General features: G+C 41.5%; 1 protein-coding gene across 1 annotated transcript; it reads left to right on the plus strand.

The window, feature by feature from the left end:
- Positions 1-1,214: 1,214 nt before the first annotated feature.
- On the plus strand, positions 1,215-33,336 carry KCNK5 (potassium two pore domain channel subfamily K member 5; the record flags this gene model as incomplete). Its single annotated transcript, XM_082481575.1, has 5 exons — positions 1,215-1,400; positions 28,687-28,798; positions 30,234-30,400; positions 31,541-31,709; positions 32,516-33,336. 5 exons carry the CDS (start codon positions 1,215-1,217, stop codon positions 33,334-33,336), a joined length of 1,455 nt encoding a protein of 484 aa, XP_082337701.1.
- Between the last annotated feature and the right edge of the window lie 38,753 nt (positions 33,337-72,089).

Here is a 72,089-nt window from a genome sequence, read left to right on the forward strand (position 1 = left end):
TTCTGCCTTGAAGTGTGACCACGGAGGAGCGTGCAGTTGTGCGCAGCTGTGAGTCCTCTAACCAGGACAAAGGCACTCCGACGAAGGGCTTCCTGAACATGGCGAGCTTCAGCCCAGTTAAGGTTTTCAGCATCTTGTGGAAAATCACTAGCTGGGGTCTCTCCCTCGCTCCCAAACTCACAGGCACACGTACGGGTGCGTGTAGGGACATCTATTTATTGAGCTTACAAGACGCACGCAGGAAGGGAGAGGCAGTTCCTGCTACGAAGGATCTGTAATGCACGCGTGTGGACACCACCTCGGGGAAGGGGTGAAACCTGCCAACATCCCTCCTTTTCTCCTCAGGGCTCCTGCTCGCCTTCTCCCCCCCCCCCCCTTCCGCGCCCCGGCACTTCGCTGGGGCCGGGGCCGGCGGAAACTCCGCTGAACCAGGCAGCACCAGGGGAAAAGTAAAATAAAGTTGAGAGACGTTTCCCCTTCTTCCCTCCACTCAAGGAAAAACACGGAGGGGGAAACACGGCTCTGGGCGCAGGGACCACCTCAGGGGAGAGGAGGAGGGGAGGAAGGCGCCCGGGGCCGGGCTCACCTCAGCGGCCCCGGGGGCCGCTCCCAACGGCCGCGCGGGCAGGGCGGGAAGAGGGGAGGTGGCGGCCCCGCTCCCCTTCCCCCAGGCGGCCTCTTCGCGGGCGGGCGATGGCCGGACCCAACCGCCGCTCTCCCACCCCGCTGGGGACCGGACCGGGCCGGGCCGGGCCACCCCTAAGCGGGGCCGCGAGGGCGACCCAGCCCGCGGCGGGGCCGGGAGAGAACCGCGGGGCGCCCCGCCGGCCTTTCCCCCCCTGTCCCCGGCGGCAAGCCCCGCATGCGCGGGCGGGTTGTGAGGGGGGAGGAAGCGGGAGGGCACCAAATTCAAATCGCTGCTGAGGAGGGAGGGGAGAAAACTCGGGGGAAGGAGGCAGCCGGGGGGAGCGGAGCGGAGGAGGGAGGAAAGAAAGGAGGGAGGAGGAGAAGAGAGTGGGAGGGGAGTGTGGAAGACTCTAAGGGAACGCGGCAGAGGCCGGGAGAGGAGTCACGGCGGACGGCGGAGAAGGCAGAGGTGTCAGGGGAAGGACAGGGCGGCTTCGGGCACCCACGGCCGCAGCTTGGGGCAGTCGCCGCGGCCCGCCCGCCGCGCTCCGCCCGCCCTCCCTCCTGCCCTCCCTCCCGCCGGCACCATGGTGGACAGGGGCCCCTTGCTGACCTCGGCCATCATCTTCTACCTGTCCATCGGGGCGGCGATCTTCGAGGTGCTGGAGGAGCCGCACTGGCGCTCGGCTACCGACGACTACAAGCGGCAGAAGACGGAGCTGCTCAAGCAGTTCCCTTGCCTGGGCCAAGAGGGGCTGGACAAGATCCTGCAGGTACAGCGGGCGCCGCCGGGGCGGGGGCAGTGACGGGGCCGGGGCCGAGGCCGGGGGGTGGCGGGCGGCGGCAGGTGCTGCCGGGCGCCCCGGAGCGGAAAATACGGCGCCTTTGGGCGGGCGGGTGGTGGGGCCGGAGGAGTGAGCGCTGCCGGGCTGGAAAGGCGGTGGGCTCCCCGGGAAAACCCGACCGTAAGCGGCGTCCTCACAAAGCCCGGTGCCTACAGCTGACCCTGGAGCGGGAGCGCGGGGAAAGCTCGTAATCGTTCCTAACTACTGAATGATTGAGCGATTAAATGGGTCCGCGTTTCCTTCTCTTCCCCCCCCCCCCCCCCAAGTGGTAAAAGAGCTCGGGGTTGATCTCAGTTTTATCTGGCTGGTGCTGGGGGCTGGAGGAGGTCCCGCAACCCCGTCTGCTGCTACACCCCGCAGCCCTGAATGCAGCTCTTGTTTTAGCACCCAGAGTGGTTTCTTCTGCCCTCAATGGATGTTGTGTTACGAGGTAGGGAAGGTGAAGCCGAGCGTCTTGATCCTTGTCTGTTTGGTCTGATTTCCTTCCCCTCCCCTCCTCTTTCCCCCTCGTACTGAATACTCTAGTTGTGAGGAAAACGTGTCGGGGGGTCCGATTGCGGCTCCCGGAGGTCAGTCGGGGTAACTGAGGCAAAGGCTGAGTGCCTCGCACGGAGGGATGCTTGCAGCTCTTGCGCTGTTACTTTTACTTTAGGAGAATGACTTCTTTTCCTAAGCCATAAGGAGTTGATAATCGTCCTATCTCGCTCATCTGGCAGAATGCCTCTTCAAAACTGATTATTAATCAATAGCATGTATTAAATCATGGAGCAGTATCACCTTGGTTAGTGCCTTTTTAGGGACGTGGTATCCAACGTGGTGGTGAGCAACGGTGAGCCGTGAAAAATAGGCTGCTCAGATATGTGGGGCTCCAGTGGTGAGAATGAGTCATTTGGGACTTTGTTTCAGAAATGTTTATATTGACTAGATCTTCTGGTCATTGTGTTTTGGATTTCTTTTATATTTTATTTTTAAATTTACTAAAAGTTCACTAAAATGCTGAATTACAGAAGACTGGAAAAATGACTCATTAGTTCTTTTGGTGTAATCGTTACTGTGCAAGCTTAGAGGATATGGTTCTTGATCCTAAAGGTTTGTGGTTTAAATTCTCTTTCTTCAGTTGGTGGCTGCTGTCTGCTTCAGATAGCAGAGCCTTCTGGTGGTAGTGTCCTTATTGTTAACATCTTAGTACACTGGTAAATGTGTTTTTGCGGTACACAGTGGAATGGGTGGATGAAGGCTTGAAACTATAACGGGATGTTGGAAAGTGAAAGATATATGCTATGTTTTCGAGTATGCTTTTGCTGTTCTGGAATCTTCCTGAAATCTTACTCTATGTTATATCTCAAACCTGTTTTAACGTCCTCCAGAGAAAACTCTTATTTGGATTGGGATGCGCATTAAGCCTGATGTGCTTCACTTGCTGCAGACATAATGCAGAATCTAGATTCTGGCTCAGTTTAGGATGAAATTCATGTTTATATGAGTGAATGATTAGTTTCTGGTGGTCGTCCCGTCCCCCCCCCGATTCTTATCACTATTAATCCTGAAGGGGCAGAAAGATTATTCTTAACTTTTTCATTGTAATTTTGTATTTTGTTTGGGATGTTCATTAGAATAGACTGTGTGATAGATAGAGCACACAGTAGACTGGGGTTGGGTTCAGAAGCAGTGAGGAGGAAAAAAAAAAAGTAGGCAAACTATAACCAGATCAAAATACTTGGTTTGAGTATCTCTCCACAGCGCAATGTGGAGGACCTTCCCTCTCCAGGTCATGTTAGCTCCTGATGATATTCTCATATTCATGTGATTTCAGTTTTGCCTCTTTACTACTTCCAATCATACCTTACCTTCCATGTCCAGTTTTGCTGGTCTGATGATCCCTCATAGATATTCTGTTGTGTTCTTAAGCTCAGGTTAGCCAAGACGTAAGTCTTACCTTGCTCTTCTTTCACTCTTCCTGGTAACTGGAAACTTCACTGCCTGGTTTCTTCCAGACTTGTAGTTTTGTTCCTGTTCTTACTCAACTTCTATGTGAGAAGTGATAGGAAGAAGGGGCGTGGCATTTCTTACAGAGGAGCACAGCAGGGTGAAATCTAGCCTATCTGAAGTTAACTGAGGTGGGGGGGGAAATCATGTAAAGACATCAGGGTTTCATCCTGAGTAAGCTGTAAAGTGTATCAGAAGTTGTCCTTTCTCAACCACTATCCATGCTGCTTCTGTTGGGTTCTACTGAGTCTTTAAAATATTACAAACTTCTGTTCTCTTTTGGCAAATTCTGATCATCGTGTTTTCATATTAAACCTCCAATGTGCATTTCCCCACCTCTGTTCTTCTGAGCCTCTTCCATGGACACCCTGAACTTGCTCTTGGGATTTTGCATGATTTGACTCTATTCTTGTCTCTTTTTTATTTTGTTTAATGGTCTTCAGTCTTCATCTTAGAGCCTCTTCTCTCACTCTGCGTACAATCCCCTCTGACACTCATGTCACTCTACAGAGCCAGATTGAGCTTTGCTATTACTTCACTGATATTCTATTTAATGTCCCCATTTAAAACACACTGGATAAAGTTCTTCACCAAATATCACCAACTATAGAGTTTTAAATAGTTAGTAAAGTGCAAGGATGCCAAGAAATGTTCAAGCTGAACTAACAATATCAATTCTGTTTCCAGAAGCAGCCTGAAAGGTGACAAGGACTGACTTATTCAGAGACCAATTTCTCTGCTGCCCTTGTTCCCCACCCAGGTTAGCTCATGTGTTCATCTGAGTCTAATGTTAGCTGTGCGTGCCATGGAAACTGTGTGTTTGTGGCTACAAAGTTAGATCTGTAGTGCAATCTTAACCACTTAAAAAGACAAGTAGGTTATCAGCACAGATTCTCAATTCGAATACAGACTGGTATCTCTGTACCAACAGTTTAAGTGATTATTAAATGGGCTGTATTACTGTCTAAAATTTATATTCTGTAATAAAGATTTCACAACACATTACAGTAGAAATACACTGCAATAAATGTTTACTGAAATGTATTCAGCACACTTTAAGAAAATTCACAAGCTGAGTATTGTAGGATATGCTAAAAAGAAAGCCTTTTCCCCCAATCCTAACTGAGAAATGCCTAAAAATGAAATTGTTTTAAAACCGCTTTTTAGAAGTCTCTTATGTGAAAAATCCATTTGCTTTTGATTGTTCTAAGTACCATATTACTCATCATGCCTATAACATGTAAAGAAACTACTTAAACTCTTCTTGGAGTAATGTTACTTAGACCCTGATGTTAAAGGTGACTCACTCAGGACAGCATATAGGCTGGTTGCTGCCTGCCCATGCTCTTTTGGGTAAAGCTGATTGCTCAAATGAAAATGTGGCTGAGATGCTTCACATGACAATTTATGCAGGCCTCCAAAGACTCTCAGCCACAACCATGTATTGACACAAGGAGCTCTGTAATTTCTCCTCACTATGTACAATTACTTTGGAATATAAATGTCTAATAACACTGTGGAAATATTTGCAAAAATAAACATTCTTAATAGTGATGTAACTGTACCATATTTATCAGCATTGTAGAATCTTAAAAGTAGTGTAACACCTCTGTCTGTTGATAAAAGTCTATGGCTTGTCTTTGCCACTTCCTGCTGTGGCCTGAAGTCCTGCAACTCTAGGAAGCGGGAGAAGGCTGAGATCTGCAGTAATGACACCTTCACCTACCCTGCAGTAGGAATGAGTTTTGGAGACAGCTAAGCAAATGTCAGTCAATTCAGTCATTTCCTTCTTCTCTAGTTCCTTACTTTTACTCTTTATTGCTCCATCCTGATTGTGAAACATCAGCTTAATGATAAAGGAGCTATTCATGCAAGGACGAGCCCTCTCGACCATCATGTCACGACTCACATGAGAAAAAGTTTGTAACACTGGGCCACATCTCTTTTATTGGCCCACCAGAGTCATCAAAAAATTAATTGCTTCCCATTGATAAACATCAAGGCTGGTGAAAAGAAAGGGGAGAATTTGAAGATGAGGGAAAATGGTTACTTTCAAAACAGCAATAAAATGAAGAGAGGAATGGCTGGCTCCATTTAGGAGAAGACGACAAACATACTGAGAACAAATAATTGACGTCTTTATTTGAAAAGCATACAAGACTCTAAACGGGCCAGAGAGATAACTTTAGAAACCTAAATGTTTAGACTTAAAGCCCAGTGCTGTGAACAAACATTTAGAATACTTTTAAGGAAAGCTTCTGCTAGGATATACATGGTGCACAGGAGAATTATGCTGAAGGAAATAACAGTTAAGTGGCTTAATAGTAGTTTCTCCCCTCTGTTTTTTAAAGCCACGATGTCTTCTACACTCACAAATACTGACAGGTGTGTTTCTAAGATTTTGGGGTTTGTTTGAGGATGCTGAAGTTTGCTTCTAGTTTTGTTTATTCTTGCTGTTTGTCAGTTTTATTATGAGAATTTAAAAATATTCTCTGATTCTGAGCACCGTTTCTCATAATTCTTTACATCCAAGCTGGTACCTCAAGGTTTAAATCTATGTACAATACTACCGAGAGTTTGCAAACTATAGTTATCTTAAAAACTTGAACTAGGTTTTAAATGCCTTTCATTAGTTTAACATTTAAGAAAGATTACGGCTTTTGCTTATGCTTTGTGGAGTGATCTGTTTTGCAATGTAAAGTTAATAGGAGCCTATTTTCCATAATCTTTCCTTTCCTCTGTGTTCTTTAGGAGGTGCATAAATGAGGTTCTAGACTACTAGGGTTTGGTTGATTGGTCTGTAACATCCCGATCCCTTCCATCTAAGGTATTGAAGGTGGGGGAGAACACTAGGAGACTGAATCCCTTAGTTGGAACACCAGATCAGCTGTCCCTTTTAAGAGTAAGACTTTTGCATGGCCTGAACAAAGTAAAGCTGAGCAGCTATCAGACAAGGACAAGTGACTGCCAATGGAAAATCTTTAACTGCAAAGTTAACTACTACATCTAATACCTGTCATATAAAAATTTGACAATGCAAATTAAGGCTTATGCCTGAGAAATAGGTATTGCTAGGTTTTTCAAATGTATATCTTCAGTTATGCAGAATATGTTCAGCAGGGATGAACAGAGATGAAAATGTAGGACCGCTGTCCACAGTGCTCTGTGGCATCTCAGGCATATCAGTTATGGATATTATGGGTATTGCCACTACAGCATTAGGAGAGGAAAAATGAGGATAGGCAGTACTACATGACTTACTCCACAGCTTTTCTCTGTCTGTTTCTACACCTAAAATCATCAAGTCATATGTAAGCAGGCATGCTTTTCTGTTGTGGTTTGGCTTTTTTTTTTTTTTTTTTTTTTTGTTCCTAACCTGTTTAACCATTAAATTGTTTAAACTTTCTTGGAACACAGTTAAACAAAACTGATTGTGCATACACTGCAACTCTCTGCTGATGGAGCAACAGCAATCGATCAGAAGTTAGAATTTTCCTGCTGTGGGCTTTTCCTTTTTCCTGCTATGGTCTTAATCCTTGAGTGCTTGTAGTATGTTGTCCTTCTGTTACTTTACGACAGAATGTTTGTATTACCTGACATGTTACTTTCTGCTACTGGGTGTGTTTTTCTGGCAAGCTCTGCTCTAGAAACCATGGCATGCAAAAAGATTTGCAGGTTATCAACCATTCGTTGATACAAGATCTTGGAACTCCAGTTTTGGTTCATACTGTGTATATGGTTATTGCAAGATACCTTCTGTAGCCAGTGCAGATACAGTGTAATGATGACTTTGTGTAGATTTCCTTTTTTAAATTGAATTGTTGTTTTTGCTATAAATATTAATTAAACAAAATGTATTGTTTTGCTTTTCTCTGAACGCTGTTGACTTTCAGGGCAATCACATTTCACGCTGGTAGTGCAAGTAGATGTCAACATAGTAACATACAACCAGAAACAAGCTGGATTGCAAGTGGCAGTCAGTAGTCTGATTAGCAGGGGAGCAAGTGAGAATGTGCCTGTATTTGCAAGGATTATACTTTGTGCTGACTTTTGTTTGATCCTGTGAATTGAATGCCTATAAGCAAGTAGTTAAATTTCTTCATGGAGTGTGTCTTTAGGTTTTGTTTAGTCCAAAGTGAGTTCAGCTCATAAGCTCCGAGTCTGCTCTGCAGTATGAAACTTCCCCAATGCCCCCATTGTAGCAAGGCACAACTGGAAGAATTGCACTTAAAACACCACTGTGGTCACCTGAAGCTCTTCATGGTACTACAGATATCCTCAGGAGACCTACACTTAGAGGCAGATTGAACCCCTAAAGTATGGCATGTGGTACGCACGCTGCATTTTTACTAGGTCTATTTATCTATTTATTGATGGGATGGCTTAGGCTTGAAGGCATAACTTCATCTTCCTTTATTTCTTCTCTTCGTTCTGATTCGGGTTCCTCAACAGCGCTGCCAGTTCTAGTGTTACTAGATTTTTTTTTTTTTAGCTGGGAACTTCAGACTGGCAGTTTGTTTTCTGTGGCTACCCATCTTATTTTATCATGTTTTTATATTAGAAGTTTTAGATATTACTATGCTAATTACGTAGTTCCAGCATTTTAATTGTAGGCAGGAGAGATCCCTCTCCTTGCCCCAGAAGCTCTATTTACAGTCAAATCAGTAAGGAAGTTATAATTTTTAATACTTTTTTTTTTTTTTTTTGCGTTGTGTTGTGTGAACTCTAGTGGATCAAAGGCACTGTTAGGTGCTAAGTAGCTTCTGAAATTTTTAAACTAAAACCTCATACTATGTTTTCTTAAGAGAAAGAAAAATGAGTGATGAAGAGGGAGGAGGAAACTAATAATAATAGGTTGTATATCATAGCCTCTGTTGAATCTGAAATCAAGTTCCTTTTCTAACAATATGTGTATCTGTAGTGTTTCTTGTGGTGGACCTGTTTTTCACCCCTATTCTGGTATCAATTGCTACAGATCAGCCCATCTGTAGGACTCTATTTCTGCCTTAGTGAAAAGGTAGATGTGGACTGTGATTGAGCAAACTGGCAAATACTAAATTGACTTTGTGCCAGCATCTTACAAATATTGTGTAAGCAGGTTCCAGCTGCTGAGAAACAAAACCCAGACCTGTGTGTCTCTTTGACATTGCAACAGGTGCAAAAAAAGTTGCAGTTAGACCTATCGCAGGTCTCTGAACTCTGATCCTTCTTAACAACAAAGATATCAGTTATTTAACATGAATTTGAACTCCAAAATAAGTCATAAGATTTTGTCAGATAACGGCAAGCTAATAAGTGGTAGCTGATGGAACTTGTAAATAATCCTGCAAAGGGTTTTGAAGGTCCTGAGGTGGAAAGCATAGTCAGGTATGATACAGTATTTATTGTAGCTTAGCTAAAATATCAACTTCATCAGCGATGACTTCTGTCTGTGACCTCCAAGTGCTCATATTGCTGCTCATATTTTCTACTTCCAACCCATTCCAAGGGAGTAAAGCAGCTTTGGAGGACAGTTGCTCAAGAATCAGGTGTGGTCCCTTGCTAGAGAAACAGCAGCTGTAAGTACATTTGTTCTGGCCCATGAGGGAAGTGAGGCTGATGCATCTATCTCCTCCAGGCACCAAAGAAACAGGGGAGGTGTTTGGACCCCAGCACCTGTATAAAGAGAAGGGGTTTCATCAAACTCATTGGTGGTCCCAACTTCTCCCACGGCTTCTCTTGCAGCAATCTGGCTGGAACCCTCACCCTACTACATGCTCAGCTGTTACAATTGCTGCTAACCAGCTTCACAGACTGTAATGCAAATACGTTAAAATCAAGTTAAATAGTTGAACTATGATAACTTGCCAGTTAAGTTAGAATTTCAACCTTCAGGCCTGTGTAAGTGGTGTGTGTACGTGACTGCAGAATGACAGAGGGCGGTTCTGTAATCAACACTTGCCTTGTTGGCACAAAGGGTTTTGAAGGGCACTGCTGTTTATGCTTAGAAAATCACTCTCTTTTATTGGTATCGGTGCACTCTGAAAGCTTTCCATCCGTGTCACTATCAATTTGCCCTTTTAAAATAATATTTGAGTGTTTTCAACTTAGTTTTTTTATAGCTTTTGGGGTGGAAGGCAAGAGAAGGGAGAGGAAGAATGAAAAAATTTGAAGTTTGTTATATTGTATGAGTCAAACCAGTAGCTAACTTTGTGTCTCTATGTGATTTGTTACAGTAATACTAGATTTTCAAGGTAGTATCTTAGCTGGATTGTGACTGTAGAATAACTGTGTTTTTATGAAGCTGCTACATAGTCTCTGCAAGGTCCTAAAGCTGTCAACTTGCTTAATTAAATGAGCATAGATGTCTTTATCTTACATTTAAGAGAAGTAAAATATAGTTCACACTCTGAGAGTGCCTTGGCTTCATTTGCATGTATGTTGAGAATGCTTGCTCAGCTCTGCTACAATTAGAGAGTTACTTGTTCGGACAGATGTCCCCACAGCTGGATGCTTGTTGTTGTTTCCTAGCAGAGAAACACTGCAATAAAGTAGTTTCACACTAGGAATTGACTAGGTGCTTTCAGCTGAATTGTGTGCATCTTTCTTAAGGAAAGCATCCTCACTTATCTGAGGTACCTGCAGCTTTTCTGTTGTTTTGATGACTTTCTGAGCATCTTGTATGTCAAGCAACTTTTAAGCTTGAGGGTTCTCTACTTAACAATGTGCAAATGCTTCCTCTGTCTCAGCTTCTAAGGAGGTAATAGATGCCTGCTGAACAATTAGAGATGTCAGTTGCAGGAAATCCAGGCTAGGAAGGAAGAGTGTAACAGAAGACAGCAACTGTAGTGCTTCTGCCAGCTGATCCCTCTTCCCTTTAATACAGTAGCAAGAAAATAGCAGAGTGGTTTGGCTTTCATACATCCTCAGGGATGGGACAGTTGAGAAGTGACAGGGCACAGAGTCTGTTAATGACCTGCCACATGTCAATGCTGAACATTACTCTTTGTCTTCAGTTTATCTCATGTTAGATGTTTAGGAGTGACCTGAAAATATATGGGAAACTTTATGAATCTGGAAGTGTGCACAGTTTGGTAGTCTTAAAGTTGAAAGTTTTTTTCAGTTGACTAAACTTGCTTTTTCACTTACTCAAAACACTTTCTACAGGATATATGCGATGACTTGTTTACCATTGTTTTTTGCCCAGGAACTGAGTGTTATACAGAACTGAAAAGATTATTGAAGAATTATTGAAGCAGTATCTGCTCTGCTTTTTGTTAATGATTGGAAGCTCTCGTGGGAAGAAAGCCCCTCCTGTGTACTTAGTAATATAGTGCTGAATATAACAAAATAGTGAAAGGTTGTGTTCCAGTGTACGTGTTGTGTGTGGTTTTTAATATTCTACTATTTTGGCAAAAATGGGGTTTGTGTGTTTGCTGACACAACCGTGTTTAAGAAATATTCTAATACAGCTTATAGGCAGCTCTTACCAGCAAGCCGATGCTATTACCAGTAATTCACTCACCCAGCAGAAGAAACAAGATAGACTAGGCAAGTTATGCTATTACAGGTCTGAGAGTGTCTAGATCAGACTGTTTCCCAGCACACTTACCTTAATTACTGACCACACTTCATATCGCACCATAACTGTGCTGGCAGATCTCTGTATCTATATTTGAAAACATTTGTCCAGAGCAGCTTCCTCTCCTTCCCCAATCCTCCTCAACAACCAATCTTGAGCTGATCTAGTGTTGAAGGGATTTGTAGTAACTACCATAACAAAATTTTGTTTTAGCTTAAGCCCTGGATAAAACTAAATACATAGTAACAGAAATCTCAAAGCAAATAGTGTTTCTGTGGCAGGTTTTTCCCCCTTCTCACTCCTCTTAACATAAACCCATCACCTTGCTATTCATACAAAGCATCCTGTCCATGTTGATGTTGGAAGCCTGCCTTGCCTCCTCCTCCTGCTGTCTGATGGACCGATACAGGGAGTCGGACTAGCATGGTTGAGGTTTTGTGAAGTTTTTGGTTGGCCCTGGAAACTTTGTTTGTTTGCGCTAACAAGGTGAGTTAGTAAAGGTTCTACACCAAAGAGTTAATAGTCAACAGTATGTGTCTTGCCTCCTGTTCTGTAGTTCAAAAATCTACTTGATTAAAAATGTCATTACACTTAGTGCTCTGCTCCACCCAAGCCTGATCATTTTTATTTTTGTTTCATTGATTTGATGCTGTAGGGAAAAAAGATTTTTGTTCTAGCATGTGTAAGCTCACTGAACTGTCAGAAAAGTAACAGTTATTTTACCAGGACCTGCCTTTTTTTTTTTTTTTTAATCTTGTTTCTCCTTAAGAGAGGTTGTTAAAGATGTGTGATGCTATTAGTCACTTTGGCAGCAGCTTCTAGTTTGCCTTCAGAGACGCAAGATTTTTAATGTTGTATTGAAATTTGGGGATGAAATACAAAAATGCTTGTGGAACCAAAAGCCTACGACATTTTGGTCCCAGCTACTAAGAAACAAACTCCAAACAGTTTTTAGGATGTTCTAACAAAGTGACTTTCTGTAAATTTCTTAATCTGAAGCATGTTTTTATGCATGGCTATAAATGGGAGAGAGTGTAATATGCTGCTTGATGCAAAGTTACTTTATGCTGCCATTCATTCACTGAGTTGAAAAGCTTATTTAGGCCTCCGTAAGCAAAGTTGTCGAGCTTGGATCACCTGTGGTTTGACTCGTTCTAATGAACTATACACTGAAATACACTGAAAGTGTGGGAGGTGGGGAAGCTTAATTTTAAACTCAGTTTCACATTTTACTTCTCCTGCATAGGCTTTTCTGACCCAATATTCCAGTTTATACCATTTTATGGGTGGGTGAAAATCTGCGAAGGTTAACTAGATTGCTGGGTTGCTGCTTCAGGTCTTGAGGCCTTGTTTGAATAAGGGGAAAAAAAAATGTGCAACACTTCAAAGATATGGTCCAACCCCTCCCCATCTAGTAAATTAATCTTGGTAAACTGTTTTTATTGACACTAGGATTGTTTTGGTTTAATTTAAATCTACTTAAATCAATTTCAGCTAAACTGAAATATATTATTTTGGAAACTCAGACTGCTGCAAGGGTTAGCATCTGCTTATGCAATAGGTACCAACTCTGTTGCAATAGTCTCATGTAAACACTGTCTGGCTCTAACCCTGCCTAACATAGGTCACCAACTGGTGTGAGGGCTTGATTAAACTCTTGACTCTTCTGCTTCCACTTTCTTATCTCTAAAATGGGGACAACAGCATTTTCCAAAGCCCTTTTAAAGAGGAGTTGGCTACATTAGTCACCATGTATGTATTCAGATAGGAAGGAAGCATAATCTGCTATTATAGATTATTTCAGTTTCTTAATTTCAGCTGATGCAACATAAAAGTTGTTGAAATACTTCCCCCCCAACCAAGGAAAAGTGTGTTATGAGCATATTGGCACAGAAGCCCCCAAAATTAAGCTGTATTACTGAAAGCTATGAAATCATCTGATAGGTTTTATTTCTGAATGAGAGTAATTTGAGGCCAAAGAAAAGTTGGGGCACTCAGCATCTGCAGAACAGCTGCAGTTCTCATGCAGCAGTAACCTTTAGTTAATTTGTCTTCAAAACATGTCTATGTGGAACTTGGGAAAGTGAAAAGGAAACAGTTCTATAATTGCATTAATGACAAGAGCAAGGGAATGCTGGTAAAGCACTGAATGTGCTTTTCATCAAAATAGTTTACTAACTAGTTCATTAAACTGGAATCTAGTCCTAAAATTAATAGGGGAAAAAAATCTATATCAACTGTTAAATTCTGTAGCCATGATCTGTCAAAGAAGCCAGCTGCCTTTTCAAAATAGTTGGTGTTTACATCCATTGCACATAAGTGGAAAGGAGAAATAAAGTTAAGCAGCATTAGATCATTCAAGCATAGGATCTGCAAGTATCACAAATAGGTAAGCTTCAGTGTTCAATTCTGCAATGACAAAATAGTTCCAGTTAACTAATTTGCTGATTTATGAGTTTCACTTATTATTTAACTCTGTAGAAAGCCACAAAAAGGAAATAACCTTGTTGATCTTTTTCCATTAATATCGCTCACATTGTTTGTCCTATGAGTTATGACTTATAGGAAAACTAACTGTCCATGCTATACATCATACACAAGCAAGCCTTAAACAGGGCATGCTGTAAAAATATTGACATGCCTCCAAGAGGTTAATATCCCTACAAATCAGAACTTTTTTTTCCAGAGGAAACCGTAACACCTATTTGTACTACAGAATGGAAGTAGAGCTCTGTTTGTTCAAATAATTTTTTTAATGGGCTTTTACCACCTAAGTATCAATTATGACTTGACTTCATGTTTCATCCTAAAATAGAAAATATTCCAAAACTTAGGGGTTTATTGCAGAATTAATTCATTTTCTCATTACAATAGTTTACTCTTAGTCTTCTTTTTCACACATCTGGGCTGAAAGGTCACTAATAAAGTATGTTGCTTGCTAGCTAGTTGTTATGGCAAACAGAAGGTTAGCAGCAGGACAGCAAGGGTTGGTAGTGAGGGGAAACTTAATCATTCAACTGTAACGATTCAATTTGCCTAAACTCCTCAAAATTCGCAATGTAGCAGCTTATGACTATTTGATTTCTGACCAAGCAGTGGCTTTAAGTTCTGTGCTTTCTCTTAGGGGCTTGATTTTAATTTCTAAGAATGAAAAGTGCTGATATAGCCATGAGAGAGTTCATTATTACACACTTAAAGTACAGAAACAGCAACAAATATTGCTGAAGACTTGACTACTCACAGTTTTCTGTCAACTCGTAAACAATGCTGGCTTGGCCTCAACTTGCCTTGGTAAGGAAGAAAGGGCACATGCTTAGGTCCAGCCTTGTTTGGGCTGAACATCCTTTTGTGGCCTTATTCTTGAATTTACTGCGTGAAAACCGAAGCCTCAGACTTGGGGCATTCCTTTCAGCAGAGGTAGTTTGGGAAAGCAACGGGGAGTTTCCATGAGGATGAAGGAAAAAGGCAAAACGCAGAACTTGTTGCAGACCGTGAAATCAATAAGCATTATCCAATCCACAAACACATATGTACACAATGTGAGGACTTTTTAGAAAATGCATATGTGTCTTTTGACTGAAAATTTCTCAAACTACCTATTTTTAAAATACTGTTTTGTAAAATAGATGTTTATGATGGAAGGCTGCAAGGATTAATGTAACTCATGCTTTGCTTTTTACAAAATGAAAGACCTATGCTTCTTCACTCCCCCTGTGGCCCCTTCCCCCCCCCCCCCCTTTTGCATAGTGTTTCTGTGCAATCCTTTATTACTGTTCTGTTTCTGTTATCAGCTGGAATATTTTCATGCAAAATTTGCTTAATCTGAACAAGATAGCTCTTGTTATGTCTGTAGCTGTAGACGTAATAGCCATCTATAAACCTTCAGTAGGACAGCACTTTGTACAAGTAACAAGTGCAAATTATCATTACAAAATCACTAATCTTGACTTGTACTTCTCTTAAATGTGGCCTTAAGATGAGGCTTCACAAAATCAGTAGGGCAATGTGTCCATTTTGTAGAACCACTAGTGTACTCAGTAAAGGAAATGACATATATTTTATGATGCTCAAGCCTTATTGAAAGACTTTTTTAAACTCTTTGTTAGAAGTCTGCCAGGAAAAAATATAAATCAAGCTGGTGCTGCAAAAGTTTTGTTGTTCTATTTATCAGTACAGTTTTTTCTTTCCAAGTAATTTGTTTTACTCTTTAGCATTTATCTTTCCCCTTCTCTGCATCGTGTCAATCCTTGAGGAAGAACTCCTGCATGCCTTTGAATGGTGCCAACAGAACATGGTGAAACTGTTTACTCGTTCTCACAACTTCTGTCTGAAGAACTCCATCTCTCTTACTAAGAGGATTTTACTCCCCAATGCATTATAATTGTAGTAGGGATTTCAGGTCCAAAATCTTGCCTGTAAAACCACACTGTAGAAATAGTTACATTAAACTAAACCAATCACTGTTAAGCTGGATCTTGGTTTAGACAGGGAGGTTCATCTATACTACCATGCTGAATGCTTTGATTAAAAACTATTGCATAGGTTGAGAACCTGTTTTAATTTACAGCTTAATTTCACTGACACTCAGTTTGGGGTTTTTTGGATCTTAAAGACACTGGGGTTTGGTTTAAATGGCTTTTGTTTGTGGTCTTACGTTATAGTTTCCGATGTAGTACAAAAGAAAGCAATGCCAGCCCCTCTCAGCCTTTATTTTTGCAGTACAAATTGCTTCAGCTGACCCATAGTAGTCTTCTCGTTCTTCTAGCCCTTGTCTGCTTCTTCTCATTTCTTGGCTTTGGATGACCAGAATTGTAGAAATTGCACCAGCTAAGTTTCACCAGTGCTTTGCAGAATGACAGCAAGACATCAGGAAAGGAGTTTCAAGCATTTAGCTGTTCCTTGAAGTTCCTCCCTTTTTTTTTTTTATTTGTGTGCTTCTGTTGTTGAGATGCCTAAACTGTATGACTGGACTGATGAGATGTAACGAAAAAATGTATTCCCCTTGCATTTACTGCTGTAGGTTATGATAGCACTTTTATGGCAGGGAATGGGAAAGGAGAGGCAGAATAAATTGCAGTGGGTGACTAGGACATCTTAAAGCTGACTTTGAAATACCCAATTTTAGAAACATGGTTCTTCATTAAGATATGTTATCCTTGAAACTAAAGCAGTAATGATTTAGTGGGCAATTGATCAGGACTTATTGGTAGGCCTCTCAAATCAGCTGAGCAATAAATGTTTGAAAAAGGTGTTTATGTGTTGAAGGCATGTCAAAGTCTATAATGTCACCAGTACTAAGTACATTACCCAAGTACATGGGTAATGTGAATGAAAGATCAGTCGCCATCCTTGCTAATGACTGAAATGATGCCAGTAAAGGCCTATAAAGGATACAGCCAGTGTGCCAGCTGATTGTTCTGTCATTACTCTTTTTTTAAGCTTACAGCACTGCTGGGGCTTATCACAACTCATGTGCTACCTGTATAAAACCTTATCTTCTCTAAATAAAACTGATGACAAAACCTATATTGGTTTCAAGGGCAATAAGGTCCAATTTCAAGATACAGAAGTTCTGGAATTCTCTTCTTACTTCAGGATAGTTGAAGGAGAGATTCAGTTCATAGCATAGACTGAAGGAGGAAATTACAGAAACTGGATATATTTTAAGCTGTATTTTGCTAGTTTGCTCTCCCTTGTGGAAGGATATAATTCAACTAAGTCAGCTGGTTTTCCAGTTCTTCTCTTCTACAGGCAGGCATTTTCTGTATTTTAAATCAACACCCTTTCCTGGAACTACTGTTTTTCTATTAACTTTCAGATACTGCAGAAGTTGGGGAAGCTAGGAGGGTTAAGTGGTATGTTTGTTCCCTGCCCACTTGTTTGTCCCACAGGAGATAATCACCATTGACATGTCAAGAGAATTATTTCCCAGGATATTTTCCATTAACTTTAAAACTCTCAGCCCTTGTTCTCCATGCCAAGGGACAAAAAAACCCCAAACAACAACCCAACAAAACAAACAAACAAAAAAAGTGCGCTTGCAGCTTGGGGAAGCATCATGTCCTCAGGCAAGTGCTCTCAATTAGGTTTATTACTCAGCTGTAATTTTCCATGCAAAACTCAAAAATATAAATTCATTTTGTGAAGCTTGTGTTCATCCTGGTGGGAATGAAGAGCTGATGGTGCCAGCTACCAGTGCTGATTGAGCATGTAATCTTGCAGTACATTACGGCAATACTAAGACTCTCTTTCTCCAAGTAGAAGCAACCTTAAGGACTTGCTGTAGTTAGAGTAGAATTCATTGCAGTGATCAGCATTTACATCTATATGAACTACTAAAATGGTCAACACATGAATGACTGGTTTTATTTGGGGGGGGGGGGGGGCAGGGGAAGGAAGGAGAGAAGACTATTCAATATATATAATGGTGGCACTATAGAAGTACCCAAGGTATTTATCCTCACTTCTTCTGTACCCTGTTTCATCCTGTTCATGCTTTGTCTAATTTTTATCATTTTTCCAAGCAGGGAATAGCTGGCACAATTATTTACCTTCTCTATTCCCAAGCAATAATATGGAATTAATTCGACTGTAGACCCACAAAATGTTTCCACTGGACTGTGTCCTGAGGCCTCTAGACTCATAAATATTAGCCACAATTAATTTTTTTATGAGACTTTCAGGTTCAAGCAAGTATGAAGATGGTTCTTTACATCTCCTCTAAACTCATGATTTATTGCATGGCCTTCAGATAAAAAGCTAAAACCAGGGTAGAGCAAGTAAAAACCTTTTCCCCCGTTTCTTGTCTCTGAGACTAGAGCTATTTCTGGTTAATAAATAGAGATTGGGCTTGAAGAGCATGATTTCTTCTGCCCAATATAGGTTAATTAATAGATTGCCTTTCTAAAGGATCACTTGATCTGGTTAAATTGTAATTGAAAAACAGGAAAACAAACGAGCACTTAAAAGAATGAAATAACAAGTTTGACCTGTGACAATTTGATCTGTGACAAATGTGCCTTCTCTACCGTGGTTCTTTTAGCCAATTAGGAAGCATATAGAGTAAGAACACAGTGGCGAGATGCCTGTGCCTGTAGTACTGTTTTTAGCAAGAATACTCTTCACAGGTTAAACAAATTATTTTCTCTCTTCCCTGGGTTGTCAGCGTCAGCAGTTATGGATTAAGAAAGCTTGATGCTTGGTCCATGTTACAAATTTATCTTTTTAAGATTGTTCACACACACACGTTGCACTTCCAAAAAGGTAAAATAAAACCCAGGAGAAAAAAAAAAATGAAGTGCCCAGACTTATTTAACTCTCCACTCTGTTCCTTTTGAGACTCAGTCCACTGAAGTGGAAGTCCAACTTCCTGGTTAACATGCATAATTGGTGGTGTGTTAAAATAATGCCAGAGAGGGAGAGAAAAAAGTGCTGTCCCAATGTGCTTGGGAGAAAGTAGGGGAAAACTTTCCACTTAGCAGAACAGTTAGAAAGAAGGTCTCTTCTGCAAGGTCAGGATGGCTTTTTAGGCCACTAGCCTAATAAAGGTAGGGACCTGTGACACCATTATCTCTTCATTTTTATTTGTGATGGCACTGAATCCAAATGCAAGTACTTTTGAAAAAACTTTGTTCACAACATTTTTGGAAAGTCCTGGAGTCTGTATGCAGTAGTACACTAACCCATAGCAAGGATGCTCGTGTTTAAATCCTCTCTGTACATACGGGTTATTCTGGGATTGGGTAGTGTGAATTTTAAAAAGAACAGGCTAACCTGATATAACTTCAGGCGCAAATAGGAATTAATTGGCTTATCCAACTGTGTCTTTTGCAGAAATATCCTAGAGCTCACTGTTGAGCAGTTCCAGTTTGTTTTATTTCTGTGTTCTCCCTCAGTTCTGAGGACCTAAATAAACCTCAGATTAAGTTTCCTCAGAACTACACTAAATAGCAAATATTTTCCAGTGTAAAAGTATGTGAGTAGGGTTAAGATGTGAATGCCTTCTAGTACCTCCTCAAGCTTACTAATGTTCTTCGAAGGACATACACGGGCTTTCTTTACAGCAGGGTGATGCAGTTATTTTAGTCAAGAGTATTTTCCCTCTGCTGAAGACCACTTCTGTGTTTCTCCGTGTTCTGCAGTATCTTGCATGCCTAACTGTGTGTAGTGCTGTGATCTTCAGGTGTTCTTAATAGACAGCCGTTCTGCTTTCCTGGCTAATCAGTAAATTTAAAGGAATCTGCAGCTCTAATCCGTGGCTTTCTTCATAGCAGGTGCTTAATTACTTTCCTTGAAATCTGATTTCAAAGTCCAATACAAGGCAATGTATCCTACTCTGCGATTTCTTCATCTAATAAAACTAGCAAGGCTGCTTATAAAAGAAAAAAAAAAGTACTAGGCATATTGAAGTCTAGCAACAGGAGTTTTCCCAATGCTTGGGGGGAGAAAAAAATCAATAAAGAATTGTGACAAAATGGCCTAATTAAGAAATCAAGACCAAGACACATATGAAAAGACATCTGGGTGTGCTGTATTCTAAATCAACAGACACAAACAATGTCTAGTTTACTGTCCTGTTACATAACAACACTATGCAAAATGAAAACCAGGCATGTATTTACGTGCATTCTTTAAATATCAGGCTTAGATGTAGGGACAGCTCTGTATGAAGTGGCATGTGCTGGAGGCTCTATTAGGTAAGAAAAGGTATGCTTAGATGGAAGTCCAAGTTGCTGACAGTCCAAAGTTAAGTGTAATGAAGGGAAAGGAATAGTGTCTTGGTTCTGTAATTCATTTTTGCAATGAGAAGCACTGTTGCATGAATAGAACGAAACACTGAAGTTGCCTGGGTAAATGAAGAACCAACAAATTAGGTAAACTTTTTCTGCAGAGCAAGTTCAATCTTGTTTTATAATATTTTGGATAAAATGCGGTATCTACAGTGCATTTGACCTATATATGTACCTTTCTATTTTGTATGCTAAGATACTGGTTGATCATTTAAAGTTACTTTTAGCAAATTTAAAGAAACACTGATATGTTGAAGCAGTTAAAAAGAAGAGTTGAGGATTACTTAAAGAAGTTCTCCTTTTGCCGAAGACTGAAAAACTGACAGGATAACATTCTGTCTGCTGTATGGTAGGAGTGTGAAAATACCACTTCATTCTGGATTAAATCTTGCTATTGCTGGAAAGAAAACCATCCCCTGAAGGATGTAAACCTGTATTTTGCCAGGATTTTTTTTTCCCCAATGGGAACTTTCAAAAGTTTGCCCTTTGATAGGCACTGTATTTTAAGACTAAATTGTTGATTGAAAAATGCAAAATATGTTTTTACTTGCAATAACACTTAATCAACCATTTTTAAATGCAGTGTATGACAGCAAGGGGAAAAATCGTCCCCTGCTATTTCTAGTTGATCTATGTAAGAATGTAAACACTGGGACTAACACTTGCTTTCCAGGATTTGATTTTTTGTTCTAGTTCAATTCGTAGATACGGGGAAGGAATCCTGTATACCCATATTGATTTCTCTAGCTCTTCGGGTAATGTTCATGTATGCTTTTGGTTAGGTTTATTATTTACATCTGTAAGCACCAAGCATGAGGCTTTGGGGGTTTTTATTCTTTAAGCAGTAAAAGTTAACATTATTTCCTCAATGATTACTTCCTATTTTTTGCCTCAGTTTCAACTTTGGCCTTGTGGTAGGTGGCCATAACCCCATAATGCTATTAGAAACAAGCTGTTTGTGCCTCAGAATTTACATTTGTTAAAATAGACTGTAGAAGTTCTGGGATTAGTGAGAGTCTTGGAGAACCTAGCAACTCTTGGTATAGGCCAGCTGGGAAGAAATGCTGTGCACAGCAGTTGAATTAACTGTGGATTCACTCCTATATGCTTGGTTGATCTGGGATCAGACTTGCGTAGTCAACTGATGTCCTCTTTAATAAATGTGGAATTTATTAAATCCCATCATCTTTCTCTAATGCAGGTGCTGCTGACTCATATCCTGCACCTCTTGCCCCAACCACCTTCCAACTCCACTCTCTGCATAGGTCAGTAAAGGCCAGTAAAACGTTCACAGGTTTGCAAGACACAAGGGTGTTGCCTGTTAAACTGAGACAATGTGGTTCATTTGTCTTATTTTTCTTTCTACAAAAAAGGTCGCAAACCATTCCCCACAGAAGTGAAGTAGGAAATCCAGGACTCAGCTAAAAGACTTCTTTTTACATCTGGCATGGTTCTTGTCCTGACAAACATGAAATTCATATTGCGAACACAGATAATGCTGAGAGGGAAATGAAAGGTCAGCTATCCTAAGTCCTGCTGGTTAGCATAGTCCTGCAGAGACTGTCAAGTGGCTAATGCAGCCTGAAAGGCTTGTTCGCTTGGCCCTGTGCACTGGCCCTGGTCATATGCCAGCATGTTTCAGTCAGTTGGGAACTGAGAGTCCAAGTGAGTGAGCAATCAGGATAAGCCTGTCATTACATTAGAGGTGGGGGTGAGAAAAAGGATAGCAGGAACCACAAGTTTGTGCTTTTCTGGTGACTTTGAGCTGCTCTAGAGGGGTGGATGGTCATGACCATCCTCCCCTGAGAACTCTGCCTTGAGCAGATTGCATATAAATGTAGTAGGTGCCAAGTGGCTGGCAGAAGTATGTGTCCAAACAGGCTGCCACTGTTTTGTATTCTAGGCTGTGTTTTTTGGGGTATTCTAATCCTGAAAGGATTTTTTTTTTCCTTTTTTTTTTTTTTTCTTCTGTCCAAGAAGTGATGAGCTTTGATTTCTCTGTGCACAAACACATGTATAGCAGCCCTCCTAAAAATGACATTGGAGTAGCTGTTCTTTCTGCTGCCTTGATGAAATCATTTAACCTTGTGTGTTCTCTCTCATCTTCCTGCAGCTCTGCCGTGTTGTGTCTCTGGCTACCAAAGTGAGCATTGTGGCATAGCAAGATTTTCTTAGCAGTAGCGCAGCTGTCTTTGGAAGTGAAGGCTGAGAAAGCGGTGAAATATTTTAGTCTCAAGAATATATAGGCTAATATGATGGTTTTGGAGACCTCAAATAGAAAATTTTAATAAAGCATTACATGTATACACCTCATATATCTAGATATGAAAAGTAATGGGGGGGGGGGGGGGAGTTTCTTACTCATTGGTAAAACTATTAGTTGCATAGTTGGCTTCTCTTTCTGTCTCTTTACCCAAACACCAAGCTTCCAAGATACTATAGTGAGGAAAATACTGCCCATCAGAGAAAATATCCTCCATTCATTCAGGACACATTGAGGGGGGTGGGGAAGAAGGCAGTTCATTTTAAATCTCTCTTTTCTATTTTTTTTTTTCCTTTTCTCTTTCTCCAGTTAATAGAACTCAATAGATTATAGCTTTTATTATTATATTTTGTTGATTACAACTAGACACACAAACTTAATAAACGAGTGTGACAGCTATCAGCCAGGCTTAATATATTCCTAGTTTGACTGTGAATCTACTATTATTTATCTAGCTATAAGATACTTACAAATTCATACTGTGTCTGTGAAATAGCTTCTGCTGCTTTTAATATGCAAGCAGATGTCAAAGTGTAATACGCCAACAGGGAAGGAAATTTCTGGCCATGGTCACTTTGCCTGTGTGCATGATGAGCCTGAGGAAGTTGTTCTGTCGATCTAGTTGTGACCACCCGCAGACTTTTTTCCTTCAAAAGGAGTAGTGACTGAGAGGGTTTCTTTTCACTTTATTTACATGTAATCCTGAGACAATATTATCTAGGCCAGCAGAACTTCGTAATGTATATCTGACCTGGGAGTCTTAACATGTGACTCAATTTGTTATTACTAGAAAGACAAACACTAATAATTAACTATGTTTTGATTGCATGTAAAAATCTAATTATTATAAACATCTGACTGCTAGTGTAATTCTTTAGCTTGAGCCAGAAAACCTGGGTAACTGCAAAACCCATGGGGGACAAGTAGAAAGGTGTGTAATTTGCATAGCATGGATTTTTATTTTATTTTTTTAAAGTAACTTAGGAGTTACTTTAAGCATTTTCTTGACTTTAAAAGACATGAAAAATGTCCATACAGCTTCTTATACCATTTCACCTATTTGCTTTGCTCTGCTGCTGCTGGATTTGGTTAAAATTAAAATCTGCTTAAAGATGAAGAGCAGTAGAGAGTTTCATCTGATATTATACATTTAAACCTTATTACCCTGGACAACTTTATTATGATTGGCTAAATTGTCAGTATTGTATATACCTATGATTAGATAACTGCGGCACAGTTTTCTGTGTTCTTCAAATTGTATAAAAGATTTGGATGTCAAAGTGGAAAGAGATTGCTGTAGAAGCTTTATTCCTTGTAGGAAGGTCCCTGAAGTACTTGGTAGATTTGCAATTCTCTGGTTTTCTGTGCATTAAATCTTTACATCTTCGATAAAAGAATTTGAGAAAGAAGCAGAATTACTCCATGTTCCTTCAGAGTCAGAAGAGGGGACAAAGCCCAGGAGTCCTGAAAGGATGCATTAGTTATTGCTTTAAATGGACTCCACTTTTGGATGCAGTGGCCAGCTGTGATTGTCCTTTATGTACATGGTAATACTCTTGAGAGTAGAATGAAAGCCACTGGTTCTGATTTCAGGCTTAATAGTTCAATTACATCTCCTTTCTTATAGAGAAACACTTAGCAAAAAAGAATTGTTCCTGCCACTGGGAGAAGCTTAAAACTACTGTTAGACTTATGTGTCAGATCTCCAGGGAATGCTTTGAATAACACGGGAGGCTTCAGTCTCTTCAAAAGAGACCTGGCACTGAGCAATATCTGGCTGTTCTTGTATGTAGTAGGGTGCCTGTGGGGCAGCTTCTGTTGCTCTAGTTTATACAGCCTGTTTATTGTCTTGTGTCTCTAGTCTGGTCTATCTGGCCATAAGTACTCCAGAAGTCCTTTTTCTTTCCTATTGCTTATTGTTATCAGACCCAGCTAATCCTTATTAAAGTGTCTAGAATTTCATGCCAAATATGCAATTATTTCTACTTGATATGCAAAACCTGTATCACAACTTTCTTGCAGTCCTTAACTCTTAGAATAAAATCACTAACTGCTGTCTGGATCTACGCACCAGTCCATGCTGGGGGGACAACCAGCTGGAAAGTAGCTTTGCAGAAAAGGACCTGGTGTGCTGGTGGACATCAAGTTGAACCTGAGCCAACAATGTGCCCTTGCAGCTAAGGTGGCTAAAGGTATCCTGGGCTGCATTAGGCAAAGCATTGCCAGCAGGTCAGGGGAGGTGATCCTTCTCCTCTATTGTGTACTGGTGAAACCACACCTGGAGTACTGTGTCCAGTTCTGGGCTCCCCAGTACAAGAGAGGCATGGGATATGCTGGAGAGAGTCCAGCAAAGAGTTACTAAGGTGATCAAGGGACTAGAGGGTGCTTCAGTCCTCCTATGAGGAAAGGCTGAGAGAGCTGGGACTGTTCAGCCTGGAGAAGAAAAGGCTCAAGGGGATTTAATCAAAGTATATAAATACCTGAAGGGAGGGTGTACAAGAAAATTGTAATTCTTTTCCTAGAAAGGAAACAAAGCCTTGTGCACTTGTTCATGGTTACAGATGCAGAAGGTGAGAGCTTTGTCCTATTTTTCCTCCTTCTGAAAACCAAGAAGCCACAGTAAAATGGCATATGCCACATACCTAGTTATAAAGCTCACTTGAAGGCAGTCTCCGATGTACTTGTTCTTAGTTTTGTACCCTTGCATTACTTCTACAGGGACTAAATCTCATTTGGTTGTGAACCACTTCACCTTGCAGTGGTATTGATCAAATTTTAAACTTAACCATCCCTGCTGCTAATACAAAGACAAGGACAGCTACAATGGGTCTGCTGGCTATTGCAAGCTTTTAAGCTGATGTAGAGACTTGCCCTAGCAAACCTTGACAGGCCAGTAGAAAAAGAAACAATTCGAATAAAGTACGTGGCATTAGTATGTAGCTTCCCAGTTTGGGAGAACTTTGCTGGTCTTCTCGGCTTGTCCCTAGAAGAAAATTGAAAAGTAGAATAAACAGAAGTAGGATCATATCTATGGGGGTCAAGGCTTCTCCTTGCTATTTTCAAATTTGTTTTGAGAACTTTTTAGCCTTAGTGTTACTCATATAGGAGGGTTGCAAGTGGAATGTGCACAAAGCATCTGAGAGAAACTCCATGTCTTTGCCCAAGATAAAGATTTAACAACTATTTCATGTGATATCTGATAAATCTTGAGTAAACCTGATCATCAGGGGGTTAATAAAAATGTCACCAAGCCCAGGAAATAAAAGGCTGTATTGGACCAGTGCTGGGGTCTGTCTGTGGGGACGTACCTGCAAATGGAGCAAATTGTCTGCTTCATTACGTTCAAATGGCATCCCGGTTTCTACTTGTGTTAATGTTATCAGAAGATGTGTAGGTTTTATGTGTGTCTTAAATCTCCCTCTGCAATTGCAAGTCTGTTTACTTTCAGCAATAGCTCCAGGGGCTCTAGATCTTCTTTTCCTTTTTCCTTTGCCAAAGTGCAGAATTGGAGTGGTGGGGAGTGAGGAAGAAGAAGGGGATTTGATTCCTGTGAGGCAAAAGTTGTTCGACTGAAAATGAAGTCCTGCCTGTACAAACTGTCATGAGGTAGGGTCTAAAGTGATGTGTAAATTCCGAGTTAGTTACCTGTTTTCAGCTTTTGAATTTGGGCATACTTGAAAACGTATTTTTCTCCAAGACATCTTTCAAGCTATTAAGAACGCTTGCACCATCTACGCTCTTCTGCCCTTCCCTCCTTCCCCTCTATTTTCCCACCCAAAGGCTTTTTAGAGCAAATTTTCTGTAGTTTAAGAAATCCAGCACAGGCAACCTGGGGCATTCTGTATCCTAGCATATGACAATAAAGGAATAGATTTACCAAGGAAAAAAAAAACACGTATTTGCTGTTCAATTGTATAGTGCCCACTCGCATTGTTTGTTGAAGCCAAAATATTTAATTATTTCAGTATGGGCAACAGTTATGCTGCTTGGAAAGCAGCTGTGTGTTTCCCACTGCCCCAAATCTATCTAAGCATGTTTTGTCACCATCTTTGTTCCTGCAGCTGGGCTGCGTGTAATGTATTCAAGCTTATTGCTGGCATAAAGTAACTTAAAAGACTAGACTGTACATAGTAGATAACCGTGTGCTAATAGCAGATAGCTGTGTGCAAATAAGGACAGGAAGAGGATGACAGCTTTGGCTGGAGAGTATCTGTGATTCTCTATATAAAGTGTTTATATAACTCAGAGAACGGGACATCTCTCTCCCAAAATGTTAACTGCCTGGGTGTGAAGGGCAGCTGTGTGCTGTTCACTCCAGCAGCTTCTTCGCCTTGGATCTGGGCCCCCTTCACACGTCCAGACCTCAAACAGTGGCGGATCTTAATGTAACTGTACCTACTGGGAAACTGAGCTCATTAGCTTAGACTGAAGGTGGAGTAATGCAATGAGATAATGGCCCAGTGACAATGGAAACGGATACTTCAGTGCATCTCTTATGAGATCAGCTGCTCTGTGAGGAAATAACAATAAAAAAAAAATCCAAGTGCGCTTATAGCATGGAAAATGACTGGAGAAACAGTGTTTGATATAACATTTAGTGCAGTGTTGCTTGGCATTGGAAGAAGTCAAGGCATCTTTTCAGGGATAATAGATCACAGATTGTGTCTATCAGGTACTTTGGATGTCCTTTGGGGCTTTTAGGAAGTTCCATCTGCAGACCATAGCAGAAATGAATGAGGTTACTTTGAGTGGTTGGTACTCAGATGAACCAGATGAACTCTTGAGATCCATTGTAGCTGCCCCCAATTTTTTTTTTTTTTTTTGGAAGTGGGTGGCATTGTGTGTTTACTTGCCTGCTCTCAACCTGCCCATTTTAGGGCTACTTCTTATTTCAACACCACTTTCTTATGACAAATGACTGCCTTGGTGAGAACTCTTCTCTACCCTTTCCTATCCAGAGCCTATAGGCTATGGAAAGACACTGCATGCAGTTTTTCACCCACATTGAGTTTACCAGGAAAAAAAAATCTAGTTCGGTACCTTCATTCACTTTCAATGCTTCTCCTTTTATCTTCTGTAATAGCTTGTGTGTTGAAAGTGCGTTTTTAATTAAATTGTTTGCATCTTGTATATGCACAATACATTCACTTTGAGGGCATTTTTATTACAGCAGGAGGGTGGTGATATGTAATAAGTCTCAAGAATAATTAAAACCTGTGTTAACTTGTGTATGTTTTCAGTAGCAATTGAACTTTGTGTTGAGTCTCTCCTGGGTCCAAGATCAGATCTTAATCAAGTAGAAAGGAAGGAAAGGGTGACGAGGGAAGGAAGAGTTGATTGTGGGTACCTCTGTAAGTTCTTACCAGTTTAAGATAAATCTCCTCTGTCTCCAATTTTAGGTATTTGGCTCAAGATACTTTTTGTTTTCAAGACTTATTGAGGGAGAAACACAGAAAGTGGGATAATGTTATGAATCAACTTTTGGAGATACTTTGACATCTCTTGTATCAGGATGTAGCCTCAAGAGTTTTGTTCAGACAACCTTGGTTTACACTGAAGGGAGAAGAGCAACGTAACCTGAGAAGGCTTTAACTGCAGCATGATGTGGCAGAGCAAAGATTTAAATAACTAGGGATTTCTAGGAGAGAATATGATAAATTGTTTTTCTCTTTACTTCAGGGAGGTAGAAATACACATCAGAATCAGCAAGATGCACGATTTTGATCTGAAACCTTGACTTTCTGCACTAAATAGTCATTACGTTTTTTACAGTCTAGTTTTCTGTTTTCTACAGTCTAGTTTTGTAAAGGCGGGGAGGCTGGGTCTTCCAAGTCCCTTCCTACAAAAGGTGAATATGGTTAATAATTCTTGAGCACCTGAAGACCTGACTTGCTGAATCTGTGGAAATGCCAATAACTATACTTGCTTCCCTAAAACATTGTAAACAAGTGGTTTGCATTCATCATGGCATACTAGATTCAAAGAGGGGATGAGAATGGGGCCTGATTCAAGGACAATGATTGAAGTCCTGTTGCATGAAATACTTAAGGAAAAGTGTTAATTTGTCTGTCTTTGCTGAAAAGTACAGTTTTACATTGGCTTGTAGATAGTTGGACTTTGCCAGGGACTGCAGGTGAATTAACATTAATCACACTAGCTTTGCCAAGGATTCTATGACATCCTGCTCATTCCCAAGTCAAGCTGAGGCATGTAACAGTGTTTTGAAATGGATAGTAGTTCTGAAGATGCCCCTAATATTAAATCAAATTCAAGAACTGCACTGGAGGTTAAATGCTAGTTCAGTCTGGAGGAGTGTGTTTGGTCTCTGGAAGAGATCCATTTGGGTTAAACTGGTAAGTCAAGTAAAAGCTTATCTAATTAACCCCCCACTATTTAAATGTCAGAGCACCTGCACTACTTTTTCTTAGGTGAATCAAGTTTTTAATATTTCATAAAATTATTGTTAACACATATACTAGGCTAACCTTCACAAAAAAAACTTGAATGATTGTTCATGTGTTCAAAATAAAAGGGGAAACCCTGAGAGGGAGAGGCACATATCTTTTTCAGGCTGCCAGGATTTTCCAAGAATGACTGTAAACTGTTTTCTTACAGGTTGTGTCAAATGCTGCTGGACAGGGTGTTGCCATCACTGGGAACAATACTTTCAACAACTGGAATTGGCCTAATGCTGTGATCTTTGCTGCTACTGTGATCACTACAATCGGTAAGTGTTTATTATGTCAACTGTAGTTTTCAGTATGCTGTAGTGTGTTTGTACTCTTCCATTTGTGTGCCAAGCTAAGCCGCTCAATAAAGTCCCTGTGGCTGGAGTTGTCTAGAGTACGTGTTTACCTGCAGGTTCATAGAAGAAAAGAAACAGGTTTTTAGCACTCTCTCCATGGGTACGCAGAAGAGAAGTGTGAGCCTTTCCAATAAGTAATGGATTCAAGGTGCTGTTGGGGATAAATGGTGTCATTCCAGTTCCATTAATTTGTGCACTTAAATCTCTAAATCATGAAATCCCAAAAGTGTTACAATGCATTCCATTAATCTAATGCTTAAAAGCTTGTGTGCATGAGGTTTTTGTATAGCTGTCCTGTTACTCATGTGCATCCTCTTAAGTTACTGAATTATCAATGTTCTTGGCTTGCAGAACAATCTTAAGTTTTTTTTTTTTATCTCTCTTAAAGAAGGCAAAGTAGAGTAAGTGTTGTTTTCTAAACCTCACTACTGATTTGTGCTTGTAAAGCCCTCTACATTGAAAGACTTCCTCCTCCTTTGATATACAGATGTTCAGAGCTCAACATCATCTGCCTTCTACTTTTACAGAAAAATCTTTGCTACATGTTATTGCTACACCCTTGCTACACCTACAATGCAAAAAAAAACCCCGTGAATTGCAAAATAACCAGAGAAGGCTGGAGGTATACAGAAATGGAAGTATTACTGTTAAATCACATGCAGTAGTGTGGTTTTCATTATCATTTGAAACTTGCAATACCCAACTTATGACAAAAGGTTTAAGTCAGGAACACACCAAAATAAGAACCCTGTGGCAGAAGTTCAGAAAATAGGCTGCTTATTTTAGAGCCCAAGTTTGCAATATGCTGTTGGGTTCTGTGACCAGCAAAAAGCTAAATTTGGTTGAAATACGTTGCTGTGTCACAACTCACCTTGCACTTAACTCTCAAACTCTTACCCTGAAAAGGTACGAGGTCACAAGTTAAATGTGTAGAGTGGATCTTTCATCACGAAGCTAGCTTCCACGTGAATTTTGAGCTTTTATTCTATAAAATTGATTCAGTCAAGTTTTTAACTGCGTTGCTTAAGCTTGGGGAATCATATTAGAAGTTTTGAGGTGAGGTTTATTTTGTATTTATCTCACCTTGTCAAGAAAAAGATGCACAAAATCTAGGAAACACTTAAAATGCAGTAATCCTCTCGGCTTGCATTAATACATTAAGCATTTGCTAGAATAGAATTGGAAGGCATCCAGATTCAGAAGATCAGCAGCTGGAGGAGACTAAAGCTCTTATAGGTGGTGAGGTAAGGAGCACCTGATACAGCAGAAGCCCACGCAATGTTGTCTTGTGCATAGGTAGAATTGCCTTGAATTCTCTGCAACAAGAACAGACCGTGCACATACTTATCCGTTTTAGGTTACGGAAATGTTTCTCCAAAGACACCCTCTGGGCGTCTCTTCTGCATATTTTATGGGCTCTTTGGAGTTCCTCTCTGCTTGACGTGGATCAGCGCTCTGGGGAAGTTCTTTGGAGGACGTGCCAAGAGGCTGGGCCAGTTTCTGACAAAAAGAGGAGTAAGCCTGGTAAGGCCTTCACTTGTTTACCCTTGTGTTGTGTGTTTTTGATGCATGAATTAAGCTTAAACATCTTAACTTACCCACTAATCTTGGTAGTAAATGAAAACTTGCACAAATACAAATTTTCCCAAATGGTGTTGCACAGAAATAACTGAATGGGGGATTGGGTCTGATATGTTAGTTCTGCAAAAAGTTTTAGCAAAATGAGGTCTTGTGGAAACCTTTGATACTAAATATAGATCATGCAGCTTCTATGGAGACATTTATCTCCTTATATTAGAAACCTGTAGGACAAATGTAAGTGAGGCTCCATTTCACAGACATTCTGTGCAAGCTCCTCTGGCATGGAAATAAGCTGTCCTACTTTGTTCTCACCTGCTTCTGTGCTAGCAGGACTACTTCCTGCTGTGCAGTGAACCAACTGGAAAATAATGTTTTGTTCCGAGTTACTTGCTTGTGGGTGTTTTGTTTGTGGATTTTTGTTGTTTTTTGGTGGTGGTTTAGTGTGGAGGGGTTTTTTGTTTGTTTGTTTTTCCTTCCCCTGAGCGAGTTCTATCTCAGTTCTAACTCTGCACAGAGATGAGAGGCAATGCAGTGTCATAGTGCCTGGAGGACAGTGGGACTGGTTTAGGCTCTGGTTTCAGAGACAGAGCAAGAACATTCTTGGTTCAGCACCTGAGAAGAAAGTACAGAAAATCATGGTGAAATGCCTGTGTGTGTGCAGCTTTGTGCAGGGGTTGCATGAGTGGCATAGCGTAGGAGGCATAGATAGGATCATAAACTTTTGTGATCCTCTATACTCAAATGAATAAAAGGAAAATCAGAGGTACTGACTGCTTTTTAGACTATGTCTGTATCCCATGCCTATTTATGAAATATCAGGGACTCCTTAAACTTTTCAAGAGTGTGAAAGAAAACTATGAGGAAATAATCCTGTTTGAGCAAGTAGTTGTAAGAATAGTGAGTTCTACATAAAGGAAAAAAAAATAGTTCCATTTTTACTTCAGTCAGTGGCTTTTAGTTATGGCTGATAAACTGCTAGCACAAAACTCTGAAATGTCCGATACTGTCAGATGATGCTTGATGCCATGGATGGCAAAAGAAAATTTGGAGATATTTAACTTTTTTTTTCTTCTTTCTTTACAGAGGAAAGCCCAAATTACGTGCACAGCTATTTTCATTGTTTGGGGCGTCTTGGTCCACCTGGTTATTCCTCCCTTTGTCTTTATGGTGACTGAAGGATGGGATTACATTGAAGGCCTCTATTTCTCATTCATCACTATCACCACCATAGGATTTGGAGATTTTGTTGCTGGTCAGTAATTGGATTTTATGTATTATTTCACTACATGCATAGTATGGCAATTCTGTTTCCAAACTCTAATTCAAAAAGGTGCTTTCTAAGCTGTTCCAGAACATTTTGCTGAATGGAAGATTCCATTAAAGCTGGTACTGATCCAGTGGACTAGATCTGGCTCTTCAATCTTGGTTTAGATACCTAAGGCCTGTATTGGCCTAAGTCCAGAGCCAAGTTCTGGAGTTTAACTCTTTCGGGTGCCCCGGGTCCATATGTCAGGCAAGAAGCTATTCTGTCCACCATGATAGTTAAACACACCTTTGGATGGGATCCAGTATACTAAGCAGGGTGCATAAATAGTGCACAATGTTCTCTGTGCAGCTGTCTAGAACTAGTCAACAGGAAATGCTGAGCATACTGGTGTCTTTCTCTAAAATCCAGTGCCTTGTTCAGGGTTTTGGAGATGGTCTTTGTAAGTGGATTTCTGAATCCTTTGAGAAAAGGAAGGTGCCTATATCCATACCTCAATGGCAGGGAGAAGGCTTATAATTTCCAAACAGGAAAAAAGTTCAATTTTGTAGCTTACGAAGAGAGGATAAATATGCTGCCATTTTATGTTGTACATGCAGCCAAGAAGTGGAAGACCTGGGATCAATTTTTTCTTTCAGAAGGATTTTGGATTCCCACTTACCATGTCTCAGAGAAGTGTTCAAACAACTAGGCACTATTAGGGTGGGCAGGAGTAGTTCTCAGGATCATAACTTCAAAGGTTTATCAGCTGTGAGTCCTCTTTCAGTAATGTCCTTGTTTTTAATTCTCTGTAGGTGTAAATCCAGATGCAAACTACCATGCCCTTTACAGATATTTTGTGGAGTTATGGATCTATCTGGGACTAGCTTGGCTTTCACTCTTTGTTAACTGGAAGGTCAGTATGTTTGTCGAAGTCCACAAAGCAATCAAGAAACGGAGGAAAAAAAGAAAAGAGTCATTTGACAACCATCCTCGGTCTAAAAAACCCCTTCAAATGGGTACCTCAAAGGATGTCAACATTTTCAGCTTTCTTTCAAAGAAGGAAGAGACCTACAATGATCTTATTAAGCAAATTGGGAAGAAGGCCCTGAAGACAAACAATGACAAAATTATCAAAGTAGAAAATGCCAAACAAAATATGCAGAATGCCAGTATAGATGCCCAGGTGACTTACACAAAGACGGAGTCCTTTGAGTATGATGAGGCTTCTCTGGACATTCAAAATGGTCATGTACTGAGACCCCTGCATGATAAACGTATTGGAGACAGCCCTCTAGAAGGAACCATGTTTGTAAACCAGCTAGACAGGATTAGTGAAGAAGAAGGGGAAGTGTGGGATTCCAGAGACTATCGACCCTTGATATTTGAGAATGCCAATATAACATTTGTAAATGAAGATGATGATGAAGAAGAAGATATCTCAGATGATGAGGAAACGTCAAAATCCTCCATGGATGATAATCTTGCAGAGGAATCTGAAACTGCAAAAAAACTGGTAAAATTCCCATCGTCTGATGAATCTACTTTTACCAATAACGAGCTAGAACTTTCTGTGCCTTATGAACAACTGATGAATGAGTACAATACAGTAAGCAATGTGAAGGCTGCAACGTGAAGCATGTTTGACGATGGTTTTCTGAAAGTGGTCAGTGCATAGTGAACAAATTAACAGAGCAAGGAGAAAAGCATGTTTTTGCAACTTCTCCTGTCACTTTGAAAACAAAAGCAAGTCCCAAACTAATAAACTCCAGTGTCCTTTTCCCATCCTAAGTTGGTTTCTGAGCCCAACAGCTTTGCTTATCTGACAAACTCGTGAAATAACAGTTGAATTTGGAGTCCTACACCTTCTTGGGATTTCGTGGTTCTTGAACAAAGTAGAAAAGAAAAGACTAGTAAATACACTGGACCTGCTCTGCGTTTATGCATTTCATTGAGGAATTAGTTTGGGAATGTAACTATACTGTTGCAAAGAGACTGTTTTGGGCATCAAATGTGTTCGGTTACTCCATTAACCTCTCACCTCTGAAAACCTGGATTTGAATCCTGCTTTGATCACAAATGAAAGCAAGAGGTTTGCTTTTTTTTTGTTGTTTTTTTTTGGTTGCCTATTGTTAAGTTGTTACCACAACAAAAATGGTGCAACCACTCGTTGTACTTAATGAGAAGCTTTAGATGGAATACTCGGACACACAGATCTGAGCTGAGGTGTGCTGGCAGACTGAGGAGGAAGCTTCTGAAACATCTGTCTAGAATATGTCAGTGCTTGTCAAATTATAGTGAATTGTAATTTCATAAATAAAACATTAAAATTAAAAATTCCAAAGGAATGGATTGAGAAGGAGCCCTCTAACAAGGAAGAATCATCTGGGATGAAGCTCACCAATTGGGCTGCTAAACCGCACATCAGCCCCAGAACTGTTAAGAGTTAAGTGACTGAAAGACCTATTGATCAAAGCACGTATGAGCACAAGCAGGATGCAATGAACTTTTTTAATGTTGAAAGTGTCCTTCCACTGTCCATTTCCTAGACGAAATACTTGAATGAACCTTATACAGTATCTATGTACAGGTGAAGTTTTATTGACACTGTTCTTCTGAAGAAAAAATCACCTTGGGAGGCACAGATACTCTCCAGATGCCCTAATGCCTGTCAGAAGGGACCTGTAGCACTGCTGCTAATCTGTGCAGTGTGTTAGTCAGTATTGCTTGATGTTCCTCCCTGCCTTGGTACTTCAGACTAGACTTGAACGACAGATGAATTCTGAAACAGTTGATTACACTTTGCTTATTTGTTTTGTTTTAAAGTTTGACCTATGTGCATATACAATGGTTATTCTATCCCACTTTCAGGAAGGCTGAGCTAGTCGATGTCAAATCTTGGGCAAACTGAGATGTGATCAAGCGACTTAAGGCCAGAAAGCACTCTTTAAAAGGAACTTTGGCTCTAAGCTCCTGAAAGTATTATCTTTTGGCTTGGAGATGGGCTTCTCGTTGAGAAGGAAGTATGTCTCTTCATAACATTTATGCCCAAATTGTTTTGGCTGCAAAGAAAATTATACCATGGTTTTATTTTTCTTTCTTTTCCCATATCTATGTGTTAACCCTGACAACTCTTTCCAATGAGGCTCTTGATTACATGTTGGCAAAAGGTACTGACTTCAGTTGTGTCCAATATACTTGGAACAGAAAACAGCCAAGACCTTTGAACCTTAACATGTCAAGTTCTGTTGCTCTGTTTAGTTTTACAATATTTAAGTCATTCCAGTATGTCTGAAAGTTTCCAAAGTTCAGTGAACAGTTAAAAGTTGTCTCATTCTTGTTTTCGGTGTAATGCTGGCAGACTCACTAGCTCTGTAAGAAGAGATTATGGAATCTTGCAGTGCTAATCTTGCATTTCTATCTATTTCTAATAACTGCAAATATTGGCTGCAGCGTCAGTTGCTAGCCTCTTCCACAGAAGAAGGAGGACATATGGGAAACTGTCACTCTGGTTGGATAGCCTGTTGATGGGAAGTTTTGAAGTCGCCTACTGTGAAACAAGGGACTGTCTTTACTAGTCTTTTTTTCAGAATTTTCCACATATATGACACTTTTTCAAATAGAAAGTGAACACAAGGCTAGGGCCAACTCTGTTATACTGGCAAAAATGTGTAATCAACATAATCGGATTTGGTAGTTAATCTGTATTTTATGATAATATTGCTGAAGAAAGGTTCTAATTTGAAATCAAATTTTATTATATTACTGCTATTTGGAGCAGGGGTGGCTAGATGAATTTGACTTATATCTGACAGGAAAAGAGGGAGAGGTCCTATCAAGGATTCTGATATACTTCTAATAGACACCCCACCCTCATAATTTTAAAATGACTCCAAGCCCTTCAAGTATTTCTGTATATCTGAAGGGTTGTGGTTGACAGCTATACCTTGTAACTGTAAGAAATGGTAGGTAAGACTATATGCATGATACACAGGATGCTTGTGTAGCAAGTCTAGCCTTGTTGTTTTTTTAATTTAAAAAAATGCATGTTAACTTAAAAGAAAATAAGAAAGCACTCCATATAGCTTTTGTTGCCCTCCAACTTGTCTTCCATTATTGATGCAAAGATCAAAATTTTAGTGACAGTTAGAAAGCTACAGGACAGTGAGGAGAGAAAAGGCTTGCTGAAAGTGCGTGAAATGGAAAAGCATAGTCCAATCTTCATTTAAAAAAAGAAAAAATTCTCTTTGATACAGAAATAATACAACCCAGACACTTGGCTGGGCTGCTTTGATTGGGAGAGGATGTTGCACACTAGAACCCAGACTCTCCAGTCTCTGTAGTGAAGTGCACTTGTATGCCAGAGCTGAGAATGGATGGGATCTGTTTCATATTATCAAGTTAGATGTGGCTCTCTGGCCTTTCCCAGTGTAGTCAGCATAGACTATAAGTCTGCGTAATAAGTATCATGGGATTTCAAGTAATAGTTTAAGTTTATTAAAACAAAGTACAATATTCCCACTTTTTTGGGAAACATGATCACACCTCACAAAACTGTTCTCAAGACATCCCACCGTGTGCCTTAATGTAATCCTAACTGGGAAGAAATTCCTCTGTACACAGGGGCCAACACAATTGGTCTCGTTAAGCCCTACTTGTTTTCAGTGTTTTGGAGGGGTTTAGTTGGCGCATAGCTCTCATACTGGCTCTCTCCAGAAAAATAGAACCATTTCCCAGGGTTTTTTAAATTATGGTGCCATCTCAGAACTGCCGAAGTGCTAAGCAAGAAAGCTTTTTGCCTGCCTGTCTTCCATGTCTTGAGTAAAGCAGCTGCCTGGGGGATCTTCATTAATGTCTTTCTGCCTTCAGATTTACATGTAGTGAGTTAGAGGGGTGTCCAAGCTGGATTTTGAGCTATTCAGCCCCAAAAGTGCCTCTGAGTGAATTCCCCAGTGCTACTTGGTAGGGTCTTGTAGTTATTTCAATTATCTGGTCAATCTGGAAACATTTTCTTTGGATGCTGTGTAAGATTTCATTTGGCTGAACAATAATGTTAACAGCTCTTAGTGCTATGGAATTGGTTTTAGAGGTGAGACAGATCTCTTCCTGGAAAGAGAGGAAAGGGGATTTTTAAAGAAAGGGGGAGGGGGGCGACTTAAAAAGCATATATAAGGAAAGGATGAAATAGAAGTGGAAACTCTTCTTTCTAGCTATTTCCTACAAGTAAGTTGTATTTCCAGTCACATCATGTGAAGCATGGGTCCACTTTCATAATATAAACTTACTAATTTTGCCAAGATGAGCCAGTACTTCAATTTTTTTTTTTTTTAAATAAAGAAATCCTAAAATGTGACAACAAATTTCTGTTCCTACAAAAGCCCTTTTAAGTGCTGTAGAGTATGTGACCCCATCCTTCATGACATCATTGTGACACTTCTTGTTTTGTCTTGTGCTATTGAATCCTGTTTTTACCAGAAGGGCGTCATTTTCAGATACGTATCTCATAGCAGGCAGTCTAACACATCTGATACACTGGTACGAAATCACTGAGGAAATACAAAAAGCGGTGTGTTAAATTTTTCTGAACTAACGATTTGTGAATCTGTTGCTGGCAATGGATGTCACAAAACACGCAGACTGATAACAGATCCGTGGTAATACAGTTATATATGTTGAGATTATTTTTTCTCCAGTTGATCTGAGAGAGTACGTGTAAAGACAGACAAGCATCACTGATGAGGAGAGCAAAAAGCAATATACAAGTCTGTTGACCTAAACAAAAAACCCAAGGACTCTGTTGTAGACTTGTAATTTTTGTGCCTCGTGGGATTCATTCCATTTGTGATGGATTTACCTTTCTAAAAATTATCTTGTCTTTCATATGGCTTTTGAAGTTTGTACAGTTTTGACTCTTATCACTCCATAATATGCCTGTCTGTCTGTTCTTTGTTGCTGATTGTCACTGGAATCACACTGTATGTAAATATTTACTAAGTCTTTGTAAAATGTAATTTATTTTAATATTTTGCAATAAAAAATTTACAATTTATCTTCTCTGTCATGAGGAAAATGGCAATCAAGAAATGAGATTTCTTTTACATCTCCCTCCACTTGTAATGCGCCTCACAGATGAGACTGGTTCTGGCCCGAGGAGCTTGAAGGTAAGGAGCCAGTAAAGCAAGTTGTTTTATGCACAAGTACAGATGCCTGTACTTGTATGGGGTATTGATGACTTCAGTTCAACAGCATCTGGCCTTCAATTAGATACAGCAGAGCAAAGTATTATTCAATGAGCATTTTGGACAGCTGTTGAAAGATAAACAAAAGTTTATTCCAGGGGCTGTGTATTTTTTCAGGGGCCTGTTTTTAAAGATGTACCGAGAGAGGAATTGTTAGAATTGATCAGTACTACAATAAAATAAAATGGGTGTTTATGACTGCTATCTGAATCTTGTGCCAGAGCTATTAAAATACATGAGTAGCTGTTTATGAATTCTCACAAGATTTCTAGCAGCAGTGTTCACAGGCTAGAAGTATTTGCAGTCCTTCAACTCCAGCAGTTTCCTTAAAACACCTTGGAAAATAGAAAATTACCTACCTTAATAGGTAGCAAAATGTGACTTGGTGATACCCATGATGGAGATGGAGCCATCTGCAGAAATTGAGACAACATCAGCCTCAGGGCGAAGAGAGTGAAATCGCTGAGGCACGAGCTAGGAAATTGGGGAGATGCATAAGCACAGGAGGGAGAGGTGGATGCTGTCATTATTTGAGTTAGGGTAGCCAGTCTCCACATTTTCTTCAAGCCCCACAACCGAGGAGTAGTGGAGGAGGAGGAGATGCCTGCTGGGTGACTGATGCCAAAAACAGCCAAAGAGGGAGGTGGGGTCCCCTCGTGGAGCTGCGGGCAGGACATAATGTCTGGTAAGCACTTGATAACATTTGTATCGCTCCCAGAAGGTTGGAGCCCACGGACTATTGTTAACCTTCTGCCCTCGGGGCCGAAGTAGAGTGTTAGTAATTTATAGGGGGTAGGGTAGCAAGAAGTAGGAAAACAGGATAAACCCGTATCTGTTAAGTGCTTGTTCTTATGGTCCATGCCTGGCTTCGCATTCCTCTGAACACAATAGCTGAACAGATAAAAATCGCAGACCAGCTGACACTTAAAAAAAAAAAAAAAAAATTGAAATCTTTTTACTGAACGCTTATCATAGGCCTTTACAATGCGTGGTGCAACATGATACCAGCAACCTGTAGTTCAGGGAAATGGAGAACTCATACCTCTAATTGTGGGAGATAAAACTGGTGACACAGTAGGTAGAGAGTTGCTGTTCACGACCTTTTTTCACAGGAAAACGCTACTTCACTCCTTTCAGGACAACTTCCTGTAGCTGGACTTAAGCCTTGAAGAATCCGTTAAACATCTCTCAACTCTTGTGCAAGGACCTGCGGGGGAGGTAGGGAGGTCTGTTGCCCTACAGTTTGAGCAGGAAGTTTTCTTTTTAAATTAATGACTTGCAGCTTGTGTCTTTAAGCAAGGATTGGGTGGGGTTTGAGTTTTTTTTTTTTTAATTTTTTTTTTTTTTTTTTTTAGTTTCACCTCCCGTGGTAAGATAACTAATACTGTAATAGCTAGGAATAAAAGGTTGGGCTGAGCACAGCACCCATTAAATTTTTGGCTTCTTTTTGTTTCAGAAAGCCCTCGAAGAACTCCCCTGACCTGCACGCAGACCAGACCTCCTCCATGTACCCTGTGTGGCTTCACAGCGTGGTTGCGGGCTGTGGCTTCACTTTGAGTCTGTGCCTGCTCGAGGAACAAGGGGGAGTGATGGGTGGGTTGGAGCAAGCGTAGCCCTGCCAGGGGCTGTGCATCTCGCTGAGAGAGAACCTGTGGAGAGAACCTTTGCCTGGCAGGCCCTTAGCTCTCCACTCAAACGTGATCATTACCTACAGGTCTTGCGCAGCATGGAGTACTTGGAGGGCTTGCTAAAGAATTGCTTTTCACTTTCATATTGGGAGATACCTCCTTCTGTGATGCAGCTAGTGCAACTCCTGCTGACCCACAGCACACAGGCAAAGTCTTGGGGAAAAAGGGGTGCACTACTCAACTCTACTGCTTTGATTTCTATCTTGGCTCCCAAGAAAACCAGACTCAAGGAGTGGGAGTTTTGGGGGAGTGAAGTTTTGTGGGAAGGCAGATGGGTGTCCAAGCAGGTGTTTTGTGTCCTGGGATGAAAACAAATTCAAGCAGTGGTTATCTTGGACTATGCAGCCACCCTAGCACAGGGAGCATGTAGGAGACCGTTAAGATGCCTCAATCAAAATGTCTCAAAACTCACCGTAAGCAGACCAGCTACATCCTGTTCATAACAGGAGCAAGGAGCACCTGAAACTTGCCGAGCTAAGCTGCAAGATTTGCCACCACAATCGCCAACAGCATCCTGTTTACCACAGGCGTACATCAGGAACAACCATCTTCCAAGAAAGATGGGCCGAGAAAAAGTGGTCTCTATACTGATTGGTCAAGTATTGAGGAGACTTTGACTATAAGTGAAGACTGTGTCCCTATGCAATTGGGCCTCCGGAACCCCCGCCATCGTTGTGATCTGAGGATCGTGAGTCAACAGGACACTGAGGGTCTGTGGTGGTGACTATACTCTTGCTGTGCTCTGTAATACTGCTTCTCTCTTCTGCCTTTCCTCTACTTCCTCCTTTACTCTATTACTCGTTTCAGTAATCATTGCTGGGAGATAACAAAAAAGCTTTTTAGCAGATGGTATTTGACCTCATTTGTGTCTTAATCTCAAGCATGGAATCGTTACGGATCCTCACGGATCCCTCATGTCCCAGACCGGGACGTGACAGAGTGGTACTGCAACTGATTAGAGTGCAGACATCCAAAACGAAATGCCCACAAAGATTCAGCTCGTTGAGCAAGGAAATTTGCTATTTCACATCAGAAGGGCTTATCTGGAAAGGGAGAGTTGAGGATGAGAGTTGAGTTAGGATGCTGCAGGCATTGTCCTGCACAGAGGCTCCCTGAAAGCCAGGTAACTTGCTCTAGTTAGGAGGGCTTGCTCCCACAGCCAAGTTTCCAAGTCCTCCTCCTGGTTAAAAAAAAAATACATATATATGAGAAATATATTGACGTGAGAAATATTCTGATGGAAATATTTTAATAATCACTTTGGATTTTACCAGTTGATCTGAAACAACCGTGAACAAAAGAGTTTTCGTTTTCTATCTTTAGAATATTTTCTGTGGGGTGCCAGAAGTTGCCTCCCTATTGTCACTCCTTGCTGCTCATAGGAAAGAGTAGAAGAGAGATGGTGACAGCTCCCTCTTCATCTTTTGATGGCTATGTTGTCTTCTACATGGAGGAAGTTGTGGAAAATACACTGCCCTGCCTTTTCTCCTTACTGGGGTGGGGCTGTGAATGACAGAGAAATCAGAACAAAAAACCTGAAAATATGAATTCTGAAATTGGGGTGAGGAGGTTAAAATTCAAAATATCTGAAGTAAAAGTTAACATTTTCCCCATAGAGACTTTGAAATTTCCCATGCTAACCTTTAATAAAATTTCTTTGGATACTTTCCTAATTATGCCAAGCAGAAGTAGTTATGTTTTCAGATTAGATCTATGCATTATTTATTCAGGAAAAAAACCAAGTACTTTGACACATTTTTAATCTTATTTGAATATAAAAATAGTGTGTGGCACCATGATATGCCTTTTAATTGTAAGGAGAAGGAACACACTCTGCATGAACGACCACAGTCCCACACTGAGAGCAAAAATCCTGTTCAAGGCCTGTCCACAGCTTTGCACTGTTCTGTGGACTTATGGCTTTGGGCACTTGTTGATCACATTTTTGTTTATCTAGTTAAGTTTCTGGGTGTATAAGGAAGTATTGTAATTCCTAACGCTGCTAAAATCAGAGACAAAAATCCTCTTGTGTGCTCATTTGTGGGTTGGGCTCTACCTGTACCGATCAAAATGAACTGGGTGCAGAGGGGCACTTGTTCCTACGTACTCCTGGTTGCTGGGCAGAACTGCAAAATATGTGCATGCGAATGTGAAATTAATCCATGTTCATGTTGAAATAGAAGTCGCAAGCTTCTGAAGCTAGAGGGTAAGTATTTATTCATAAGGCTGTGTTGTCCTTCTCTGGCAACCTTCATATTTGCTGCTTATTGCTTGTGTGTTGCCAGCTAGTGAAAAGTGAAGGAACAAATCGAGACTTGAGATGCAGACGACCTCTTTTGATATTTTCTATTCCTCTCAGGCTGGGACTTTTGCCAACTCCATCTCTGGCACTGCTGGAAAGGAAGGGAAAACAGTAAGCTAATTGGTCTGGTTTTTAATTGCTGATTAGAATGGGAAATGAATACAAGAGCAAGAGTAAGCAATATGCCTTGGACATCTGAGGGGGATGCTGCCCTCTTTGGCTGGTTTTGTGGCTGTCAATTTTTAATAAATGATCAAAAATTGGTGGCTTAACTCAAAGTGAGAAAGGCTTGCAAGGGGGGGGGGCTTGCTTACATGTAAGGAAGAAAGCCCGGGTTTTAAGATTTTCTTTTGTGCTGTGTTTCTTCAGAAGATGAAGCTCTTTAGTCTGATATTTTAGATTAATTTAGATTCTGAGATGTACAATAGGGATCAGATGAAGGCAAGAACGTAAAGCAAATACCTATTTTTAAACTTTAACCTCCGAGTTCTCTGTAGATCTTTGATGAAAGTTCTCTGTAGTTCTTTGGCACAAGTTCTCCATCCTTTACAGCTGTTAGAATTGAGGAGAGCACCTGACATTTTGCCCCCATTCTGATAACCCCAGCATGTCACTCAAGCAGAGATAACGGCATGTGGTGTTGAACCGAGAACAATTTTTTAGGGCAAGGGACAAAATTTGTATCAAGTAGAGAAGAAAACTGAGACCCAAAACTATAGTAACTGGGGAATCTGTTATTTGTGGGGACATTTGCTCCAAAACACGAGAAAGTAAGCTTTCTGGCAAATAATTTCAAGCAGTTTTCTGAAGATGTTTTTTGGCCAAGTGATATTGACTTGTCTGAGGGATTTTAATTCTATGATGTTTTTCAGTAGCTGAAAAGTATAATCTTATGGGGGTATAATAGCTGAAAGCTGCAAAATCTGCAGGAAGGAACTGGCAGCCTGTTAAAATGTGTAGGCTTGAGACAGACTTTTTCTTTCAGAAAATGCAATAAAAATGAAATATAAGGTGGAAATGGATTGAAGCTCTAACTGACTTTTAAATAAAAGTTTCTGGCCCCATATATTACTGTGCCTTCAAACGCTATGTGGTTTTGGAAATGCTTGGGATAAACTTAGCTTCCTCTGGCACAGAGAGAGAGGAAAAGGCTTTGGGGTTATCACAGTTTATTTACTGTAAAATGACCATTCTTTAAAACAACAACAAGAAGATTCAGGATGGGGAGAGCAGTGACTGGTTTGAAACACTGTTTGACACAGACCTACGCAGTAATGACCCAACTCATTTTTCACAGAAGGATGCTACTTCCACCCCTTTTGTCCATCTCTGCTGGCTCCCATCTTTTTTCTCCTTGCTTATATGTCTTAATTTTCCCTTTCCTCTGCTGCGTTGCATCTGTTCTGCTACAGTTCCTGTGGGCCCCTAGGAACGTCACGGCTGCCTGCAGGCAGGACACAGTGGCCGCTTGGCGTTTCAGGCTGACAGCCAGAAGATAGATTTGGCTTCTCCTGCTCAAAGAGTGCCAGCCTGAACTGCTTCAGCTAGAGGAGATGGAAGTTGAACAACCAAGGCACCCGGCTGAGTGGCCATGGCCTCCTTCAGTGAAAAAGTTCAACCTTTTGCACATTTTCAGCCATGCTATTTATATCTGCCGTGGATTGAGATTTGGAGGCATGTGGTGCAGTAACAGCAAGGGTGGAGCTTGGCTATGGGGCCATGAAGTGGACTGGGCAATCCTATCTAAATATTCCCAGAGACTTGTCAGCGCAGCTGAGGACCAAAATATTTTTTGAAAGAGGCTGTGCCTAGTGTGAGTTGCAGTTGCACCCTTTCCAGCTCCATATTCCTCCTCCCCTTCTTCCCATTCCACGTCCCTTTTGCCATTACTCCTACGCTTCCCAATCCCACTTTATGACCATGGTTGTCCCTGCTGCTCCAGCCCCTGAACTGCGAGGATAAAGCTTAGCTCTTTTTAGTCTGGAACTCTCCAGAAGGCTTCCAAAGCCTTAGAAACACTTTAGCTTGTTGCTGTGTGTTCAGATTGCTTGACATGACTACATTTGTCATGTAGATGTGACCTAAAACTATGTTCCAGTTGCACCAAGCAAGCAGCAAAGTTATCACCTGTTTAAATAAACCTTTGGCTCCTAATCAACAATTCAACAGAAGAAAAGAAATTGAATAGAACAAAATATGTTTGATTATTTACTAAAGACATAATGGCCTGTAGACTGAAAACAAAGAGTTGGACTGAGAGCCAGATGGCAACCAATATAAGCTAGACAGCCTACGTGTCGAGTCTTTAGGGTACAGAAAACTCCCACGGTGGAATTTTTTTAAGCACTAGAGAAATGCATATGTGCTACTTTTCCAGTTACAGTTATTCCCAACAAATGCCAAAACTGTGACTTTAAAAATACCATAGATTGATGTCAGGAACTCTTTGGGTGTTTCATAGCACTTGAATGTTAGTGGCCCCAGAACAGCAGTGACAGGGCAGGAGTGGGAATGGGCTCTCACACCACATCTGTGCAGAAGCCCCCATTGAGAGATTTGCCATCTGTGTTACCAAGGAGTCTATAGAAAGCTAGTAATGCATGAGAGCACAAGCTCATAGCATGGGTATAGCTGGTACCACGTGCCACAGTTGAATTCTAGTGTATTATGGTGCCAGGGAGCGTAAAGGGAACGTTTTAGACAGGGACAATCAGCTGATTAGACACAGAAGAACAGCCCCTGAATAGCAGGTGCCAACTGGCCCCAGGCAGAGTTATCAGTGGCATTCACATAGTTTGCATAACTCTTGGCTGCCTAGTCAGGAACTGAGGTAGAGGAGTCATCTTCAAGTACCAGAGATAGCTAGCACCGTCAAAGTAATTGTATTTGTACACAAAAATTTAACCCTGGGAAAGAGACGCAGGGCTAGATGGGGAGAGTTGTCATCTTGAGCTTTGGAAAGGAGGAGGACAATGGAACAACCTTCACTCCAGAGCGTTTGCATGAAGTAGGTACTCTACGCGAGGGGGAATAAGAACCCCTGTTAACTATGGCTGAAGAAGAGCCTTCTGCATACCCACGTCCTGCTAAACAGATGTTTGCTTTGGCTTATGTTTAGGCCTGGCTGACATTTGAAGTGGGAATGGTGAGAACATGAGTTTGAGTGAATATAACAGCTTTAGGACACTTTCTCTTGTTTCTCTTGTTGGAGCTGAAGGCCCTCTCTTTAAGTATACCTGTGCATTAGGATGCTGGGATGTGGCATGTTCCCTTAACAGGAGTCCACAAAAGGGGAGGACAGAGCATATGCTGCCATGTGACCCTGCTGGGAAAGGAGTTTGAGGGAACAAAAACTAGCATCTGCTCACGAGGGGCAACAGTAGAGGTGTTTCCTGTCTTCCACTGAGTCAGCACAGTGATCTTCAAGGGTTAAAAGGAGCTAAGGCTACACCCTCATACTCCATTATATGAAATTTAAACAAAAACTGATGTGCATATGCACATCAGTGCACAGCCTTCTCCTGTGGAGAAGACTCTTCAGGGGGGCAGCTGACAATTACTGAGGAGATAACCTGGTTTCCTGTTGCTCCAAACTATGAGGTTTCTCATGTCTTGTGGCTGCTTCTGCATTCACCTATCTTCTCACAGGGGAAGCCACTGGTACTGCTTCCCTCAGGATGAGACCAGAACCTAGGTAGGTCTCCTTCACGGGATCCCTAATGCAAGCTTAGTTTTCCCTTAGCTGTCCAATGCTATTTATAGCCTTGGAAGGTCAAAAAGCGTGAGCAGACCTCTTGCCTCTCTAACTTATGACTTTTTGCAGTAAGCAAAGCTGTACAACTGTGTGCTGGCAATGAGTAGCCAGCTAGTTGTAGCTTTGGCGAGACCAGCTGATGGTGTTTCCACCGCCTCCCTTGGCAGATTTCTTTTTTCAGGTAGCCTAATTTTTCTCATGTGTAATATGCATCTCTCTGAAGTTTAATTTCATGATCATTTTCTCTTCTTATTAGCAAGTAGAAATAATTAGTTCCTGTTCTCATCTTAATTTTCATTTTTAGCTGCCCTGGGTGCAGAGGCCTCTGGGCAGCAAAATAGGAAGAAACTAAAAACAGAATTCATGAGAAAAAAAAAAAAAAAACACAAAACAGCATGCGTCAGTATACAGCCTGTATCAGGAAGTTCTTAAAATCCCATCCTCCCACCTCAAGAAAGTCATCCCAAACACTTTAAAGATAATGAAAATCAAATAAAAGGTTGGGAATAGTGTCAGAATTACTTCTGAGAGACAGGAGGTATTATTCCACTCTCAGGACAGTGAGGCTAGTTTGGACTCAGATCACCAGATTTAAAGGAAGCTGTAGATAAGCTCATAGTGTCTGTATCACAGCAACAAGACAATGTTTTAAGAAAGCATGATGTTTGTGAAAACCACTAGAAAAGGCTGAAAAATGGGTTTATTCAGACCAGAAAAGAAAACAAACCAGCTAGTATACGTAAGTCTTCTGATGGGTAAAAGACTACTGAAGAGCGCTATGCGGGGGCTAAAGTGTTTCTTGTAGACCTTGGAGAAAATAAAGAAAGAAATCTGTCCGCATTGCAATAAACAAGACAGAGCCTTATGCTACAAGTTGCTTTCCAACTGTAAGCGCAATAAACTCTCCCAGACGGACATAGACTTCAAACTATTGGACGATTGGAGAAGAGTTTAAGCAAACAGCTGTCAGGGATGGTCTTGCTACATTTACTGGCCCCCAGTACAGAAGGGTGGTTTCAGTAATCTCTTGAGGTCCCTTGCAGCTTTACATTTCTGTAGGTTGTGTCGATTTCTAAGAGGTCTGATGTATTTTTATCGCTCCCTAACATTTTTCGTATATTGTATAATTAGGGTATTCCTATATTGTATAATCAGCATACTGTGTGTCTAGTAGGAATCAGATGCAATATTTCATACACATCTTAGACATAATAAATATTCTCTTCCACTTACCAAGATTAACTGGCTGCCCTAACATGGTTCAAATGTACTAACATAAAAAAGAATGAAACCGTGTAAATAATAAAAAGACAAGGAGGCTTCATTTCTATTTCCTGAGCTTCCTTAGTTGTCAAGGCCTTTGGAAAATGATGTTGTATGGGATCTTCAAGTTCACTGTCTGGTTGCCCTTTCCAATGCTGAGTGTTTGGATATAACAGTGTTAAGGCAAAGTTTGCTGTGCCTAGGCTAGCGTATTCCATCTGGTTTTCTTCTTGAAAAGAAGTGAGGATTTTTTTTTTTTTCAAGCAGCTTTTCCTTGAACAGTGAGTCCTCCTTGCCTAGCTTTTCCTCCCACTCATTATTCATGTTCCATTGCTTTTCAACCAACACGTATGGATTTTTGTAACTTGGATGAAGCGGTTGTACAGTACAGCAGTTGTCATGCATGTGAAGTTGCGGCAGTCACCTCTTGGTTATAGCCCTCTGGATTCTGAATTTGATGACCTTTCACTGCTGTGTAGCAGGTCCCTGCTCATTTACCCCACCGTTTAATAGAAGGGATGGAAAAAAGAGGTAAGAAATTCTGTGATAGGCTCTGCCTGCCAGAGTAGCACAGATGCTTTGCACAGCCACAGCTAAAAAGTAGCAACTGGTATCTCTGAGGAACATCATTCCCTTCATGGTTGAGAGAACTGGCAAAACCTCTGACCGTTGGGAAGTTTTATAAAAACAGCTGTCTTGGGAAAAAGAACAAGAAGCTTATTTACAATTCACTTCCAATTTTATCCCCGATTTTTTCTTTTTTTGTGTGTGTGAAAGGTTTTTACATCAGCTCCTGAGACAAACTCCTACAATTTTACAAAATGTTAAGCTATTTCTGTTTCTGGAGCAGAGGAATAAACAATCTTCTCAGACACCGAGGATTTGCTTGTGTAGAAGAGAAGCATACTGTAATGAACTGATAAATCAACCAGACATATGATTCGAAATTGCAGTGAAAAGAGAAAAAATTGCTTTACTAAGGTATGTTAGAGGCCATCTGAAATACTTGCTGATGTAAATCATGCTTTATTCAGCTCAGGGAAAGGATCTAAATAAGATCTGCATTTCTGAGTCTTAATTCCTTGAGTTATTTGGATTACAAGGCCTTTACAGATTGTTTCTGTTACAGCTAATTACATTTCCCTAGATTAGACCCAAAAAACTAATTTACTTTTGTATTTAAGCTTTCCTGGTAAAGATATGGGAAATATTCAGCTGCCACGAGGTCCCACTTGATACCGATGGAAGACCCCTCCTCGCAGCCCATTTTAAGCAGGCCGTTCAGGAAAGACAGAGGGAAAGCTGCTGAAGAAGGGAGGGTTGGCCCAGTGTAAAAGAGCGGCCGCTGGTCACAACAGATGCAGTAGCCAGGCCTGTCCCTTTCCTAGGCATGGCGGGGACCAACAGCACCTCAGCCAGGCAGGGACACATCTGTCCTGCTGAGGACAGACGGGCTCCTGTGGGTCTGAGGCTGGCAGCCCCTCGTGTCCTGCAATGCTCTCACAGCAGCATGGGGCTCACCACCATGATTCATGGTGCTTTGCTGTGTCGCATGGAAACTTGTGCTTACAAGACAGGAGGAAGAGCTAAGGAAGCGGTCCTGGGACACCTCTTTTTCCCAAACCCCCATTCATTTTTACATTTTCTCCTAACTCTTGCAATTTTTCTGCTCTGCAGGGCAACCTGTGTGATTTCTCACATCAAGCCTAAAGTCATCTTTGCCCTCTACTGGTATCCTGTAGAAATACAGAAGCACATCAAGCAATAGCTCCATCACTTCAGCTATTCAAAATCACTGGACAGGAGGAGAGGGTGCACAGAGGCTACATGCAGTCAGTGGCGGGACTGTGCTCTTGGGTGGGGGAGCAAGCCTACATGAAAGCTCAGTGAGCAGCTTCCTACAGCTCCTCTAGCAGTAACATCCTGGTGAGATAGGGCATGGCATCCCCTTCCCCTCCCTCTGTCCAGATGTTTGCAAGGGACAAATCCGTAACTTTTAAAATTGGTGTCTGGTTTCAGGTTATTTATGAACAAGCCAGTCTAGAAAATGAGAAGTGGCTCTGCCAGTCGCTGTTCCTTGTTCATAGTGTTGCACTCCGGCTCAGGGAATGGGAGCAAGAGTGGTCGAAGAAAATTACTTGAGTGGCTGCCATGGATGTGAGAGCAGGCTGCTAATCTTAGATGGCACTTTTAATCCTGAAGGATCACACAGTGCTTGAACATAATATAGGCTTGAAGCATACTGGTCTTTGGAACATATTTTGGCCAAACCAGCATGTTTAACTTTCCATCCCAGACATCATTCCCATGAGGCTGTGCCCTTGGATGATCTAATGCTCTGGTGGCTCACGGGAAGACCATATACCTCAAAAAGCTCTTGAGATTGGCACAAGCTTCAAAAGCTCTTTCATCTCTGTCATTTGTTTTCCATCTCCAGATCATAAGGAATTTATGGAACTGATTTACTACCAAAATCAAACCATTACAGCCTTTGTGCCCTGTAGAACTGATTGCTCCTCTGAACTGAAAAGACAAGTATCTGAGACACTCCATCCAGTTACCCCAAAGGCCATGTCTTCCTCTTACTTACTTACCTTCAGAAATGCCCCATACTGCCACTAGTGAATGGATGTAGATGCTCAGCTACTCACGTCACCTTGATCCTTGTCTCCCACTTCTGGTCTCCCCTCTTTTCAACCTAGAGATCTTTCTCTCAAGTTCCTGCTGCAATGAGATATTTATTTGCTGCTGTCTTCTTCTCTGCAGCATTGAAGAAGCAGTGGAGAAGCTCTATTTTGGGATGTGAATGTTCACATTAGCATCAAGCTTCACCACAGAAAAGATCTAAGGCTTTTGGTGAGCTTGCATCAATTACCAGAGCTTTCATAGGAGAGGCAGCCCACTGGCCAACAAATTACATAGCAAGGTAGTCCGATAGACATATAAAAATGAGTCACAGTCTTAGCTTATTTATCAAAGAAATATCTCCTGGATTGCTTGTTTGCTCGTCTGTAATAAACTCCAAAAGTACCCTGCTTTCATTGGATCTAAGAAATGACACTTAATTTAATTTTAGTAACAGTTGAGAAACTTTAGGTTTCCCCCCCTGCTTTTGTATAGGGTAACAATTTATTTCAAATTGACCCTTGTCCTGGTTTGAGGTAAAACAGAACCAATTTTGTTCAGTAACTTCGCTTCTTAGCATGGCTGCTTCTAACAACTGAAATTAACTGCATATTGTGCAGACAGTGTTCACTCTCTCAGAGTGATAAGACCAATTGTTTATAGCTGATGCCCAGGCATGGTATGCAGAGAGGCTCCTGCTTATACTTATTGCCATAACCCCCAAGGCCAACCAACTTTGTTATTTGCCATGTTGGAGGGTCGGAAGCGGAAAAGCGTAGTGGGGTCCCACCTGCGGGGGGGAGCGGACAGGACAGGTGACCCAAAACTGACCAACAGAGTACTCCATCCTGTCTGCCTCATGCTCAGTATAAAAGCTGAGGGATCAAAGGGTCATCACTCTCTCTTTCTCCAGTGGCCGACATCTGAAGAGGACTCTGTTCGTCTGCCTGTGATCCCGATCCTGAATGCAGATCCGGAATCCAGTTCCCGTCTGTCACTGAGTCCAGCCTGGGACTAGTGCCAGCCGGTGTCGTGATTGTCATCTCAGGAGCTTGATACGGTTTTGTATATATTTCATTATTTCTTTTTATTTTATTATTATTATTTAATTAAAGTAGTTTAGTTCCTTCTAAACTCATGAGTCTCTTTCCTCCTCTGCCTCTCTCTTTGAAGAGGGGTAGAGGGGAGCATCTGTCGGTCCCATCTGGGATCCCCCAGGTCCCCAGTAGCTGATTTGGCCTAAGCCACGACAACCCTTTGGTCACCAATTTCTTCAATGACAAAGGAAGAGAACTAACTTTTCCTCCATAGCTCACAAACGAGGCTTTTATTCTCCAGTAGCAAGAGTGCCCGAGATAAAAGCAAAAGAAGCATCAGGTCTATTGAAGTCGCTAGCAGAACTCCCGCTGCCTGCAGCATTGTCAGAATTTCACACTGCGGATTAGGCATATCCTAATCTGTCCTGATCTTTTATGCAGAAGACTGGTATAACAGCATTTAAAGTTTTATCAGATTAGACACACACTTGCTTAACAAATCTAAGGCCTTTTAAAGATAAATCTTGAGCCTCTAAGAGGCCCGAGTAATGACGCCTGAATGTTTGGAGACTGTGACTTAATTCTGCCGAGAGGGATACCTTGTTCAGGCTAATGATCTCACCCGAGCTGATGCCTGAGGAATCAGTTGGCAGCAGAAAAGCACAAGAGGCAATTTACCTCAATAGTCTGATGCAGCAAAGGTTTGGCAGGCCTGATTCCCCACTGACTCTTCTGCCCTTCAGATTCACCGACTCCCATTACATTAGGTATTTTGTTTCCTCTCTCTTGTTGCTGCCAAGGTATACTAGGGAGGATTGCTTACGCCCCTATAAACATGTGTTAATAGCTTAATCTTTGCAATAGAGAGATGTAAAACAACACTGTCTTGGAGGAACTGAGCAAGGTCATTTCCAAAGCGATAAAGTTTCTCCTTTTTATCCTTCCTACCAAGGGAGTACCTTCCTGGCTTCTTTCCTCTGGGGACAAAATACAGTGTGGGGAGAAACAAATAACTTTTTTCACTTGTTGAAGATATGGTTTTGCTTAGTTTGACCGATAACAGCTCAGACCTTGAGTAAGGCCATGTTTCAACTCCTACTGACAGATGCGCAAGAGGTGCACGCATTCTGCCCCGTAATTGTATGCCAAAGACATCCCGAGGCGTGTATCTGACCTGCGTACTTTCTGAGATTTTTTTCATGCTGCATCCAAAAGGAAGGGCTGAAAATAAAAATGTTAGAGCACAGAGTATCTCCTGTGCAATCAGGCTTATTCCATGGGCATCGCAGGTATTATTTTCACAAATACACCCGGCTTCCCTTTAGAACTGGTGCGGGATTTTGCTCTAGAAGAAAGCTGGTCCAAATTTTCATTCCTCTGGGATTTGGAAACCTGATTTCCAGCACAGATTTATTCTTGACCAGTTCTTACCTATTTTTAGTAACCTGAGATTGTCCTTTAGCTTAAGTATTCTCTTCCTTTCCTAGTGTTGTGTTCCGGTGTATTTACTTACAGTAATTGTATCCCCACTCCACTATTTTGTCCTTATTTTGCTAGACTAAACAAGCCGAAGTCCTTTATCTTCCCCTTAACTAGCATATTTGCCTTTCTCTCTTCCACTCCAGCCTACACCAGAGTGGCCAGGTATTTTTACCTCATCAAATAAAGACTTTTCTCACTCCAAGAAACTCAACAAGGAAACCTATACTGTAGCAATACACTCTTGCTACTATTGCTGTTGATACTATTGCTATTTTATCAAGAGCAATAAACTATATTGTATCTCCTGATCATACTATAATCAACTGATGTATTTCATTTTTTCTTCTTCCCTTTCAAGGCACCCTGAAAATGCATCAAGGCTCAAGTGCCACTGATAGCTGGACACTCTGCTGAGGTCTGCTGCTCTGGTGACTTCTCTCTCCTCCCAGACACCTGAGGTCACCTTTCCCGAGGGGGAAGGCTGTAATCCCCCCAAAAGCCTGGAGAGGAATCAGCCAGGCTTCTCATGTCAGACCTGTGCACATCGCATTACTTCTGTGACCCTGAAATATGGCATTCACCTGTGGTGTAAAGTCTGTTCAGGAATTAGCCTTTATTTATTAAAAAGTTAGTTTCCAACCACTGTGATTGCAAGGAAACCTGAACACAAGCTGATGCATCGGTATTTACTACCTGAAAAAATAGCACTCTAAGCTATTCTGCTCAGCTTAGCAAGATGTGAGTGTTAGCGCCTCGTGATGAAAATGAAATATTGGTGGATTCTTAGGAAGAACCAACTAACTTGTTTATCATCCCCATCCCACGCTGCCTCTCGTTCCTTCACAGCTGCTTAAGTAAGCAGCTGTCCTCATTCCAGCTCTGTCTCCTTTTGATAATTCTGCAATACTGTCATATGTTTTCAACCTAGTTTTGCAGCACACTGAAATTTTGAGTGGGGAGAACTTATAAATCAAATTGCATTTATGCATAGAAATATTGTTTTACCAGCTTTCTCCCATGTGAGCTTAGTTCAGTAAATAAATACACATTTAATTGAACAGAAGCTACATTTTCTCTCTTTCAATTTGATATGCCCCCAAATCTAAGCACTATGCTGTCAAAAGCGGGTCTAATTTGCTAAAGAATAGTTGATCTAAGTAAGTATCCAGTGTGATTGCACTGCCAGGATCTTTGTGATGAGGACTTTTGGTTATGGAACATCATCTGCCTGCCATAAAGAGCTGCATGTGACAAGGACTACAACTCTCTGAGGCCTCAGTGTGAGAAACAAAAACTGAATTTCGCTGGCAAGTAGGTGAAACCTATCGACTGTTTTGGGTTTTTTTTACCCCACCCAGTGCATGTATTGTAAGGAAACCTGTAAGGCTCTACAGTGAAAAAATTTAAAAACACCAGAAATTTCTTTTCCCCGACAAAATATTTACCCTGTAAACCTCTACAAACATGAACATGTATTTAAAGATGTGTCTTGTTATGCTATTATTCAACAGTTTCTTTGCCCCTAAAACACAAAACAAATGAAAATAGTTGGAAGTGCTTCGGGGAGAAGGGAACACCAACATCACAGAATAAGCCACTTAAGGGAATCTGCTGCTCCTCCAACAACTCCCCGTACATTCAAGTGACGCTTAGAGGCTTCCTCTGCTTCTGGAAGAGCAAATTCATAGAAATACCTGGCACAAAGGTAATCTGAGTTAGCCCACACTGTGTCAGTCTGTCATATCTTTCTTCTCTCCTGGGGATAGATGTCTTTGATTGCGACAGGTCCTTATTCCTACATAGAATTTCAGGTCTGAAACAGACTTTCAGAAGCAAGGATTTGGCTTGGAGTCTCGCTAAAGAACCGCTGAGCATCCATCATGAAGATACTCATCAGGCATTTTTGAATACATGTTTCAAAACATCTACAGGAAGAGAACGCAACAGGCAGAAATATTCAAAGACACTCTAACCGAGCTTGAAAGGAGATGCCAGCTCATACAGAGTCCTTCCTACTGCATATGTGACGCTTGCAAGGACTACTTTTGCTTCCTTGAATGTATCCCCAGGCCTGAGTTACCCACGCTACGTTTTTTTAATTAATAGAAAAAGCAAGTGCTCTTTGGAACATTGGGTGCACCGAGTCCGGGCTCAGAAGTCCTGCATGTCTCACCAGGTGACTTAGAACATGTTCTGGTACACCTCTGTGCCACAGTTGTCCCAGCTGAAAAAGGAGTAAAGCACCCCAATTTCACCCTGGCGTGAAGTGCTTTGAAACCTGCAAGATCAAAAGAGCTTCAAAGCAAAGAGCAATATTATTGCTCTACTATGTAGGCAAACCCCTCGAATGTATTGCTGATTTCTGATTGCTTCTTCTGCCCATCTCCCCAGAGCAGCAGCTACAGAAAAAGCAAGGCAGGCACCACGTATCTTATCAGCGGTTTCAGATGAAGAGAGAAGGAAATGGCAGGGGGACAGCCAGAGACAAAGGGGCAAAACCACCCGTCAGTTTGCATCCCCACTTCGGATGAGATTAGTCTTCACTGCCTCCTGGCGTACATCTAACCTGGACGTTACCCGGAGGTTAATCGTACCCTGACGAGAGCACTGCAGCCCGTTGTGCCACAGCTTAGGCTCCCGCCTAGTTGTCAGTGTAACTGATGGAGGCAGTAAGTTACGACTCCCCGATTTAGCCTGAACTTGCTGGTTCTTGCCATCTGCCGGAACACGTCCTGTGCGCTAAGTGATTTAGAACAATGCTCTGAATAATCAAAGGAATAGTGTGTGCACCCAGTGTTATATTATACCGATGAGTATGATAAATGAATTGACCTGTGATTTCCCACAGCAAGTATTTCCTTTTGTAGACTGTATTTATGGAAATCTAACTGTAGCAGGTCAGAGTGACTTGATACACTGCTGAAGCAAGCAAAGATCTTTTTAAAGTCAGGCAGGCTGGGAAGGAGCTTTCCTCCCATCAGGTTCAAACAAGGTTCTGTCACCTGTCTCCTGCAACTCTGAGAAACCCAGGTACCTGGTCGCTGTCAGTCACACCGCGACCACATCACGCAAGGATTGTCGCAGTTGGATAATTTGCAGCACTCAAGAGGTGCCTATTCAGAAAGGCCTTTGAGAGGATCACTCCAGGTCAGGGCTGGTAAAGCACTGACACCGGTACCCGGTTTCAGTTTAGCATAGGCAGAAGTTTGGGCCAGCCATAAGATACAATATTTTTTTAAAATAAAGTTGATACTGCACATCAGAGGAATATACTGACATTGATCTAAGTAATGTTTTTTTGATGTAGAGTACAGAAGTTGGGCTGCATATAAGGAGACTCATACTCTTATACATTTGAGAAATAAGAGCAAAAATTCACATAAGGAAAATAGTATGTTAAAGGCAACTATCACCTACCATGCAGCTAAAATAAATTAACAATCTTTTTGACTGCAGACAGTCTTTGAAAAAAAACTAGGCACTCGCTATCACTTTTCCTGATTCATAAGAAAGCCTACTTAAAATCCCCAAAGGCGTTACCAAGCCCAGACTCAGACTTCCAGCCACACTCCTGTTCCACTTTTGTGCCCCTCTAGGGCCCAGCTGTGCTGTCAGGTACCTGCCCTGGACAGTCTCTAGGAAGCAGGCGGCAAGAATAAGAGTTACCTGAGCAAACTTCAGTGCAATTATCTTTAGTTAAGCAAACAGTTTACCGTAGTAACAGTATTTCCGCCCCCCACCCCCCCTCCATTTTCCTATCTGTCTTGCAAGCAGGGGCTGGGGAAAACATTCCCCACCCTCAGACACGAGCCATTTTTTGAGCGTGAGTTGTACATATTTCGAAACTTTGTATTATGAGTAGCTCTCCAGAGCCTTGTCACGTTCCAGCCCAACTGACCAGTTCCAGCAAATTTCTAGTATGCCACCCTGTGTCCCCTGTGCTTCCCTTCAGCTGCTCTTCTCTTCCCTCCTCCCCCGTGACCAGACTGCTGGGAGGGTTATAGTAGCTAATGGGAGAGAAATGGGGAGCTCACCCGGGGTGTTTTGCCACAACCCTGGCTCTGAACCCTGCCCTTCCTCCCCTTCCTTCATCCCTCCCTCCCCTTCCTTCATCCCTCCCTCTTGCTTTTCATTTTGGGGCACAAGGAAGTGGCATCCAGCTGCAAAGTCTTCTCCTTGACCTTCTCTAGGGCGGGATAAAGCGACCCTTCTCATGCTCAAATCCTAGCCCATGGCAGACAGCTCCACCACCCTCCACCTCCCACCGTTTCCCTCTGCTACGCTGTGCTGTTGCCCACAGTAGGCAAACAGCCACCGTCGGGGTGACTGTTGCTGTATCCCGATGTTGCTGCATCTTCCTAACCGTGAAGAAGTCAAACCCAGTGGTTCCACAGATGAACGGCCCCATTATAAAGTGAGGCAGTGTACAGGCAGCGTGTCTGGAAAAGACGGAGAGACGTTTCTATTTCTTTGCTACAGCCAGAATCCGCCAGATGTTTTTGCAAAGTTCACAGCACCACCTATACTGACGCTCCTTCCCTCTCCCTCTGTAACTCTGCGCGAGGAAGAAAAAAGCCACTAAAGTGCTGCTGTGATCTTAGTAGTGCAATGACAAAAGCTTACCGGCATGTATGCAATCCTTTCCTCTGTCTCCTCAATATAAAATAGCCCACTTCAGCTTACTAAATATTATCAAGAAATTTCGGACTGAGATCACCACTCCCTTAGTAAGAAATACACTATCTCCACCCAAATGGAAAGAAAGGATGATTGCTCCTTGGGGAGGGTGACTCAGGGTTTGGTGGCAATACAATGTGTCTTTTGATCACTATGTTAAACAAACAAAGTCTACAACAGAGAATGCCAATAGCTCTTACTGCATGAGAGGACGGTTAACATAGTGTTGCCAAACACTTGCACAACATTTTCGACTGACAGATGCCCAAATACTGTGTAAGAACAAGGATAAAAAAATGCTCAAAATCATTATCTAATCTTTGCAGCATTCCTGTCTTATTAATCCCATTTTGCTGTGTGTTAGATAGAGGTACGCAAAATCAAGAAATTGCCTCTGCTGTGGACAGCGATTCAATAACCCAACCACAAATAAACATCACATAAACACCCGGTCTGCTGATGTACAACTTAGACACCATAAACGATGGAAACATTAATCTGTGATATACCTCCATTGACTCTTGTTGTGTTGAGCAAACGGAATTGAAGGGAAGTTCAACGAATTAATGTGTTGCTGGATAGAAATAGTATATGAGCCTATCAGCATAAATAGCTATATATCTTGTTAGGGAGAAAAGTAATTTAAACCTGAAGTAATTCAAGTAACTATATTGTTATAAAGAAGCTCAAACTTGCAGTTAGAGGGGAAAGAGTTTTCCTGGTCTATAAATAGGGCCTCCCAAATTTCAGAGTCAAATTTATACAACAAGAAGACAACATAAAAGTACCTCCCCAGTGGTATAGGCCTTCAAAAATCTTTTGACAAAGGCACCACGCTTCATGACAGATATCCCAAAGTGCAATGATCAAGAAGGATTATAAGAGCTATGTGGAAGGTGATGGAACTTTGAAGGAATGTATTTAGTCTGGATGAAAGACGTCAGGTTGTCTGATAACAGATTTTAAACACATAAAAAAGCTGTTGCAAAGATGATAGTGATCAATTGCTCTCCATAAAGGTGAAGAGGTCAGCATTCAACTGCAGAAATGGAAAGAACTTTCTAAGCTCCAGAATAAGCTACATAGCACATTTTGGAGACTCTGATGTCGAAGTTTTTAAAACCAGATAAGATATATACCAGGCAACATCTAGATCCAGTTATTCTTATCTGCATCAAACAAGCTGTAGGTGATATCTTGAGGTCCTTATAGAACTTCTGTGATTCCAAGATACTCTCCTGAAGTTTCAGTTTTGAACATTTGGCATTTTCTGACCCAAATAATTAAACAAGGCTATTTGAAATGGTCTCTTACTGTCTTCATGTTGTCTTGCCATGAGAGACGCACAGAAAATATTGCTGTGAGGTTTGTCCATACTCAGGAAGTCGGTTGAGGTTGCTTGTGGTTGCTGCCCCAGGCTGAAGGCTACAGAGGCCTCCAACAAGTGCGGCTGGATTCCTGCTCGACACCAGCAGCTACCGCAGCTGCTTTTTCCTGGACTCCACTTGTAGCTCCTATTACTTAGTCTAGTCACCACAGCCAGAAGAAACAACGTATTGGAAATACACTCCAGGTAAATGACCTAAAACCAAGTAGGTTTAAAAGCCCACAAAAAAGATTGTTGCAAGAAATTCTTTCTCAGTCCCCAAAACTAAAATAGTTCAAATCGCACCAAAAAGAATAGGCAGCTCTTAACACACCTGGGAAGCTGAGGTCCATTTCCCCCAGTCAACAGTGACTCCCAGGACTGTACAGCTTCACAGTCATCTCTCACACACACACACCCCTTCTTCTCAAAAACACCTGTTTGTGGAGGAGCCTCAGTGATCCAGCCGATAGCTCCAACGATATGGGATTATACAGTGCAACGACCTGATCCAAGAAGCTCACTGCTGGGGAAATCTTGTAACAGAAAATGTCGAATGGTATGATTAAATCTTTAAATCAAAAACAAAGATCCAGGATTGATTTACATCTGCTATTCTCAACCTCTGTGGCATCCAAGCAGCTGTCTTCTATAGATGGTAAAGCCCGTGTCCGTGCCGAGCTGCGTGGACTCTACCCATCATCCTTCCCACCCAGCCCTGCGAACACTGTGAACACTTGCCATAAAGCTGGTGGGAACTGAGGGAGGAGCAACACTAGCTGGTGAGCATCATGGTCCAGGAAGGGGGTTAACTTTGAGGGACTTGACTCAGGACAAGTGATACTTATTCAGGGGATTGGTTGGGTAAGGGAGTCTGAGTCAAATCTTGTGTGAGGAAGGGTGCATCATATCCTGCACTCATATTGTTCTTACTTTTGGAAATGCTACTACCAGCATCTGTACAAAGGCTGGGAGAGAAAGATTTGGGTCACTTCGGTCCTGACATAGCTCCTAGAGCTGGTAGCACAGCTCCAGTGAATGAGACCAGGGCCAAACAGTTAGCACAATGGTTCCCATCCGTGAGTGCTGCTGGATGCAATAATGACCAAAGATTTGGCTTTCAGGTCTATGTACAGTGGCAGGGTCTGAGCCGGTTCACTGCTGTCGTTTTTCTGTCTTACACTACATGCATCAATGAGAGACACCACAAAGAGGTTGGAAAAGAAGCTAAGAATTATTCTCCGCTGAGTCATGGTATTGAAACAACGAGAACGTAAGTGAAAACCCAAGCATGTAATAATGTGGTTATATAATACATTCATGATGAACGCAGCAGTTAAATAACATTCCTTAATTGCATTTATATAGCTATGTTTAGCCACCGTAATGTGGTAGTCTTTAAGCTGTTTTAGTTCAGGTTCAGGCAGCTTTATGGTCCACAAAAGACACGCCTCAAGGAAAGAGCAAGAAAATTGTTTTGTGCTACCTACACCCTTGGCCTCCTGTGGACCCACTCGCCCACTCATTCTTGGGTACATTATGGGAACTCTGGGTGGGTTGTTTCAATTTCTGTACGGCTTGTCAGCATTAAATGTTGGTAACACAAATGCTGCACATGCTCTGATCCTGCCTCCGTACCTGGGGTCAGACAGCAAATGCTGAGGGGGGGGGGGGGGGGGCAGCTGCTCTGGTCCCGGGCTGAGCAAATTCTCCGTGTTCATTGCAGCCTTCGCAGTCGACATCACCGGAGCTGGATTTGGACGGAGAGAAAAGGGCCCTGAATTGGTGCCTTAAATGAGCACTCAAGCAATTCCAAATCAGGTAATATAAAAAAAGAGGCCATTTCAAGTACGCGCTTTCCTGTTTGGCAAGCACTGCAGTGGATGAACTCCCCAAAGGAGATGTTCTTACCGCAGTTTGAGAATGGTAAAGGTAATAGTGTTGCACAAAAGTTTCTCATTGTTTCAAAAGTCTCCTCCTGACTTTCAGTAAAGATTTGAAATTTATTAGTTTTTCTTTCCCAAGGAGGTCTAGATGAGATCCGTCTCCTTTCTATGAAAGCTTCATTGTTTTCAATGTACACTGCGTACACTCTGCAACTATTTTTTTTCCCACAGAGACTTTAAGGCTCTTGGTCCAGGTACTGTGTTTTCTTTTTCATTCATCTTGTCCATTATATTTTATTTTAGGGGATCACGTTACCATAATTTTCTGATTATATATATATATATACACAAAGCAATTCCTCATACCAACCAAGTAGCTGTGACTTTCTGCGTAATACTGAGAAGAAGTAACCATGATGTCCTTTCAGAAGAGGGGATATATGTCATTCGTTGGCATATAACAGTAGAATATTTATGCAAAGCCTGTGGTTAGTGTTTTCTCCTCAAATGTTAAGTAGTTAATATTTAAGCAAACTGCATGAGATCTTTCTTTGTTGCACATAATAACGACACTACTAAGGAAAGAGGGAAAAAACCCAAGCCATCGAGACAGACTGAGGGGTTTTATGACTAAACTTAGCTCCATGTGTTGACTTTGGCCTCAGCTCTTGACTGGATCAGACACAAAGAACATTTCTTCCATTTGGTGTTTACCTGCCCTTCTTACGTATGTTTCAGTGCAACTTGCAGGACTTGAAAAGGAGCATGTAAAGCCCCCAATCCAGTGAGTTTTCCTTTCTTCTCATCATAGACAGTGTTTGCAGCTGTTCTTGTTTGCAGAGAGTTTTATCTGGTTTCATTACTTCCCAGAACAAGTTCTCTTACAGTGACGCAAGTTACTTCTTCTTGTACAAGCTTTTTGGTAAGAGCAGTGTCCCTCAGATGAGATGGTTTAGCATCTAGCAGCAGGTCCACCCCTGAGAATTCAACTGCCTGAATATTTTTTCCTGATATTGTGTACATCCCACATTTCTGCAGGGGTTTTTTACTCTGTTGAAATACTGACAGCTTCATTTCAGAAAACAAAAACAAAAACAAAAACAAAAAACACCCAACCAAAACCAAACAAACAAAACCGCCATTCCTCTTTTCTTTGCAGAAGAACAAGGTGTGAAATACAACACGTTTTGGAAACTGGAAAGTAACATTGCAAGTCCTGCAAACAGCAAGCTTGAAACGGCTGGTGTGTTCAGTCTTTTTTACTCACAGAGCAACTCTAGTTTTAATGAGGCTCAAGTTAAAACGTTTATCATAAAGACTTTGAACAGAGGAAGTTAGCATTAGTTTATGTTTCCTAAGTAGGCTGATGGTATAAACCACTCAACATTAGCTCTTCTGTCATCCAAGTTCCCAGTAAATGGACCTGAGCTTCATGGGGAAGAAGAGGAGTAAGAAAGCCTCATGGTTTTCATAGCCGCCTCTTAAGTGAGTCACAGGGTGACAAGAAGTGATTTGGTGGCGGTCTTGTGGTTGGGACACTGTGTGTCTCAGATTGCTCAAATAGTTTTCATCCACTACTGACTAAGTTATCACTGAATTTGTTTATTCTGTTAGAAGTTAAGTTGCTTTTCGGGTCATTTGTCAGTGCTGAGTCAAGAAGTGAAATAATCTCTAAAACTACGACAGCAGCGCTGCACCATTGCATGATAAAAAAGCCATGTCACTTTTACACCGCAAAACCTCAAATGATTTTGCCGAGCAATTATGTGCTATGGATTTGACCTTTATCCTTCCCAGCTCAGTGCTTTGCCTCTTCTCCAAAGGGAATTTTTGTACGTGTAGGTGGTTTATGGGGAATCTTTTTTCCCAAAGCAGCAGCAGTATTAGGAACGTTGGTAATAAGCTTACAGCTTTGGAAATGGTACCATCCAACCACAGGACAGTAAACAATAATTAAAAATGTCAAAACTATGTTTTTTGTAAATGTGTGGTTATGGTGGAAGTAAGAGGAGGGAGAAAGGGAGAAAGGCTCTTCTCCATTCCTTGTGGACCATTTCTTTTGTATACTGGAGCACAAGTAATTGTTACCAAAGGATTTTGTGCACTTTTTTGTGTTGTATTGAGCTAGAAAAAGAACCTAGCTGAATTTTCAGAACAAAACCAGACAAAAAAAAAATAAGCTGGGAAAAATATTACCAATGTTTTAATGGTGTTTAACACACAATAGGAAGCAGTCCATTCTTACTAAACTGTAAAGACATGGTCGTAAGGTGGGAAAAAGTGTGTGCATTCCTTTTTGTACTATCAAGCCGACAAAACTTCCAATAACATTTCAGTGCTCCATACTTTAACTTCCTGAGGACACTCCACAACAGCAGACAGCCCTGCGGTGCCTCTGATTCAGCAGAGGCCTTCTGTGTCCAAAGTAAATCAATCTGGTGTCTCTGATCCATACTACGTTTTCTTAAAAGTTGTTGTGAAGAGGCTTAATGAATAAATTTACACTCAAATACAGATTGAATGGTAAGTTCCACCTTCATGGTGTGGATAGAGGAGGAGCACTAATTTAAAAACCTGTGGGTGTCAGTTTTTTCCTGGATGACTGGGTGTGGGATTTTCGGGAAGGTTTTAGGGTAAGTTGCAATCTGTTTTGTAAGTTGTGTGGTCTGGGTAGAGGAAGTGGCTGGTCTAAAAGCCATCAGTGTCACTCGTGGAGAGAGTTTAAACCCCCCCACCACACACAGGTTTAGTATCAGAGGGCAGGGACCAGAGGTGCTGTCAGAAGTAAAGATAAAAGGATAATGGACCCCAAATGTGTATCAGTAGGTATACCAGCATCCTGAATATTTTTGGTGTCCTTGTATGAATTCAGAGTATCATCTTCTGCCCCAAACTTTTCTGGTAGCTCCAGGAATTACAAGTCTTTAAGCTTCACCAAATCCACGCCCAGCTATCCACATGTTTCCTTCAACAGGAGGCCCTTCCCAGCAGTTTAACTCCTCTTAACATCTCCCTGTCTCCAAATGTGGCACAAGGGAAAGCTCTATGTAACCTCAGAATTAGCTATTTTGAAACAGATGGGAGCTGAAGGTGGGACAGTAAAGGCTTTGCCAAGAGCCTCCTCTCCCTGCTGCACTGCCATGACTTTACCCTTTTTGAAGGGAACCCAAATGCATGAAAGAATCTGCAATAAAAGGCTGTGAGGAGCTTTTCCCTCTCAGGTGAAAGCTATATCATCTCAAGTGGCACCTGGTTTATCAAATCTCTGCTACAGCTAACACACAGGAGAGAAGACTGCTCGCTGATAGTCACATTTACTTGCAGTAGATAAAATGTAAGGAACTGATAGAGATACCTGAATTATTTTAAATACATGCCTCAGTCATTTATCTGTCAAGTCTTGGTGGAGGCAGAGAAGCCGTCCAGTTGTTTTTTTTTTTTGATTGCAGGATGCAGAAAATAAGAGGAGCCAAAGATGAAAACATGAATGGAGATTAAAAAAAAATCACTTCACCTGTGTACAGGTGAGCTGCATTTGTTTTTTAATGTTTACTGATAAATCCAAAGAACGACACAGTACATTTCTCTAGAGTTGCTGAAAATATCTAGCACTATTAGGCATTGACTGTAGTTAGTGTAAAAGAAAGCCACATGCTGCTTTGTTTTCTGCTGGAAATGGGTAATACAAGTGAGGTTTTCTTCCACTTAGTGATATACTTTATTAATGATGTTACACTCTGGAACTGTGTGTAAGGCTGTCAAGTTTGAGAAGACAAGGAGTCTGGAAAGAAAAGCATGCAAATACAATGGGAGGGAACAAATAATAAAAACAATCTCAGCAATATTGCTGGCAATAGTTCATTAAGACAATACAAACCTATGAAGGACCTCAGGTCATAGGAGCAGATGCTTCTTAAGATAAGGCATCGTTTAGTTCACATGTACCCCGTGACTTTGTCAGAACTAGAACAGGATAAACCATGCATATGGTCAGGTGAGATAGGTTGGAAGCAGAGAGGGGCACACAAACATGTAGAATAGTCTTACTATAGTCTGACAAAACCTGATTTTGGAGAGAAAACGGACAGCTAGGTTTATGAATAGATGAGTATGGAAACTGGTCAATAGGAAGGACAACTTGGGGGATTAAAATTGTTTTGTGGTGTTGGGACACTCACAAACAAGATTGCTTGAACACATTGCAAAATCAGACCTTGCTGTCCTTTTATACAGCCACCCAGATCAAACATGGAAGATAAAGTATTTTCCCAGCCCTAAAGTAGCTCAAGCTTCAGCTGGTTAAAATCCTTCCCCCAATTTCAGACCATCTATAAAATTTTGTAGTTTAAATAAACAAGTTCTTCCTTGTCTGCCTCTCATATGGGAGATAAAGACCCCTTGGCTGCTTGTTCAAAAATGTAAGTAGAGTTGCAAATATGCCTTTCCTCTGATATAGACAGAAACATTCTTTTATATTCTTTAGTTCGTGGCCCAGATTCATTCACTTGTATCGTTCTCAGCAATATTCATCCTGAGAATAGCACAGAGGTTCATCTCATTGCGAAGTGTTCCTGAGGAGGAGAACTTCATTTTCCCTGGGTGTTACACAATGTCAGTGCCAACCGAAATAGCATGAACAGCCTCTATTTCCAGCAGATATAATTACTGCTATTCTCCTCTCCTGAGCAACGCTCCTGGGTTCCCTTTTATAGACGTGCTGTCATTGCTGGTTTGGTCTTTTCCAGGAGGGATTGAACTCGAGATTCCAGAGCTCACAGGGACTTTTGTCCTTTCAGAAAAGCCAGATGTAAGAGTCCCTACAAACGTGGCAGGAACTTCTGCTGCCCTTTGCTGTGGTAGTCCCTCTCTCCTTGTCCGGACCTTGAGGAATGAAAAATAGCGGTATTTCCTTGGAAGTACCAGTCGTATCTGTAACACATACTTCCCTACAGATGTTGTGCAGCCTAGGTAGAATTCATCCTGGTTGAGTCTGTTTTGCAAAACTACCTTTTCTCTCCTATAAAAACCGAGCAGAGGAACGAGCTCTTCAGGACCTGTTTGCCTGGGCAGGTTGGAACAGGAGTTGCCCAAAGGCAGCTTCAACCCAAGCTGGTCTCAATTTGGAGCTGTTCTGCTGCAATGGGGGCTCTGGGTGTTTAGGATTACTTGTACCACAGGTACTTCTGGGGGATGCCCCGGTGAAATGGAGTTACTCCATTTGAGGGCTGCAGAGAAGGTAGCCCTTGCCATGAACCCTCTTGCTTTCGGGGTGTCTGGTAAAAATGCGCCAGGGCTGAGAACTAAGCACAGATGTGGGGGTTTGTTCTATTTTGTTGTTTCGTTTTGTTGCAGATTGTAGAATTGGTCATTGAGTTACTGGGTTCATCTGCTCCCGCTTTCAGACACAGGGTTGTGCAACCCAAAAGTCTGTGGGAGTCTGTACAGGCAGAAGCTGTGCTGCAGCAGTGTGAGGTGAGGGAGACTTAAATGAGAGGAGCAGATCGGTGCCAGGGTCGTTCCTTATATGGCTACTAAATGTCTGTAGTGTGTTTCTTGGTCTATGGCTTACAGTAAGAAGCTTCAGGTGCTGTGTTCTTGCGCTGCTGTATATCAAACGCTATTGCTGAGGTTACACTGAGCTGCGCTGAGTCGGGGCCAAAAGGAGGTAGCTGGGAGTCATTCAAACGCGGAGGCATTTGGCTAGCCAGCCCTCATATGGTCTGCAAAACTGCTGACAAATATCCCTCCCTTGTCAGTGATGGACAAAGTTGGCAAATGTTAAGGGGGAAGACTTGTCCTGCAGCTGGTTGCACATCCCCTCGTGGGTGGGGGTCTGCCGTCCCCTCTGTAGCTAGTGGGAGCAAATTGGGCAGGGCAATCTCAGGATGTGGTCCCCAGAAGAGACGAAACTTTACCACGGACAGATCGCTTTTGGGTTTTGTTGCTTTGGCCGAGAACACCTAAGGGGAGCACTCCTGTTTGCCAGGAGGGAACTTATTCTGTGTCTGGACTAGGGTGTAATGCTGGGTGTAATGTCTGTCAATGGTGCTTGTGCACGACTTGTTTTAAAAAACACCTATTTATGTTTTCAGGGCTTGTTTTCAACCTTTCTAGAATACGCTACTACTGGCGATCATCCACTAGCTCTGCTTCTTTGGGGGCTTAGCTACAGTGAATCATGCTCAGAGAATGGGCCGTGTTCTTGATTGCTTTTTTGCAATATGGGATTTTTAAAGTGCAAATATTTGCAGCTTTCCCAAACCCACAAAAATACTGTTTATCAGTGCCCCAGAGATCAATGTTTAAACCAAACAATTTAGTGCAATCAGGAGGGTGTTCTGACTTATGAGAAACACATTTTAAAGGCAAATTAGTTTATATATACATGTGTACACACACATATATATATGAGAGAGATGTAGATAGTTCAGGTAGCTCTGATACTCCAAAGTGATGTCTTAAAATATACATTTTACAGCTGTGATAGTATAAGGCTTTCATGGAAGATTACTATGAGTTGACATTTTTATAAATAATGTTCGAGGCCTCAAATAAAACTTATTTGTTTCCTGCCTCAAGTGTCTGCCAAATACTTCTGATTCTTGTGAGACTAAAAAAGTGATAGGCTTCCTCTAGCCCTTTGGTAATTCTGCTACCGGATTGTACAGTTGGGTTTGTTGTTACTTTGTTTCTCTCTGAAACACTGGATTCTCTCTCTCCTTTGTTCTTGAGATCTGCCTATGCTGGGCATTCTTACGTCCCTGTTACCACTCTAAGTTTTGCTGTAAATCATCCCTGGAAAATATCAAAGCTGTCTCAGCATTGGTTTTGAAACAATTGGCTTTTATTTCACGGTACAACTTTTGTTGTTGCTTTTGTTTCACTTGGAACTCCCGGGATCTTACGATGAGGCTAGTGCAGTCTCTGGTCTTTTCACGCTTGTTAAATTTTCAATGTCTATAAGTTATGGGACCATCGTAAGGAGGAAAAAGAGGCTGCTGCATGATACATCCAGAAATGAACCCTCTGAGGGATATGTACTGAGCACTCAGGCTCCTCTACCAATGACCAGCGGCTTTGAAGTTGTAGTAACTGAGCACTGAGAGCACGTTCAAATTACTTCCTAAATTGTTAAGCTAAGAGGAGATTAATTAAAACATCATAAACCATGGATCTTGAGAAGGAAATGGAGAAGGCTCTGACTTCTTGTTTTTACAGCAAATGTAGTGCAGTGAGTTTGTGATGAAGACTTTTGACCACAGTAAACTCCCAGAGGGAAGAGTCTTTAAACATAACAACAACAGAATGACGGAAAGAAGGGATTTTCTAGCCTGCATTTTGAAGTAGTCTCCAGAAGTTTATGGTCACATTTAAATCAGATGTTAGTGAAAACAACTAAATATTATATGCATGAACTTGGATGAATGTATAGACTTGTTTGAAAAATGTTCAAGAAAAATACTTCAATGTATTTTTTTTTTTTTTTTTTTTTACTTTAACTGGAATTTGATGATGCTCTAGTGAGGGGTCCATTGACTCCTCCAAGCTCTTCTAAAAAACCGTGATGTTCCCCAGCTGGAGGTGGGCCGGGCTGCCGTGAGAAGTAGGCAGATTCTCGCAATTAAGTTGTGATCTAAAATCTTGCTCTTGTATTTGTCTTGTTCCTTTCTCCCCTTCTGCAAAAAGAAAGCAATTTTATGGAATTCCTCATTTTACGGGGGACTTAGATTCAGGGAAGGCACAGTGCAGAACTTGCATTTCATTAACAGCAATTTTAAAAGTACTTTGCCCCCTGTGATGAATTATGCATCTCTGCAGAGGCACAGAACACAGGGGTGTAGAGTAGAAACAGCTGTGTAAAGCCACCCCAACAATCCTGAGTTTCTTTTCTCTGTTGTAATGATTATGTGATACTTGAGATAACGAAATGCAAGTTGAGAATAAGATAAGCTATAAAAGGATAAGTGAAATCTGCATCTATCACAAAACTGAGCATAGTTTAAAGCAGCCTGTCGTTCCCACAGGCTGCAGGTGCAACCTCTTAGGCTCAGTGGTGAACTGATTTTTCATCTTTATTTTTCTGGTCTCATGGGGTTTCTCTTCCTTTGGGAGAGGCTTTGGGGGGGTTGGGTTGGGTTTTGTTGTTGTTTTGGCCATGACAGCTCTTCTTATTGGTTTAAACCACCTGGCACAGTCTCAAACTATGTTAGAGAAAGTATAAATAAACGTAGGATAGGTAGCAGTCTTGCACTTCTCCCAGGGTGAACTAGATAGAATTGAGGTGGTTTATGATGCCTGATAAAGAGGTGTATGTATATGTCTACCGCACCCCAACAGGGGTGCAAAGGAGCAAAAAAAAGGGTGAAGGCAGCTGCTTCTCAGGGCTAATTGTGCATTTTTAAATGAGGCAAACTGGACTTCTATTCTGCCAGAAAAATCGGCTGATGGAACTATTTTAATCCCTTGTGCTGAACATTTCATCTGTATTTTGATTCTTTCCACTGTTACCTTCTTGAACATGGCATATATTTTACATTTCTTGTTCCTGCTTGTTTTCTATGCAAGTCCAACCAGCCTGTACCTCAGCCCACACCTCTGATAGCAACTTTCAAAAGGGATGATGAGAAATGGTCCAATGCAGGGTGGAGGTGGTAAAAACCTTTTAATCCACCGATTCTTATACAGAGTTCTGCGTACTCTGGCTAAGGGATGATATGGAAACACCTAATATTTGTAGACTACTATTCTTAGCTGTTTTTTGGAATATGAGTATGCTTTTTAAAACAAACTTTCAGCTAAGCACGTGTGCCTATTAGAACAGGACAGAGCAAGATAACCTTGCAGAGAGTCTCTGTGTCACCCTGCTCTTAGGCTGTAAATTCTTTTGTTATGATCAGTTATTTCTTACAGTTATCATGAGGGTTCACTTATTAAAGACATTTTCTAATAAGCATTATTTATGTGTGATACGGTGGACTAAGTAATCTCATCCTTTCTAAATCTCTCAATTTGCTTCTGGTGTGAGATTAACAATTTCAAGGGACATTCAAAGGTTATAGAACAGTTCTTGGCTTTACAGGAACAAAATGTCATGGAAACGCCACCTCTCAGCTCCCTCCCCAACAGCAATAGTAAATATTTGATCAGCGCGTTCTTTCCATTCAGCTCAGCATCCTTGGGCTGGTTCGGCACATCTGTTCCTTTGGAGAACTCTTACATTTGTGATAATATGATCACCAAACGGTCAAGTGGACCTTCCCAAAGAACTTCTGTGAGGTTGGTGTAGGAAAAAAAACAAACAAGGGGAAGAGATAGAAAGACTTGAATGAGATCCATGAGGACACGAGGCTGTTGGTTTTCTTCACATGTTCTTAAGCTGGATAAGAAAGTGGGGCAAGTCATCCTTGCTTTCTCTGATTTCCCCCCAATTTGTATAAAAATTAGAGAAATCCCATGTCCTGATACTCACCATTCTCCATGCTTTTAAATTGTTATATCTTGGTAGCAGCCAAGCCACAGCTCTTAAGCAGTGTTGTTGTTCCCGCATTGGTGCTGTGGCATCTTACCAGCAAAGGTATACCAGCAAGCACTTCTGAGCTCTGTAGGTCCTCAGCTGTGAGATACCACTCAGCAAGAACCACTAAGACTGAATTTGCTCATTTGCTCCTGAACACTGCTGCCTGCCAGTCCCACCAGGTAACATCTCTGAACCACAAGAAGCCCCATCATCTTCTGCCTGTGAACTATTCTGAGCTCTCCTCTGCCACCTCCTGAAGATACAGGCCGTGTGTCTGCTGGCTCCCCACTAAAATCTTTGCGCAGGAGAACAGGAAAGGGAAAAAACACTGCAGAACCTCAATGCCAATTCAGTGCTATTGATGGAGGCCTCCTGTAGGTATTCTGTGGGCTCTTCTTGTCAGAAAGCCAAAGCATAAATGAGAATCAAGCCTGTTGCTGTTCACCCCAAATAAGGGCAAAAAATACACAGAAGCAGCTACATAACATGCTATTGCCTTGAAGGAATAGAAAAGGACTTATTCTTTTAAATCTGTGCAGAGAAACTAAATTCCAGGAAAAAGCACTGATAGCAATCCACTATAAACCCAAGATTAGAATCCAGACAAAGTAGACTTGTTCTCTAAACAAGAAATTTATTAGCCCACACAACATATTCAAAAGAGTCTCTGACCAGGTAATTGGAGTCCAAAATTCGGCTTTCAAGGTTTTGTCGTATATTACTCCCTGTTTGTTTTTTATCATGCAAGCTCAGACACTCCAGTGATAAACTGTTTGCTCTGTGGCCTTGCTGTGGTACATGGAAAACTTTCCATGACTGCATTGCTGTGGAACAGAAATAGCTAGGCATGTCCCAAGCAGCTTTTGAAACCCAGTTTGGATCCTGATAAAAAGACGGATTGTTCAGAGGATCATCAGTGTCCCATACAACTTGTTTGTTTCTCTTGAAATGTGTTATATGAAAGAGCATGAAACACTGGACAGAGATTTTATTTCATATTCTCTTGATAGCTTTTAGAGGGGCAGAAAACTGCACAGTTCTCTAAGGAATTTTCTTCCAGGATTATGCATGGGAGAATTTGTCTTTTTTTTTTTTTTTTACATTTTTTTTGGTTTGGGGTTTTTTTTGGCCCCCAATGCTGTACTATATTGAAGGATAGAAACATCTTCCCTGATTTTCATGACGTAAAATTATATTTTTGTATTAATTTTACCGTGACGTATTGAGAAATGGAGTGTTTAACTGTTTTTCCTTCTGGAGATTTCTATAGGCAAAATTCTCTGCTGGTCCATAGTGGGTCTTGGTGCCAGTATTTCAGGTATGAGGGATGAGAGGAGAGAGATCGCTATTTTCTCTTTCAGTCACTTACGTTGAAATCAGAGCTGATCTCATTCCTTCTTTCATCCAAAATTTCTTGGGTGACTTCACATGAGTCACCTAACTGTTTCATGCTTCTTTTCCTGCTTTGAAGGACACCTTCAGTTCCCACCATCTCTCCCTTCTTTTTGTTTCACTGGGACATAACCTGTAGGGCTGAAAAAACAAGTGGCTGCAGCCAATGGATAGCCGACTCTATCAGATTTACTTGAGATTGTATCAGGTCACTCCTTGTTCTCCAGACAGCTAGAGTTGGCACTAAAATAATTATTCTTGTGGCTTTCATCTTTAAGAAATAATCCTTTGTATTTTATATGTGAGGGCAAGGATACTCATTACTTAAAGTTTCTTCCTCCAGTTCGTGCTGAAATGTCTCGGGTAGTTTTTGTGGTTTAAAAATGTTTAATAGTCTTTCTGGTTGGGCTGATTAACCCTAGCTGGGCCATTAAGCCATGCAGGAAATTCTGTTTGTCTTTGGAAGGTTTTTCTAAATGTTTTGTGGTTTTTTGGTAAAGCTGGTGACTTATTCCCCCCCCCCCCCCCCCGCCAGATGCATCTTAAGCAAGTCTTAAGAAAATATTCATCTCAGAAGTGAACTGTAGTCAGTAAAAGGGCTTGGGGTGGAAAACTGAACTGTTCTGTGGTTGGTGAGAAAACAGGGAATTTTGCACCTTCAAGGAGTGGGCATCAAACTCCTGCTGGATTTGGGTTTCCACAATAACTAGATGCTAGTTTTGTAGTAAGTCTGTTAACGGAAATATTGTCCCCATTAGCAGTCTCAGTAGAGAAGAGACTATTTAGACAACCGATGCTAGAAAGGCTAAACTTCTTTTCCTGCCAATGACTTCATCCAGAAGCATTCGCAGAAACTGTGTGCATCGTTGTTCGAGTTGACCCACTTTCTGAAAAATCTGAAGGCTTGAGCCCTTAAGTCTATCCAAATTACTTCAGCGTTATTCTTTTTCATTTGTAACCTCATAAAGATGCAAGAATGCTGAATTCCATTGGCCAAACAGGAAAAAGCTGACCCTAAGATGTTTCTGTTTAAGGAATGTCTTCCGTGCATTTGTCTGCATGGCTGCATCCTCTGCCTCAATGAACGTCTTTTTAACATAGATCCTTTGCTGTTATCCCTCTGGATCTCTAGTTTGATTCTAAGTCTGTAACTCCTGCTCC

Source organism: Vanellus vanellus (assembly GCF_965231255.1).
Source record: "Vanellus vanellus genome assembly, chromosome: 3".
NCBI classification, from domain to species: domain Eukaryota; kingdom Metazoa; phylum Chordata; class Aves; order Charadriiformes; family Charadriidae; genus Vanellus; species Vanellus vanellus.